General features: G+C 32.6%; 14 protein-coding genes, 1 long non-coding RNA gene and 1 pseudogene across 18 annotated transcripts in view; 9 read left to right on the forward strand and 7 right to left on the reverse strand.

Annotated features, from left to right (window-relative positions):
* The first annotated feature begins 278 nt into the window (after window positions 1-278).
* Window positions 279-2165, forward strand: LOC8259989 (probable (S)-N-methylcoclaurine 3'-hydroxylase isozyme 2). The gene is made up of 2 exons (XM_048372534.1): window positions 279-1204; window positions 1325-2165. Exons 1-2 carry the CDS (start codon window positions 287-289, stop codon window positions 1928-1930), a joined length of 1524 nt encoding a protein of 507 aa, XP_048228491.1. The 5' UTR covers window positions 279-286; the 3' UTR covers window positions 1931-2165.
* A 697-nt stretch (window positions 2166-2862) lies between these two features.
* On the reverse strand, window positions 2863-4596 carry LOC8259988 (probable (S)-N-methylcoclaurine 3'-hydroxylase isozyme 2). The gene is made up of 2 exons (XM_002513301.3): window positions 3650-4596; window positions 2863-3507 (listed from the first exon to the last, which is right to left on the reverse strand). Exons 1-2 carry the CDS (start codon window positions 4532-4534, stop codon window positions 2902-2904), a joined length of 1491 nt encoding a protein of 496 aa, XP_002513347.1. The 5' UTR covers window positions 4535-4596; the 3' UTR covers window positions 2863-2901.
* A 1909-nt stretch (window positions 4597-6505) lies between these two features.
* LOC8259987 (probable terpene synthase 4) lies at window positions 6506-9118 on the forward strand. The gene is made up of 7 exons (XM_002513300.3): window positions 6506-6780; window positions 6904-7168; window positions 7258-7636; window positions 7728-7946; window positions 8016-8154; window positions 8314-8565; window positions 8676-9118. Exons 1-7 carry the CDS (start codon window positions 6562-6564, stop codon window positions 8964-8966), a joined length of 1764 nt encoding a protein of 587 aa, XP_002513346.2. The 5' UTR covers window positions 6506-6561; the 3' UTR covers window positions 8967-9118.
* Window positions 9119-9834: 716 nt separating this feature from the next.
* On the forward strand, window positions 9835-10841 carry LOC125369943. The gene is made up of 2 exons (XR_007215655.1): window positions 9835-10433; window positions 10535-10841. It is a non-coding gene; the product is annotated as an uncharacterized LOC125369943 (long non-coding RNA).
* A 225-nt stretch (window positions 10842-11066) lies between these two features.
* LOC8259986 (cytochrome P450 71D445) lies at window positions 11067-13026 on the reverse strand. The gene is made up of 2 exons (XM_015715700.3): window positions 12044-13026; window positions 11067-11944 (listed from the first exon to the last, which is right to left on the reverse strand). The coding sequence occupies exons 1-2, from the start codon at window positions 12953-12955 to the stop codon at window positions 11318-11320; spliced, it is 1539 nt and encodes a 512-aa protein (XP_015571186.3). The 5' UTR covers window positions 12956-13026; the 3' UTR covers window positions 11067-11317.
* A 2302-nt stretch (window positions 13027-15328) lies between these two features.
* On the forward strand, window positions 15329-16577 carry LOC8259985 (short chain aldehyde dehydrogenase 1). The gene is made up of 2 exons (XM_002513298.4): window positions 15329-15544; window positions 15642-16577. Exons 1-2 carry the CDS (start codon window positions 15507-15509, stop codon window positions 16453-16455), a joined length of 852 nt encoding a protein of 283 aa, XP_002513344.1. The 5' UTR covers window positions 15329-15506; the 3' UTR covers window positions 16456-16577.
* A 6157-nt stretch (window positions 16578-22734) lies between these two features.
* On the reverse strand, window positions 22735-25424 carry LOC8259984 (casbene synthase, chloroplastic-like). 2 transcript variants are annotated; one of them, XM_002513297.4, is made up of 7 exons: window positions 25095-25424; window positions 24665-24938; window positions 24156-24531; window positions 23821-24039; window positions 23588-23726; window positions 23260-23508; window positions 22735-23178 (listed from the first exon to the last, which is right to left on the reverse strand). In XM_002513297.4, exons 1-7 carry the CDS (start codon window positions 25344-25346, stop codon window positions 22888-22890), a joined length of 1800 nt encoding a protein of 599 aa, XP_002513343.2. In that variant the 5' UTR covers window positions 25347-25424; the 3' UTR covers window positions 22735-22887. The 2 variants fall into 2 exon arrangements, with proteins under 2 accessions (XP_002513343.2, XP_048228474.1); XM_048372517.1 differs by having other exon boundaries at window positions 24156-24534.
* A 2935-nt stretch (window positions 25425-28359) lies between these two features.
* LOC8259983 (premnaspirodiene oxygenase) lies at window positions 28360-30054 on the reverse strand. The gene is made up of 2 exons (NM_001323698.1): window positions 29065-30054; window positions 28360-28971 (listed from the first exon to the last, which is right to left on the reverse strand). Exons 1-2 carry the CDS (start codon window positions 30052-30054, stop codon window positions 28360-28362), a joined length of 1602 nt encoding a protein of 533 aa, NP_001310627.1.
* Window positions 30055-34160: 4106 nt separating this feature from the next.
* LOC8259981 (casbene synthase, chloroplastic-like) lies at window positions 34161-36818 on the reverse strand. 2 transcript variants are annotated; one of them, XM_048373245.1, is made up of 7 exons: window positions 36477-36818; window positions 36091-36364; window positions 35582-35960; window positions 35247-35465; window positions 35014-35152; window positions 34686-34934; window positions 34161-34604 (listed from the first exon to the last, which is right to left on the reverse strand). In XM_048373245.1, the coding sequence occupies exons 1-7, from the start codon at window positions 36732-36734 to the stop codon at window positions 34314-34316; spliced, it is 1809 nt and encodes a 602-aa protein (XP_048229202.1). In that variant the 5' UTR covers window positions 36735-36818; the 3' UTR covers window positions 34161-34313. The 2 variants fall into 2 exon arrangements, with proteins under 2 accessions (XP_048229202.1, XP_002513340.1); XM_002513294.4 differs by having other exon boundaries at window positions 35582-35957; window positions 36477-36817.
* A 2587-nt stretch (window positions 36819-39405) lies between these two features.
* Window positions 39406-44312, forward strand: LOC8259980 (premnaspirodiene oxygenase). Of its 2 annotated transcripts, XM_048372481.1 has the most exons (3): window positions 39406-39747; window positions 42759-43501; window positions 43624-44312. In XM_048372481.1, exons 1-3 carry the CDS (start codon window positions 39606-39608, stop codon window positions 44230-44232), a joined length of 1494 nt encoding a protein of 497 aa, XP_048228438.1. In that variant the 5' UTR covers window positions 39406-39605; the 3' UTR covers window positions 44233-44312.
* Window positions 44313-45923: 1611 nt separating this feature from the next.
* LOC8259979 lies at window positions 45924-47624 on the forward strand (annotated as a pseudogene).
* A 36-nt stretch (window positions 47625-47660) lies between these two features.
* LOC112533881 lies at window positions 47661-49972 on the forward strand. Its single transcript, XM_048373154.1, has 3 exons — window positions 47661-47794; window positions 48485-49895; window positions 49961-49972. The coding sequence occupies exons 2-3, from the start codon at window positions 49149-49151 to the stop codon at window positions 49970-49972; spliced, it is 759 nt and encodes a 252-aa protein (XP_048229111.1). The 5' UTR covers window positions 47661-47794; window positions 48485-49148.
* Window positions 49973-55894: 5922 nt separating this feature from the next.
* On the forward strand, window positions 55895-57623 carry LOC8259978 (premnaspirodiene oxygenase). The gene is given in 2 exon segments (NM_001323696.1): window positions 55895-56851; window positions 57009-57623. Coding segments are annotated over 2 exon segments (1572 nt in total).
* A 2623-nt stretch (window positions 57624-60246) lies between these two features.
* Window positions 60247-61980, reverse strand: LOC8259976 (premnaspirodiene oxygenase). The gene is given in 2 exon segments (NM_001323695.1): window positions 60247-60855; window positions 60985-61980. Coding segments are annotated over 2 exon segments (1605 nt in total).
* Window positions 61981-63325: 1345 nt separating this feature from the next.
* LOC8259975 (casbene synthase, chloroplastic-like) lies at window positions 63326-66463 on the reverse strand. Its single transcript, XM_002513288.4, has 7 exons — window positions 66061-66463; window positions 65696-65969; window positions 65100-65478; window positions 64772-64990; window positions 64331-64469; window positions 63979-64227; window positions 63326-63887 (listed from the first exon to the last, which is right to left on the reverse strand). Exons 1-7 carry the CDS (start codon window positions 66310-66312, stop codon window positions 63555-63557), a joined length of 1845 nt encoding a protein of 614 aa, XP_002513334.4. The 5' UTR covers window positions 66313-66463; the 3' UTR covers window positions 63326-63554.
* Window positions 66464-68244: 1781 nt separating this feature from the next.
* The window catches only part of LOC8259974 (premnaspirodiene oxygenase), a 1608-nt gene continuing 1196 nt past the window's right edge, over window positions 68245-68656 (forward strand). The window contains 1 exon segment of the mRNA NM_001323694.1: window positions 68245-68656. This exon segment is cut by the window's right edge and continues 479 nt beyond it. Coding sequence (NP_001310623.1) covers window positions 68245-68656 — 412 coding nt within the window.

The following is a 68656-nucleotide window of genomic DNA, read 5'->3' on the forward strand; positions in this document are numbered from 1 at the left end:
TAATATTTTTGAAATATTATTACCTAAGACTAATATTATAACAATTGATATACTTCACAATACTTTCGATTTTGGTAGACAATTGCATCTTAGTAATTTAAAGATTACTAAAATTAATTTTTAATATTAAAAGTCTTTTATTTTAAAATTATTTATTGTTTTAAGTATTTGGATGAACTAATCTAATTTAAGAATTATGCTATTATGAAACATTAAAAATATTTATGACTTTAATTTTTACAGTATGAGTATAACGAATAGTATATAAAATAATGTACGTTTGCTAATGATCAATTCAGACCTAACAAACATGGACACAGCTTTTTCAGGAGTGCTCGGTATCTTATCTCTTTCTTTTCTTCTTCTACTACCTCTTATCTTCATCATCCTTAACCACATCAGCTCTCCATCTTCAGAACGAAGGCCTCTTCCTCCAGGTCCCAGGCAATGGCCTATCGTAGGCAACATTCTTCAGGTGGGGAAAAAGCCTCATGTCTCTCTTGCACACTTTGCGAAACTTCACGGTCCTCTTATTTCTTTAAGGCTTGGCGCTCAAATCGTTGTTGTTGCCTCTTCTCCAATCGCAGCATCTGAAATTCTCAAAACCCATGATCGTTTATTGTCTGCTAGATTTATATCCGCAGCTAATCCCTATGGAGATCATGTCCTTGACCGCGTAGCACTTGTTTGGAACCCATCGTGCAGTGACCAATGGAAGCTCCTACGAGCTATGTGCAGGAGTGAGCTTTTCTCAGCTAAAGCAATTGATTCACAAGACACTTTGACAGAGAAGAAATTGACAGAAATGTTGGATTTTTTGACGATCAAGCAAGGACAAGTAGTCAATATTGGAGAAGTTGTGTTTACTACTGTTTTCAACACAATTTCCAATCTTATATTCTCCAAGGACATGCTTAGTTTTGGAGATCAAGGGAACGCAGGTGGATTGAAAACCTTGATCACAAAATTGATGCAGTTAGCTACAGCTCCAAATATTGCTGACTTTTACCCTGTATTGGCAAGGTTGGATCCTCAAAATATGAGAAGAAAGATGAAAATTGGCTTTGAAAAAGTGCTTAATGTATGGCAAATTTACATCAAAGAAAGAAGAGAAAATCATGTCAATGATGCTCCGGAAACAGATTTCTTGGATGTTTTTCTTTCTACTGGATTTGACGATGATCAAATCAATTGGTTGGTTCTTGTATGCAATCAATCCCTTCACCTCTTTTTCTTTTTCTTTTTTTTTTTTTTTAAAAAAAAAAAACAGATTTTCTCTAGCTAAGGTAAATAACTATTTCAATCATCAATTTTTATGTTGCAGGAATTGTTTGCTGCAGGGGTAGACACTACCACCACAACAGTAGAATGGGCAATGGCTGAGCTGCTTAAGAGCAGAGCAACCTTGGTGAAAGTTCAGCAAGAGCTTGATAGAGAAGTCGACAATAAATCTATAGAAGAATCCCATGTTCTTCAACTTCAATATCTAAACGCATGCATAAAAGAAACATTCAGATTACATCCTCCTGCTCCATTCCTTATTCCACGTCGAGCTCTTAACACCTGTGAGGTGCTGAATTACACAATTCCAAAAAATTCTCAAGTAGTAGTGAATCTTTGGGCGATTGGACGCGACTCCTCATCCTGGGAAGATCCATTATCATTTAAACCTGAAAGATTTCTCAACTCAAATATAGACTTTAAGGGTCATCATTTTCAGCTTTTACCTTTTGGTTCCGGAAGGAGGACTTGCCCAGGACTACCAATGGCTACAAGACAACTTCCGCTGATTTTAGCTTATCTAATACGTTGCTTTGAGTGGTCTCTTCCAAATGATCAGGACCCTGCAATGTTAGACATGAATGACAAATTCGGGATAACGTTGGTCAAAGATTCACCTCTTCTTCTTGTTCCCAAAAGAAAACTATAAATGTAACTGCAAGTTTAAGAATGCCATAAGTTGCAAATCTGGTGTACCAAATTCATCTTTTTCTTTTCAAAACTTCAGAACTTTTGGAAGAAATACGGGAACATTTTCTATGTTGGCTGGCATATGCTTCTAAATACTTTCAGTCTGAAAATTGTCCTAACTCTGGATGTACTATGATATGTTTGGGCTTTAGTAATGTACTTGTTTAGCAGGCAAGTCTACCAGTTCTTATGCATACAAGATTTCTTAATTCAAGTCTCCACACCGATAATTTAATCTCAACACAACTCTCAATGCAATTCTAAATTCCATTACTGCCATTATAAAATAGTTAAGTTCCACTTAATCAAATGCTTTGGTGTTTAAATTAAAATGATAGATTCTGAAAGAATTTGTTTTGGCCAAGACCATACCATCATGCAACAAAAAATGAAGAAGAGCAAAAGAAAAAGAAAAATCATAGTAAAGTGAAAGAGAGAGATGATGATGTTGCAGGTGTTAAGACAGGTCCCACAGAGGCCCAATTGGGTCTAGAAAGAGTTGAAGATTCAAGACCTAAGTCCATCTTGGAGTTAGTAAGACTAAGAATCTTCTTTCATGTAAAGATTACGTTAGATGGATTTGATTTAGCATTAATTAGTCATCCAAGCGATGTTTAATTTTTCTTTGTTATTTTCTTTTCTTTTCTCTTCTTCTTTACTATGTAATTAATGGAAATCATAGATTGTGATTCTTAGATGATCCCTAAACTATTTAGACAATTTTTCAATGCTTCAAAAGATTTGCATCTAGGCAAGTTGTTAGAAGATTTTATTAGGCGAATTGCATTTGGAAGTTTGTGCTTCATGCAAACATATGAGAAATCTCGTAACCAATATATATTTCTGAGTCCAAGCTGATTCTAATTCATGAAAGGGTCTCAACGAAATTAATTGATTTTCTTCACTAAAATAATTGCAACAATAATGAATTTACAATTTCCTCTTTGGAACAACGAGGAGATGTTGCTCCTTCTCCAGTGTTATGCTAAATTTATCATTCATGTCTAGCATGGCAGGATCATCGCCGTTTTGAAGAGACCAATCAAAGCAATGAACTAAAGAGGCTAAAATTAAGGGAAGTTGCCGAGTACCCATTGGTAATCCTGGACAAATCCTCCTTCCAGAACCAAAAGGTAGAAACTCAAAGTTATGACCTTTAAAATCTAGATTGGAGTCCAGAAACCTTTCGGGTCTGTAAGACAGTGGATCTTCCCAAGCTGAGGGGTCTCTTCCAATTGCCCAGACATTTACTATAATCTGAGAATGTTTTGGAATTGTGTAATTCATGACCTCACAAGCCTCAGGAGCACGACGTGGAATAAGGAAAGGAACTGGAGGGTGTAATCTTAATGTTTCTTTTACACACGCATTTAGATACTTAAGTTGAGGAATATGAGATTCTCTTATCATGTCTTTGCCAATTTCTGTTTCAAGCTCTTCGCGAACTTTCTCTAATACTGTTATTTCCTTAAGCAGCTCGGCCATTGCCCACTCCACTGTTGTAGTTGTAGTGTCTGCCCCTGCACTAAACAATTCCTGCAACACAGACGCACAAATTTTATTATATTTTATTATTATTTTTTTTTTTTGAAAAAAGAAAAGAATATATCTGTCATTCACAACAATAGAAACCCTTAAAAGAAAACCGGATTTAGAGGTAAAGGGATTGTTTGTTTACAAGAAGCAGCCAATTGATTTGATGGTCATCAAATCCATTAGAAAGGAAAACATCCAAGAAATCTGTCTTGCGAGCATCTTTGACATGTCTTTCTCTTCTTTCCTTGATGTAAATATCCCATACGCCAAACATTCTCTCAAGGCAATTTTTCATCTTTCTTTTGATACCCTGAGGATCCAACTTTGTCAATACAGGATAAAAGTCAGCAATGTTTGGACATGTAGCTAACTCCATCAATGTTGAGATCAAGGTTTTCAATTCACCAGCATTCCCTTGATCTTCAAAACTAAGCAAGTCCTTGGAAAATAAAAGATTAGAAATTGTGTTGAAAGCAGTAGTAAAGACAACTTCTCCAATATTCACTATTTGCCCTTGCTTGCTGGTCAAAAAATCCAACATCTCTGTCAATTTCTTCTCTCTCAAAGTGGCTTGTGATTCAATTGCTTTAGCAGAGAAAAGCTCACTCCTGCACATAGCTCGTAGGAACTTCCACTGGTCACTGCATGATGGATTCCAAACAAGTGCTATGCGGTCAAGGACATTGTCTTCGTAAGGAGTTGTTGCGGGTATATATCTTCCAGACAACAACCGATCATGGGTTTTGAGAATTTCAGCTGCTGCAGTCGGAGAAGATGCAACCACAACAACCCGAGTGCCAAGTCTTAGTGAAATGAGAGGACCATGAACTTTGGCATAGTTGGCCATTGAGATGTGAGGATTTTTCCCCACTTGAAGAATGTTTCCTAGGATCGGCCACTGCCTGGGACCGGGAGGAAGAGGCCGCCTTTTTGAAGATATAGAGCTAAGTATTTGCATAACGATGATCAATATTAGAGGTAGGAGAAGAAAAGAGGGAGAGGTTAATGTAAAAGCTGTTTGATCCATTATCTCCTGTTTGCGGGCCTCAGACGAATCAAGTATTCAATTTAACATTTCGAGCAAGCTGTTAGTTACTTATAAATTGGTATGATATCATGTGCCATGATAACGAAGAATCCTGTGATATTCTTGCACGTTCATGTTCACTGATCTTATGCCTAAAGTTTCTGTTTGCTAATCTTTTTTTCCTTTTACGGGTATCGAGAGAGTCAAATCTGCTAAGAAAATCTGTAACAGCTAAGTCTTCGAATGATGGCAACTTACTGGCCCAGATCTTGACTAGGAGAGATAAACTAGGAAGAGCCATTGTTGATGGTACTTCCAAGATGGATATGCCCAACTCATTTCTTCAAAAGCACATCATCTAGCGTTGTTCTTTAGCCCATTAGGTGTACGGTAGGTTCATGTATGAAGATTATAAAAATAAGTAATTTTTGTTTACATTATGTGTAAATAAAAACGACATATTAATATTAAATAATTAATTTATATTTAATTATTTAGAATTAATAAATATATATATATAATAATAATAATTTCTTTCAGTAGAGAGCCATGTAGTTAGATTAGTAAAAAAAATTTAAACAAAATAACTAATGCAATATTATCATATAGATGATATAATAATATGATTAATTAAATATTTATAAAATAGAAAACTATTAAATTTGACCGCAAAAAATATTAATTCAATTAGTCATTACATAATTATTTATATAATAAATAATTATACATATTATTTAGCCTTTTTCTGAAACAATATTATTAGGCCTTTTTCTGAAACAACATATTATTAGCTCTAAAATTAAAATCTTGTGTATTATTGAAATTCAGAGAGTCAAACAATGATAACATTGTACAAAGAATAGATGCAATCCTTATCATTGTTAACCTGTGACAGCTTCTTTAATTCTTCAATGTTAAAACCCTTAATGATTCGATCATTTGCTGGTCCAGATCTTGAAGAAAGACTCTGAGATTTGAGCTTCATGTGCACATTCTGCTTAGCTACGTCAATTCTCTAATTTTGCATTTCTTTTTTGTTTTATTCGCACTTTTTAAATTAATTAGAATAATTTTGAGTATTACATAATAAAAAGCTAACCAGGTATTAGCCTGGTTGATCTCCTCATATTTGTTGGTGCAAAGGGTTCTTTGTTGGTGAGAACCTCTATTAACTAATTTATTATAATGGGAAATTTGCAAGGTAAAAAAGAGACTACTTATAAATAAATAAATAACTATTAAAAAATGATAAATTTCTGTTCTAAAATAATATGGACCTATTTTTTAATCTCATTATCTTTAAAATATATTTAAACAGTTAAAAGAGTAATAAATTAGTTATGAGAAATCAAAATACTTTTCCTCCGATAATCAATAAATTCGACTTCTCATTGTTCACAAAATTTTTGGTCTTTTTTTTTCATTTCTGATTACTCGATAATTTTCACAAGTATAAATTCCACTTTGATATAAAAAGAAATTAATATAAATTTAAGTATCACGAAACCAACTAAAAAAGAAAACAAATTTCCGAAATATGTCAAGGATATGCCTTTTACTTACCTAAGCAAATGAACAGTCACAATGCTTAATGGATAAACCAATAAAATTCGTCTTTTGATTAAAAATAGAAATAACTAATTAAATAGTTATAAAACAAAAAATAAAAGTAACTAATGTGGACATATTTGTCCCATAATTATTTAATCGACTATTAGAGAACTATTCATGTAATATTATACTTATCCTTACTCTTAAAGATATGAAATAAAATAAAATGAATTATTGCATAAATAAAATCATAATAATTAATTATATATTTATAAAATAAAAATAAAAATAACTGAATTGAATAATATAATCCATAAGAAAATAATTATTTGATTAATCATTACAAAGCTATTACTATTAATTATATCTTTCATTATCTTAAAATAAAATGGATTAAACAGTTATAAATAAAATCAAACTCAGTGGAAGTGCACAATTGATATAAATTAAGAACAAGTTTTCCTATTAATGCATGCATGAATATTATCACCGTTAATCACTCTCTCTTCTCCTTCTTCCTCTTCTGCTCATCCTCCTCCTCCTCCAACATGGCCAACGCAATCTCAAATCCTGCTTCTTTCATTGGCGTCCACTCTCCAATTGCCCAAATAAGAATCCCACGACTTTGCGTGGCTAAAGGCATGCCAACTCCTATTGCTCAAAGAGACATCATTCTTCAAGACCAGATCCAGCTTGTATATTTTTATACATTAATCTTTAAGATTCACCTGCACCCACACAATCATCCTGTATAACTTTCAGTGCGATCGCAAATTAATGGTAGTTACAGCTAGCTGACTGTCTTTATTAATTTGCAGGAAAACACTTGCATCAGACATGCAAAAGCTTTGAAGGAAGCTAGACTTGCGTTCAGCAAAGTAAGAAAAGATCATTCACAAAACTTAATCATGATTGATGCCCTCCAGCGCCTAGGCATTGATTATCACTTCCAGGAAGAAACTCAAGATGTTCTAGAGGGTCAGTATAATAAAATATTTGCTGCCCATCAACAGCATCACCTTTCTGACGCTGCTCTCCGCTTTCGGTTGCTACGGCAACAAGGTTACTATGTGCCTGCTTCAGGTGAGCAAGCTAATCTTGCATTTAATGCAATTCTAGTTTATAAATTCATAAAATTTAATTATGTGTACCACGTATTATTATATGTGTAGACGTGTTTAGCGAATTAAAGAACAGGGAGGGAAAGTTCAAACAAGAATTAGCAGCAGATATCAAGGGATTGATGGAATTGTACGAAGCATCTCAGTTAAGCATACAAGAGGAGAATATTCTTGATGAAGCTGGAGCTTTCAGTGCCCATTTCCTCAACTGCTGGACGCCGCATCTTTGTGATCATCAAACTAGAATTGTTTCAAATACATTGAAGCATCCCTTCCACAGAACTTTAGCAAGATCCACGATTAAAAACTTTCTACATTTTTATAATTTCCAAGGCGAGAACGAATATATTCAGACCTTTACGGAACTTGCCAAATTGGACTTCAACATGATTCAATCAATTCACCGACAAGAAATAAATCAGGTTTCTAAGTAAGTAGTTCAATTATTACTAAATCTCAACGTGGTTTTGATAGTCTCTGACCTATCAATGTGGACATAAGTTTTATGCTTGTGGTGGTAGTTGGTGGAATAACCTGGGTTTGGCGTCAGAATTAAAGTTTGCTAGAGACCAACCAGAGAAATGGTGCATGTGGCCCCTGGTAGGCGTTACAGATCCAAGCTTATCATGGCAAAGAATCGAGCTTGCAAAACCTGTTTCACTCGTCTACCTTATTGATGATATTTTCGATCTCGGTGGGACGCCTGATCAGCTCACCCTCTTCACTGAAGCAGTCAATAGGTAAGTACATATATAAGTACTATTTAGAATTTTATAATTACTTTAAACTTAATTAATTGATCGATGCAGATGGGAGATTACTGCTACAGAGGACTTACCATATCATATGAAGATATGCTTCAGAGCTCTTTACGATGTTACTAATCAAATCGCTTACAAAGTATACAAAAAGCATCAATATAATCCAATACATTCTTTAAAAAAAGCGGTATGAAAAGTAAATTTATTTTTATTTTTATCACATAATGAAATGAGCACGAAAAACTAAATTAGTAGAACTCATATTTAATGTGATCATAACAATTCTTTTGGTAAAAATATAATATTAGGAAGCTGTTTGTATAATAAATATATGCTAAATATACAGTGGGCAAGACTCTGCAACGCCTTCCTAGAAGAAGCAAAATGGTTTGCTGCGGGGAAGTTGCCAAAGGCTGACGAGTACTTGAATACTGCAATTGTTACTTCAGGAGTACATTTGGTGCTGGTCCATACCTTCTTTCTCATGGGTGATGGTATAACTGACCAAACTATAAATCTTCTGAATAATGACGACCCTGGAATTATATCTTCTGTGGCAACCATTCTTCGTCTCTGGGATGATCTTGGAAGTGCTCAGGTAATAAAATGATTTTGAATAAGATTGTAGTTTTTTTAGCATAAGCAATATTGGTTAATTAGTAATCAAGATACAAGATAATTTAAATGTGCGCTTGGATTTTGATGAAGGATGAGAATCAAGATGGGTATGATGGATCCTATATTGAGTGCTACATGAAAGACTTTCCAGGGACTTCAGTTCGAGACGCAAGAAATCATGTTATTAGTATGATTTCAGATACATGGAAGAAACTGAACCAGCATTGCCTCTCTCCGAACCCATTTTCAGGGTCTTTCATTAGGGCCACTCTGAATGGTGCAAGAATGGTTCCTTTGATGTACGACTTCGACAGCAACCATAACCTTCCAATCCTTCAGCAAAACATCAAGTCTCTGCTCTTTGAGAGCGTTGCAATTTAGGTATTTTCAGAACATTATTGCTGCGATTCCTCCTGATGCTGTATGATGTATGTAAAAACTTCACTTATTTCTGACATCTTGTAGCTGATTAATTTATGTGAACCAAAAATAATAAATTAATTAAAGCATGAACAAAATTGTTGATTGTTATAGCTCTTTATGTAATACCATGTTCTCTTATTTTTAGAATCTAACCCGTGATCCATTCATGGCAATATGGGTTCCATTGAGCTTTATTCCTTGGGCCGACGTTTAATCTATCTCCAACTTGGGTAATTTGTGTCTGGGGTTTTACAGAAAGTGGGCTAACAGTGGGCTCCAGATTGATATTAGAGCATATTTTTCTTATTTATTTCATATGTGTGTGAAATAAAAAGTATTCTATGTTTCTAGCACTTAATTACAACTTTAGAATTAAAAAATTTTACTCCTTAAGTAATTAAAAAAGTCTACTTGTTGAGTAAAATAGTTTTAAAATGTTTAATTATTAATTTCAAGAAAATAATAATTAAACCAAATCTAGAATTTTTATCTTAATTTGGTTTCTTGATATCGAAGAATTGGTTCAAAAAATCACTTTCGATCTTTATATTAAATCTGAATTAATTTGATTAAAGTAGTGAGACACAGCTAATAAATTTAGAGTTTTATTAGATTAATAAATGTTAAAATAATTAACAGTAGCTATTTAATTGAATGGATTCTAATCTGTTTATATTTTTTTATTTTTTAATAATGTGATAAGAAATTTAATTGCGGTTGATGGTAATGAGTTTGGGCCAATTGATGCAAAAGTAAAAGATTGATTTTATCAGTAACTCGCATAATTGGACTGCAATCAATATAATATTAGTCAAGTCAACAAAGATCAGCTCAGCACGTATCAGACAATTCTTTGTGCTGAGTGTAACACTACACTTCAAAGAAGAGAACTAGAAACCAGATCCCCACTCCACGTATATAGGGGAAAAACAATATTTAAAATAGACGAAGAAAATATATAAAGAAAAAGAAAAGAGAGAGAAAAGGGTGGGGAAGGCAAAAATGGAGTAAAGGCTATGGTTTCTCTTTGTCAATAGAGATCTGCTAAGAAAAGATAAATATATATTTAAAAATGTAGAAATAAAAATGGTTATATTGTTTTCCAATATAATTTATATTTCGACTTTGAATTTTAAATTAGTATATTTTTATTATCAAACCATCACCTCATACTTGTCAAACCACCACCTCAGATAGTATGGTGGAATTCTATTTATGCTAATATGTATATCTTTAGTAAAGTCCAGGGGGGGGGGGGGCACTTGCCCTCCTATTCTGCCTCTGTGAATGGGGGAAGATTGTGGATAGTAGAGCCGCAGTAAAATCCAGTAACTCGATCCTAATGGGCGAAGCTATGGCTGTGAGAGAAACCTGTTTCCTTGCTGCATCAATGGAGAATCGGATTCACAGTCTGACATCAACAAGGTGAATGGCACAACTCAGGTCTGTTGGGAAATTAAAGCAATAGTGGATGAAGTTAAGCAGCTCAAACAGAGTTTTTGTTTTTCTTTTGCTGATATTAACAGGAAATGTAACTTAGTCGCTGACTAGTTAGCAAAGGCGCCAGAAAACAGATTTGACCCCACAGTTGGGTAGATTGTCTGCCTCCCTTCCTAGCTCTTTTGGTTTCTGGAGATGTCGAAGCTGCTTCTGGACATTTGTCCATGAAATGAAATCATTTCCGTTTGCTAAAAAAACAGAAGTTACTATGTTCAAGTCAGATACATATAGATGTGCCATATCAGTAGAACACTTATTTATTTAAGGTGGATGGATTTAATACAACTTTGTTTCAACATGGACTTATTAGAATTTTCATTTTACGTGCTCTAAGTTTATACTCCATTAAATAGATGAATGATATACCTGTTTTATATTTTGACATTCAATAATTAATATTGTATTCATTTATTTAATACTAACAACCATGAATACTCATTTATCGATTTTAATATATAAATAGAAAATATCCTATTGAATTAAAAAATTTATATGGATTTGTCAAGTTTTCAAACATAAATTATAATTGAACAACGTGAAAATATTGGCAATAGATTATTGGAAGAACAGAGTAAAACTTTATATAATCGCTGGTTATGAATTGTTGTGTTGAAAGAAACTCAGCCGTGTAATTCAGAATATGTCTATCATAGCAAGAACAGAGTAAAACTGGACTGGCAAATGCTATGGTAATACATAAAATACACACCAATTTTGCCATGTCAGTTGACTTATTATCTGATAGCAAACTAACGAAAGAAAACATAAAAATAAACTGCATGTATATATGTCTAGCTAGTTGGTTTTAGTTAACCGTGGAAGGCTGAGTTTATATATGGATTTGGAATTAAGATGAGATCATTTTTCCTTCTCACCGCAGCACCAAAATCTTCAGTCATGTCAAGATTCTCCGGCTTCACTCCGCCGGGAATTATCCAGTCAAAATGGTATAGCAATTGGGCAATTGGAAGTTCAACTGCAGCTACTCCAAACAGCAATCCTGGACATATCCTTCTCCCAGCTCCAAATGGAATAAATTCATAATTAGCCCCCTTAAAATCAACTGAACTATTAATAAATCTCTCCGGATAGAACTCATCAGGTTCAGTCCAAGACTTAGGATCCCTTCCAATTGCCCATGCATTCACCATTACCTTGGATTTTGCAGGTATATCATAACCTTGAACCACGCAGTGCTCTTTACTTTCTCTTGGAAGTACCAATGGTGCTGGAGGATGCATTCTGAGTGCTTCACTGAGTACCATTTTAACGTAGCTTAGATGATGTAGACCAGCTTCATCAACATTTCCTTTCTCACCAAAGACCCTTCTCACCTCTTCTTGAGCCTTTTGTAACACTCTCGGGTTTCTCATCAATTCTGATATTGTCCATTCTATAGTCGTAGCGGAGGTGTCCGTACCAGCAACAAATATGTCCTGAAATTTGTAAAGAAAAAAAAAATCATTATTAATTTAATTAGATGAACAAGGAAAAGTTAATCTGCAATTAAAATGAAACCAAATACATAAACTAACCATGATGACTGCTTTGATGTTTTCGTCAGTTAAAGGGAATTCAAGATCCTCTTGCTTTTGGAGATCCAAAAGCACATGGATAAGATCTTCTCCTTCTTTTTCCCTTTCTGCACCTAGTTCCTTTCTTGAAACTTTATGTTCAGTTAGGATGCTTTGAAATACAAAATCCACTTGTTTAAATAGCTTTTCTACCCTACCCTTCATCCCACTCATCGCTCGAAGCAATTTGATGGAAGGAAACACATCAGCTAGACTAACACCTTTCCCTACTTCTAACATAATCTGCTCCACAGCTGATAGAAATTCTTCTTCTCCATTCCATACCTTACCAAAAGCTGCTCTTGAAATGACTCTGTAAGTTAAAGCGTTGATGAACTTTGTTATGTTGACTGGTGATCCGGCGCTAGAATAAATGGATTGGATCATTGCGGACACTTCCTCTTCTCTGATTGATCTGAATGATTGAACGCGTTTAGCGCTCAGCAATTCCATTGCGCACATCTTCCGCAGCTGTCTCCAGTATGGTCCATTAGGTGCAAATGCAATGTCTTTATTGTCGTAAGCTATAATGCTAGCTGCAAAGACAGTGGGCCTCTGAGCAAAGACGACATCATGGGTCTTCATTACTTCTTTAGCTGCTTCAGCAGAAGTAATGACAACGTTAGAAAGTTCACCAACCTGAACAAGCATAACAGGTCCATGTTTCTTGGCTAATTCTGCCAAGCGGCGATGGGGAAGATATCCGGCTAAGTGAAGCATGCTTCCTATTATAGGTAGCTGCAGTGGTCCCGGTGGAAGATTTAGAGTTGAGCTCTTGGATTTGGATTCCTTCCATATTTTGAATACTATGAAAATAAAGAAGATGGAGATGAAAATCACAGGGAAGTCCAACGAGGGGAGTTGGAGTTCCATGGCAAAGAGTAGCAGATGTTTTGATGGGGGAGCTTAAGGGTAGTTGATTGCTTACCTGCAATTCTTCCAATTATATACAGCTTCCGGGGCTTTTTATTAATTTAATGCATTTAAAAAAAATTTATCAATTTTAGAGTAGAAGGAAAATATCATGCTTTAAGGTGGTTTTGAAAGTCAAAAAAAAAAAGAATTTTGAATTATTATTAATAATAATATATATTAAATTATTATAATAATAAGATTTATTAAATTAATACGATAATAAAATATATAATATAATAATTATTATTATAATAAAAAATTTATTAAATTTTTTATTATTAAAAATATGTCTGCTACTTCAGTGGATAATTTTTTTATTTTAAACATGTTCACTGTTTTAATTAATAGATAGATTTTTTTTATTGTTTATAATTTATCTATCCATGCCAGTCCAATTAGAGGATAGTATTGTCTGCCACTATACTTATTTTTATTCTAAATTGAAAATTATTTCTTAAACCATCTTAAATTGAAAAATTTCTTTTTCTAAATACCCTAAATTAAAAAATTCCCACGTTCCGAAGCAGCCACTTTTAATGGATTAATTTGCTATTCAGTCAAATTGAGACTAAAATACTTGCTGCTAAAAGGATGACAAATTTGAACTGACGATGTCTCGATCAAGCTGCATAATCTTGACCTGAATTTACAATTGGACTTCATTTGAACATTTGAAAAATATAATTGAAACTAAATGGGTAGTATTATTGGTATTTAAATGTTCCTTTAAAAGTTTAAACCAAAAAAACTTACTTTTAAAAGTATGAAATCTTGAGTTTAAATTATATTTAGAATAAATTAACAAAAAAAAAGTAAAGAAATGAATCATATAAAATAGTTTACACTTACTCACATTACTATTTTCTAATAGAGTTTGAATAATTTTTAAATATATTAAATATATATGTCATAATAAATAAGAGAATAATAATTTATTTATATTTTAATATTAAATAATTAATATTATATATATTATTTAAAATTAATAATTATATGTTATTTATGATGAGAATAAAGTTTTATGTATAATAAGTTTGATTGCATCAATAATTTCAGGTGTTAAAAGTCCAATTTAGTATATTTCAATAGTATTCGATGCATTAGTTATCTATAATCTAATAAATAAAAATTAAGAAAAATATGTATAGTACATATATAATGATAAGGTCTTGAATTTTATAGCCTATATTAATCTAATACTAATAAATTTTTTAAAAATATTAGTTTTATTTCTAGATTTAATTAGTAATTCTTTTTTAGAATTTGTAAATCATATACGTAAATCATGCCAATAGTTTGTTTTAACAAAATAGATGAATGAAGAAAATGGAGATGCACATACATGCCTAAGTTAAATGCCTATAATTTGGTACTAATTTTAAATCAAAGGAACATGTACCAAGTATATATACGCAAATAAATACCTTGACTTAGATTATAGATTTAATTTTTCATTTTCACTTTTGTAATTTAATAATTTGATTCTTGAATATTCATTTATAATACTACAAAAATTATAAATAATTTATTTTTTTATTTAGAATCTGTTTGGTTCGACTGATCAATGCAGCCAGTAGCTAGTAGCTGATAAATTAAACCGCTTACTAAAATTTTATTAGCGATTGTCAATAGTATATTAAATGACTATTGAAGACATAAATTATTAATAAATATATTCTATTTTATTATATTATATTCAATGACATAAATTAATAAAAATAATTTATTTTAATTAAAAATATTATAATTAATTTTTAACTCAATTATATATATATATATATATATATATTATAATTATTTAAATTTAAATTTAAGTTCTACTAATAAAACTTTTAATCTTAAATATTATAATTATTTAACTATTACAAATAAATTTAGAATAATAATTAATTATATAAAATTAATTTAAAATAAATTAATAATAAAAATAAGTATTTAAATAAATAAAAAAATTAGCTACGAGTCGATGAAAAAAAATTCTAAAATAGATTGGTACAGTAAGCAAGAGACTAAATCAATTATTAAATTATTATTATTTATTATTTATTTTAATATAATTATTCAATAGGGTGCATCATCAAATTTCTACACGTAGCGTAATCCAAGTGGCCCAGGAAAAAAGTATGATGTGTGAGCTGTTGGAACCTGACACTTCACTTAGAGATTATATTTGTTGGCGGGCCGCTGCCTACATTTGACTGGTCACAATTTAATAATTTCCGTATCTTATAGTATTAGATATTAATAGGGACAAACTATTTTTGGTCATATAGAAAAGAAAAGAACCATTACTATTTTCTTCCTCTCTTTCCATATAAATTTTAAATTTTCTTGCTTTTATAATTGTTCAAAAGCAAGTGATATAAATTTTAAATTCTTTATTGATTAAGATTTAAGAGTGGCATGTGATATATATTGCAGCCAGCTTTCTGCCCTTCAGCATTCAAGAAATACAGACTTCCTTCTCTCTTACTTATTCTATCAATTTTAAGAGATCGAATATATCAAGATGAGCGGACACTCTGCGGAGACATCCACCCCCAAAAGGTTGAATTATTTTTAATATTAAAGCTGTCAAGAAAGCCTCGTCAGTTTGTTTGTTTTAGTTAACATTTTTCTTTTTAATTGAATTCCGTTGTTGCAGGCTTGAAGGAAAGGTTGCCTTGATCACTGGAGGAGCAAGCGGACTGGGAGCAACTAGTGCAAAGCTTTTTGTTGAACATGGAGCAAAGGTTTTGATTGCAGATATCCAAGATGAGATTGGAAGCTCGCTCTGCAAACAAATTGGCTCCCAAGATATCATCTCTTACGTCCACTGCGATGTTACATGTGATTCTGATGTTCGGAACGCTGTGGATTTAGCCGTCTCCAAGTACGGAAAGCTTGACATCATGTTCAATAACGCTGGTGTTGCAGGCAAATTGGACACCAGAATTTTGGCTACAGAGAACGAAGAATTCAAAAGGGTGTTTAAGATCAACATGTTTGGTGCTTACTTGGGTGCCAAACATGCTGCAAGGGTCATGATTCCTGCAAAGAAAGGGTGCATCCTTTTCACTTCTAGTAACGGTGCATCCACTTGTTTACAGTCTCCTCATCCTTATGTGGTATCAAAACACGCACTCAATGGTTTTGCTAAGAACCTGTGTGTGGAATTGGGGCAATATGGGATAAGAGTGAATTGTATTTCTCCATTTTTAGTTGCGACTCCTTTGGTGGCCAAAAATTTCGGGAAGGTGGAGGTCGATGACCTGACTATGAAAACGGTTCAGGACCTGGTTTCTACTGCTGGTAATTTGAAAGCGGCGATATTGGAGCCAGAAGATATAGCAAATGCAGCACTTTACTTGGCAAGTGATGATTCTAAGTACGTTAGCGGCATGAATCTTGTCGTCGACGGAGGTTATAGTATCTGTAATCCGTCCATTGCCATGTCACTGCAAAACTTATCTTCTTGAGCTCCTGTTATTTTAATTTGGAGACTCTCATTTCATCTTTCCAGCAATTAATAAGTTCGATGTTCCCTTCTGTACCAGAAATACTTCAATACATTATCAACTTCTAGGAAGAGTTTTTCTAATTATGAAATATGCATCTTACAAAATTTTTATTGTGCAAGTTGTTCGAAGGAGCGTTAGGCCATACATACATATTTGCGAGTATTAGTGTTGAATAAATTCAATGTCTTTGTTTTAATGTACGGGAAACCAAATTTCCGTTTACTATGATTTATGAGGACGAATTTTCTTCTTTCCAAGTATAAATCGTATTCTAAGACCAAGCCATTGTATCACAGATTGGGTAGCTATGAATAGTTTGGATAAGAATTCTTAGATATAATGTGGATAAAACTAACCAAATTTCCGTTTACTATGATTTAATGTATTATCTATTAGTTTTTATACTTATATTGGTCAGCCTTAAATCATAAATGGTTAATAATAATTAATTAATATAAATATAATATGTAATTAAATTTATCTGCGAATGGTGTGATAAAGTGAAACTAGAACTTATAGTTTTAATTGGTGGCAGTTTCCGATTGATTCGAGACTCTCTTTTTTAATACAAAATAATAAAAACTGTCTATTTTTTTTTGGGGGGGGGGGGCAGTTGATAGTATTAATTACACTGTATAGATCATCAAATTATGTTTATAAATAGGATAGCTTAAGTAGATTGTAAAGCAAGCCAAGAGCATAAACCAATAATATAAAGAAACAACTCTTGCAATGAATGAGAATCTAACTGTAAGGTTCAGCCTTCGACCACTGAACCAAAGCCTTCATTCATTAAAAAATAAAAATATTATTATTGAGTACAATCAACAAGTGTAAGAAAATATTTATTTAAAAATGAAATCTTATGCTTATAAAAATAGAGTTTATTTTTTGTTTTAATTTGTAACTCATTCAGCAATTATTCAATAAAAATAAATTTCAAAGACAACAGCAAATTAAAGGGAAAATAAAGTTTAAAAAAAGTAATGAGTCTTAGGTCATTTAGGTGGATGTTGAATTATTCAAAGTTACTGAATTTTCTTTTTAACTTAGAGTTACAATTATTCAAGAAAGAAAATGATATAATTTCCACACGAAATACTATGGCAGGTGAGACCGTTGTTACAACATAATTCAATTACTTATCTGAATTTGAAGAATTGTCTAAAGTAGAAGAAGTTTCTTTCCTTTTTATTTCTAAACTGAAATAATCATTCGGCATAGAATCACACAAGCAGATAGTATACAAATTCCACCCTTTCTTTCACGGGTCAAACCGAATCACATTCTTTTGCATGGAACAAAAATCAAACTATCTGCATCTATGTTTCTTTTAATTGGCCCACTAACACCAACAATTTCAGTCGCGTCAACGATGGCCATATTATTAATTTAAACATTACAATAGATTATTAAAATCCAACATTCACTCTAATAGTTATATTCTTTCTAGAATTAATACTCTGATTATATTATTTAATAATTTTCAGTATAAAATATTTAATATTAAAAATTTAACTATTTTTTATTTTGATCAGCCATTTGTTATTATATTTTTTTCTATTTAATTATATATAGATTTAAAGTTTAACAATTTAAAAAGTCATTGTTTGACCGTTAATATCATATTAATATTTTTTTAAACTGTAATTTAACAGTGTTAATATATGTTTTTATATAAAAATAGAAATATAAAATTGTATATTATGATATTTACTCACTTTTCAATCAATCATCGTTATTATATGTTACATATGTTTAATAAGGTAAATTAATATTTAGTCACCTTTCAATCAATCATCATTATCATATGTTACGTATGTCTAATAATGTAAATTTTAAAACAAGCACGTGCCTTATTCCTATTTTTTCTTTCATCGGAACCTACTCCAGGATCAATTTTCAGCATTTGTTTGCTTTCACTGCTCCAGAAAACAGGCTGTATCCAATTATGGGTTACGACAATGTAACTTTTGGTGCCTATAGTTTCAAAATTTTAATTCCAGAGATTAAAATTTAATATTGTTACTGCCTCCAAATATTACACTTAACTGTATAAAAAAGATTAAAATGGCTGGATTGATGTGTGTAGTATGATAAATTTCAGGGGTTTTTTAGTAATTTAACTGGGCATTCATCTAAAAGACCCGTTGCCATATATTGACTCAGAAGAGGCAGCTATGACTTGTGGGTCCACCTTCTAGTTTTCAGTCTTCCATTGTTCAATATTTAAAATAGGTTGAACAAATTAGAAAATATTTATTTAAGCTTATTCTTGCAATGCATCTGAGCGCCAGACGGAGTGAACATCAATAATGTTGGAATAGCAAATTAAAACTAATTTGCCCTCAGTCAAACACCTTTCTCCACTTCAAACTTTTATTCCACTAAATTTGAAACTCTCCAGCAAATCAAATTTTGATTGATATATGTTCAGTTGTTCTTCTACGACTTTTCATACGATATTATCGTAATTCTTTAGTGTATTTATTTCTTTTTCTTTTTCTTTTTACTTTTCCACTCCGTTTAAAAATAAATAAAATGTTAGTATTAATAATGGAAAGAAAGTTCAGTTGATTTGTCCAAACAGTTAAAACGATATTTGATGTATTGGTATTAAGAGAATTAAATATTAATAATAACTTCTAAAACACTATTATTATTATTATTATTATCTTTTCACTATATTCTCTATATTAAAAAAAATTAATTGAAACTCAAAGTTCAAAAATAATTCTGTAATTATATTTCCTAAACTTGTAAACACAAACGAAATAGTTACATTTTTTTATTCATATTTTTCAAGTACAGAATCTAGTGATTTGGAAGGATTGTTTTGACCAAATAATTATGCTATAGAATTTTAAATTTTTATTAGAGAGATTATTTGGATAATCATTTATATTAGTATCTATCAAAATACTTAGTGCACTAAATATAATGCATATAAGATAAATTTGATGGTTTAATTAGAGACAAATCACAAACTGACCATTTCTTTTTAAAACAATTTATTGTTCTTGACAAAAAAAGTTTCATATTGTAAGGTAAGATATTTAAGTGGATCTGAATCTAACAAAACAATAACTTAAAATTTATTATTTGTGTATATATAATTGTATATGTTGTTAAAAGATGATTGTTATTCGTTTAGTTAGTATATAAAATATAATAAATATGACATGTATTTGGTATTTTGGCTAGAGACAAATTAAGATATGATTATTTCTTTTCTTTTAATAAAAAAATTTATACTGTAAGATAAAAAATTTAAGCGGATCTAGATTTGATACAGTAATATATTGTTTGTGTATAAAATTGTATATAATATTATGTGAAACAACACTTAAAGTATACGTGAAAAAGAAAACGAAGATTATAATGAAAATATAATTATTAATTTTATTTTTAAATAATTGAATAGTAAAGTAATAATAGTTTGTCAAAATTAATAAAAATTTATCAATATTTATAAAAGAGATTTTAAGTATAATCTACAAATCATTTATAAATTTTGTAAAATCATTAAAAGGTTACAAAAATTTGATAAAAATAATTCATTTTAGAGAAAATTTACCCTTTAAAGTATTAATTAAATACATTCTCATTATTTTATTTATTTACTAATTGGTTTGTAAAAGCCATTTATAAATCATACATTTTGTAAAATTATTAAAAATTAATAAATTCATGAAAATAATTATGTTATTGTTTTTAATCTAGTTTAAAGAAAGTGTGTATGACTGTATTAATCTTTTTTTCTACTCTATTTTTTATTTAATAATTTAGAGTAAAGATGTTAGAATAAAATTCTTACAATGCTAAAATACTATTTTAATAATTTTAAAATAATTTTATATCTAAAATTTGAATTAAGTTATAAAAGATTGTTATTAATTTCTTATACAATTTTAATTTTTTATTCTGTTTAAAATAAAGAACAATATCTTAGTATTATAAAATAGATACAGTTGATTTGTCCAGAAGAATCTATTAATAATTTTATATTTTCTTTACGTCAACAAAGATCAGCCACTCGTCGCGAAAAGGACAACAAAAAGTAAAAGACAGGGTCAATAAAGATGAAATCGTGGGGGAATGAATAAAATTATATATATACTTAAATTAAATCATGTCTGCTCGTTTGTTTTCGGTCGCTGGAGCAAGTTATCTTTTACTTTTGGTGTTTATTTATTTGGAGTTGATTTTAATATATATATTTATTTATTTAAAACTAATTTAAAAAATATTTAATAATTTTTTTGAATGATAAAATATTATTTTAAAATTTTAATATAATTATATATCTAAAATTTAAATTTAAAATTATAATTAAATTATTGTATTATCCATTGAATAATATTATTTTGACTCTTCTTTTTAGTTTATGAATTTAAAATTTAATTTAAAATTAGTATTATTTATATTAAACATTATTTGATATGACTAGAATTATTATTCTTATAAATTTATATTTGATAAAATTATTTAATTAAATAAATAAGTTATTATAGTAATTAAATTACTTAAAACACTTTTTTCTCTAGACATATAATATTTATATCTTCAAATTTTCTATTGCTCCAAACGCCTTTTGAATCCATTCATTCAGTCGACATCCATTTTTGACTTGTAATTGCCAATTTTTTGGGCTTAATTAACAATGAATATGCGGAGTTTCAATGTCAATCATATGTTTCCTCACGTTAATGTCTATGCTGACTGAAGTGTCGCGTAGGTTTACTTTTCGGAAATTTTCTTTTAACTCTTTTCAAATAAATCAGAAAATAATATATATCTTTCGGCTCATGTACATAGTAATTTTGTTAGTTCGTTACAAAATTTATTTATTTAAATATAATAATATTTTTATTTTATTTAGTAGTGATTACATAATATTAATTCTAAGGAAGATAATGCTGAAAGAGAATTATTAGATTACAAATAGTTTCATTAATATATTTTTATTATTAGTATACAGTAAAATATATTAAAACAAAAAAAATAAATCTGGAATATTATAATAAAACGACTTACAATAATAACATTTTGTTTGGAAAAGAATAAGGTAGGAAAAGCAAAGGTGGAGAAAGAAAAGTGAAGAAAATAATAGAAAGATAATATAAATTATTTTTCCCCCGTGGAAAAAAGAAATAATAACAAATATTTTTATAAAGACAATTTAAACTGAATTACTATTATACCTTTTATATCAAGCTATGGACAAATTTAAAAACCAAGAATATAAAAAATCTACTTTACATATAAAAATAAATAATGGGAGAAAATTTAGATTTATAAATCAAAATAAAATAAACACACAGAAATTAAAAGACCATTTAATCATATAATAAATTCCAAAGAAGGAAGATTTTAGAATTTGAATTTTTGTGCTTATAAAATTGTAATGAAAGAAGGTTAATAAAATAAAGATATCAAAAGAGAAAAAGTTGAGAACGAGATGCAGGAGGTGTTATTTGTGAGTACAAAAATAATATATCTTTTTTTTTTTGCTTCATTTCCTCCTCAAACAGTATGATTCTGAAAAAGTGGTTCCAAGAAGAAAACTTACTGTTTAATTTATTTTCCTCCTTTTTCTTTCATTTTATCTGTATAAGAAAATAATAAGATTGAATTTTTATTTTAAATTGTATATTATAATAAGAGTTCTAATAACACCTCCTGACTAAAGTGAACTTGTTCGGTTAACTGGTTTGATTGAACCGGACAGCTACAAACCAGTAATTAAAAAATTACGGCAGCTGAATAAACGGCAGAGTGAATATTAAGCAGTCAAAATGACGATTCGTTTTGATTGTCTTCAACTTCCAAGCTTTGTAACGTTTTGAATTACGGCAAAAACTTCCGGCGGACCATAACGGAGCGTTTGATGTCTGTTTGGATTGATTTTTATGGCATTGAATTCGTCACAGAGAAAAGAATCTTTCAGTGGTGATGGAAGTTAAATTCGGTGACAAAATATTGAGAAACGGAAGGGAGGCTCTGATACCATCTAAAAGAGAATAATAAGATTGAATTTGTATTCTAAAGTGTATATACAATGAGAATGCTAGTGTCTATTTAAATACATATTTTTAACTAAAATAGGAAAACTAAATTAGTGCCTAATTAGACAATAAGAGAATATACTAGAATATAATAGAATATACATATCATCATCATCAAACAGTAAAAACAATATTTTCTCTCCTTTCTTCCTTTCTCGAACAATAGCTCTTGCAAAAAGATTAATAATATGAGATTTTTTCTATAAAATTCTTGATTCATATATTAATTTAAAAGGCAATTTAAATACAATAATCACCACAGCTAGTGCACGGGTCATTTATAACCTATTGAAGTACAAAATGAAAAAAGGAATTATTGAGTTCAAATAGAAATTGGATCAACGAACAATCCCTTAACAAATTGTTTCAATTGCTGGGAATCAGTGTAACCGTCTCCATACTTGTAACTCACATCCGTAAGACGTGCCAGATTGACTATTCTCATTAGGTGACCCACTGACACTTGACTCCGCCTCATACATTCTTCATTAATCTCTTTCCAACAATCTGTAGCCATTTTTTGAAGTATTTTGACTGCTTCGTCTTTGGAAACTCCATGTTGGTTCATATAGCAGTCGATGCAAGATGCAACGTGTCCTCTTTGTTGTTCAGTCTGTAGTTATTTGATAATACACAGTCAATTTATTATTCTTTAATAATTTTTGTTTAATTAAATAATTAAATAAAATCTCACCACATGAGAAGTTAAGTCGTTGACAAGTCGGATGAATGCACCGGAAGCATAACTTAATTTGGGATTAGTTTCCAGCCATTGGAATTCGTTGAGACCTGTAATTTCTTGAACTCCCATGAAAGAAGCTGTTGAGACGAGAGGCAATCCGGTGGTCATGGATCCATTATACAAGTAGTCATCGAACGATGGTATTTTACCCTCGTCGCGCCATACAGCCTCCAGGTAGTAACCTCTCACTAGTTCTTGAAACTGATCGTTGCCAATAAACCAAATTTCAGATAATGTACGACATTAATTACAATTAATGAAAATATGAAAAATACATTACCGCTTCCCTTCCGTATTTGACGCTGTAGGACTTGCCTTCCGCCGTCAATTCTTTCTCGAATTCAGAGAAGGTGTTTAGCAATAGTTTATAAATAACTTTCATGTAATCTGGCAGCTTCTCGAGGCAGCTCATGTCCCACCTGACGACACAAATCATTAATTTGGTTTAGACATAATCTTTACAAGTATTCTTGAGTTGCTTATGTAGCGCTATAGTAACACAAAAATACAAACCTTGCGACTGCTTCAGCAAGAATATGAGTTTCCTCCATTGTTGCATACGCATCAATTGTATCATCTATTAGTGATATAAGCAATACAACCTTCGCAATAATCATTCGGGTGTGTGCATAGTCAGGCTCAAAGTACATCGCGACTGCCCAAAAGAAAATCTCTGCCATTCTGTCTCTTGCATAAGGAATATCCGAAGCAAGATTCAGGTCTTTCCACCACCTGCAGATATGTGAATAATCAAACAGAATTACACATTTGGTCTTCGTATCATTATCTCAAAAAAAGAAATAAGTAAATGAAGACAGCAATGGTAAATCAAAAGATATATTAATTACTTTGAGAACTGGCATAGCTCTTGTTGGTGCAATAACTGAACTCTATTATAATCCAACTTTGCAAACTCGAGCAGAGTTTCATTCCGGCATTCAATATCAGCTTCGTATAGATCGATGAATTTCCTGGCCTCTAGCCTCGGCACGCCACTGTGGAAAGGCTGCTCTAGGGCGTTCGTTATATGCCTTTTGAGATTAGGGAATAACTCAACTGCAGAGGACTGTAAGTAATCCTTGGTGAAAGCAAAGGCTTCTTCAAGAATGTCTTCTCCATGCACACTTAGATGGGAAGCTTCAAAAAGGCTGAGCATACCCTTAGCATCACCCCGTAGGGATTCCTTGAACTTACCATCACTGTCCTTGAATTTGCTAAACACATCTGCTTCAAAAAATCATTTAACCAAATATCAGTTGGTGCATGGTATTATCATATGTAAACAACTGGCAGAAAGCAAATATTAGCATCTAACAAACACATATTGGTATTGCATATATCTTCCCCGGGTGCTCACCAGAAGACATTTTAAAACCATGCTGTCTGAAAACTCGAAATACAATTGCCGCAGTGTAGAGATCACATTCTTTTTCATCGACAAGGTTAGGCTGGGAGTTGAAGATTTTGTTTAGTAGCTCTTCAATATCATTTTCAAAGTGATATGATACTCCAAGACGGCATAGTAAGTCGATCAAAACAACGGTCTCCACTGAGTCACTTGCAGATGAAACTAGCAAGTCTTTAACTTTTTCCTTCAGCACATTTACCCGTCCATCATACGATTCAAATTCCTGCACAAGAATTTCAGAAGAGGGGGCGGGAGTAAGTAAGTTGCTTGAAGTAACAAGAATAGACAAAATGATTATATAGTGGATTAAAATCATGACCACCAACTGAATCATTTTCTTTTTTTGATAAGAATTCATGTTAAATAATTAAGCACTCACCGATGGATTAAAGGTCAAGGAAGCAAAGCGATTGCCCCAGACAGTTGGAGGAAAGTGTGCTAAGGGACGAACTTCTTGGTGGGTTGTTGAGGATAAACATGCTTGAGCTGGTGGTTTAGCGTGTGGCTTAGCAGATGAGGGAAGGAAATGGAAGCGATTATTGCCGTACTCCAACCTAGTGGAAGGTAATCTATAAAAGAAGTACTTAAGCTTTTCAGAGTTTGATTGCATAGCAACCGGTGGCAATGCCATATTTCAGAATGAGCTTGCTCGCCTGCTTTCTTTTGGTGAAAGCTTGCTAGCTTGTTTCTTTGTTTGAGTGTTGAATGCCAAGATTGTGGTTAGCTTTTATAGATGACTGATGTCAGCTATATACTGATTATGCACGTTCATTTTTGGGGAGCCTCAAAGGTACTCCAAAATATTTCACCATTGCCAACGGAGCTGTTAAATCATATTCAATACTTAAATTTTTAAAATAGTCTCTGATTTTTGTTTTTCCGTTTAAAATAAATTTAAAAAGCGACAACGTATTTTTTAAGTAATTTGTAAATATATTGTATTATTTATTTTTTATTTTATATATATTTTTAATGCTATACGCGACAATAAAGAGTGAAAAGAAATTATATTATATTTAATTACATAAAAAATTTATTTAATGAAAAGGAGAGAAATTAATTAATTATAGAGATAAAAAGAATAATTAATTATATCTTAATTTCGAACTAGGAGTTAAAACTTTTTATATTTTAAATTAGAAAATAATCAAATTCAACTTCTTTAAATATGATTAAAACTGATCCTTTACTTATTCACGTTACTTCCCCTCAATCTATGCATGAAGTCACATTTTTTCTTTCTTTCTATTTATTTTTATTTTATTAATAAAAATAAAATTATAATTTAATAAAAAAAGCATATAAAAAGTATTGTTAGAATTGGTATAACGTGTTGGCCCCTCAAACTTTATTTTCCAATTACTTGACTTCTAATTTCTAATTTTTTTCTATATAACTTTCTGTCCACGTATTTTAGGTTTTCTGCTTTTTTCCCCCTAAATTTTAAAGTTTTGAAATTTTTACAAACAAATTTTAGATTTTTCTACTATTAACTTCAAAACAAATTAAGTAATCAAATAATTCGGAAGCGGAGTTGTTGGGTAGTGTTAGACGTAACTGAGGTCTGTAGACCCAGATTAAGATTTTATATATAAAAGAATACTATTCTCCAAATGTTTCTTTTAAGTCAAAATCAGTAGCCTAGAATACAAGACAAGTATTATGAAGTCAAATTTAGTCAGCTGTATCATCAGAAAGCTAGAAATTAAAATATTTTCCCATTCAATGAATTGGGATTTGATTCTGAAATAATAGAGTTTATTATAAAGACTTCCCATGTCATTTATTGCCCCATGATCATCTGACAATTAATTAAAGTATAGAGTATGAAAATAAGGCTGCTACTGGGATCCTTGTATTCTGGATTGATTTTTATATTCCTCTTGGTGTAAGTGCTGACTGAGAGTCAAAATTGGGCCACTGTAATGAAAGAGAATCAGTGAGAGGTCCACCCCATGGATGAAATAACTATAAGAAAAAAGATTTAAGAGATGGTGAATAAATAAATCTAAACTAAGTCTAAGTTAGCTAAAGCAATTTAAGCACTGTACATGAGGAATTAATGTGAATTGTGTTTCTTTAAATTTCAGAGACTTGAAAAGGCTACAGTTTATGTGGGTAATTAAGCTCAAATTGTTTATTAATGTTTCATTCTCATGTCCTTCTCCTAATGCTGTTCTGATGGTTTGTCTCAAACAAACAAATTCAAGAGTGGTTTAGAGATTTTGGATCTATTCCTTTTCAATCTTGAGAATCTTTTTCCTTTTTTTCTTATTTCACTTTTTTTCTTTTCTTTTTCTTTAGATATATGGAAATGTTGTTTAATAGCATTCAGAATATCCATTGGCGTCCCTACTGAAATAGACTTATGTGATCCAAAATTAAATTTGCAAGTTATGGACTTTAATGGAGTAAAAGACTTGTCTTCCTGAGCTCCTATTCTGTTCTAACATTTAACAGAAGCAGTTCATAATTTGGATGCCACCTTTTGTGTCTAAAATCCTTGTATATATGGAAATGTCAAAATTTTTGAGATTTTTATTTAAGGTTTATTTATTTATTTTATAAATGTTCGATAGTTTTATTTTTTTTCCTTCTTTTCTTTATAATCTTTAAGAACAAACTAACGATAATAACTTGTAATAATGTATTAAATAAAATAATAAAATTTAACCTTTTAAATATAGAGGCGAACCAATATGTTTATATAATTTCTAACAAGTCCGAACAGAAAATATCTTTATTAGTCCATAATATAATAAGTAAACTCTTGAATTTAATTTGGTTCCTTCTTATAGTTTGATAACTATATGAACCATAACTCTCTTTTCTTTATTAGCGAATCCTCAAACTTATTTCTCTTATTCTATCAATTTATTGAAACTTGTTCATGAGATTTCTAAAAACCAATATATTTATATATCTTTATCTTATATGTTTAAATATATATATATATACTTACAAGTTAATGTAGGTGTTTATTTATTGATCGCAAAATCAGATTTCAAGGAAAATAGGTGACCTGGTCATGGCCATGGTGGATCAAGAGATATAAAGGTGAGTCTCATTTACATGGGATGCTCACCCATTACTTTTGGTCTTAGGATTGTTTAAACTCATAATCCCACCAACTCACATGAAAACCAGAATTATAATAATTTCAAATCCATCGATGTTATTGGGTTGGACTCGATTTTGAGAATCGAATATAACCATTAACCCCAGTAATTCTAAACATAATAATATTTAGTTATATAGTATTTGTATTATTTTAATTATTGTACATATTATTCCCAATTGCTACGACTTATTCTATTTGTTCATAATGGTTAATATTATACAAAGTTGCTAATTATATAAACTGTATTACTCCCAGTTAATTTAAAATTTAAATTTTAACTAAATTATATATTTCAGTACTGTAGAATATAAAAAGAATTAATATTTTACTATAAATAAATAAATGGACTGATACACTGCTTTATTTCTAAAAAATTTTAATAAGATGAAATTTGGATTTTATTACACTCTCTTCCACGATATCAGACCATAACAAATTTTAACTGGCCACATAAATAATAAGTTTTTAAGAAAAAAAAAAAAAAAAAAAAGAAAGGAAATTACATAAGGAACGCTGCATAAGTTCAATGTGTAGGATATAGAACAGGAATCAAGTTAAGGTCTGTTCTTCTTTTAATTGCGCCACCAACAGATTCAGTCATGTCAAGCGTCTCAGGCGTTATTCCATCAGGAAGTTTCCAGTCAAAATGATATAGTAATTTTGCAAGGATGAGCTCTAGATTAGTTATACCTAATGTCATACCAGGACATACCCTTTTCCCAGAACCAAACGGAGCGAATTCCAGATAATTACCCTTGTAATCAAGTGAACTGTTCAAGAATCTTTCTGGTTTGAATTTATCTGCTTCGCTCCATATATTTGGATCTCTTGAGATTGCCCAAATATTGACAAGGACCTTGGTTTTGGGATATACGTCATATCCATTAATCTTAGTCCTTTCCCTGCATTCTCTTGGAATTAATGGAATGGCAGGATGTAATCTCAATGTTTCTTTGATCACTAACTTCAAGTATTTTAATTCATGAAGGCGTGTTTCATCGACTTCTCCGCTATCACCAAAGACTCCCCTCACTTCCTCCTGTGCCTTTTTCATTATTTCTGGGTGTCTCATCAACTCCGACAACGCCCATTCTGCTGTTTTTGAGGACGTGTCGCTACCAGCCCCAAACATATCCTGCAATACAATTACTACTTTCATGAGTTGAAGACCTTAATTAAGGATTCATTAACGTGACTTTAACAGGAGGGAAGGGTTTGGAAAACTAACCAGAATTGTTGCTTTGATGCTGTCGTTGGTTAAAGGGACTTCCAGGTCTCCATTTTCCTGAAGATCCAAAAGAACATCCAGAAGATTTTCAGCTTCGTCGTGATCATCACCAGCCTTCCTGCCGGCTTTGTGTTCATTAATGATTTCGTCAAGTATCTCGTCTGTGTCTCGACGTAAGGCCTCAAGACTTGACCTGTCTCCGCTAATCATATGGAGCAATTTGAAGGAAGGAAACACATCAGCAACACTGAAACCTCCTCCTGCCGCAACAACACTGTCGATGATTCTTAAAATTGCTTCTTGGTTTTTGCATTTCTTGCCTATGGAGGTTCTTAACATAACAGAATTTGTTAAAGAAAACAAGTCGTGAGTAAGATTGACTGGAGTTCCGGCTTTGGAAGAAAGGTATTTGATAAAATTTGAAAACTCGTCTTCCCTGACTGATTTGAAAGATTGCACGCGCTTAAGACTAAGCAACTCCAATGTGCAAATCTTTCTAAGTTGTCTCCAGTGATCTCCATAAGACCCAAAAACAATATCATGACGATTGTAGAGCACAATTTCTGCCATGAGGACAGGAGGTCTTTCAGCGAAGATGACATCCTGGATCCTCAGCACTTCTTTGGCTGCTTCTACTGATGATACCACCACAGCAGAAACTTCTCCGAGTTGAACACTCATCACAGGTCCATAAATTTTTCCCAAGTCTCTCAGGCGGCTATGGGGTAAATGGCCGACGAGCTGGTGTATGTTACCTATCAGAGGTAACTGCCAAGGTCCTGGAGGAAGGATGGAGGTGGGGGTAGAGTGATCGTTGTTTTTATTCAAGGAGAAGCATGCTTGCGGTGGTCTAGCATTTAATTTAACTGAGGGAAAGGAAGAGAAACAAGCGGTGCCACTATACTTGGTAGAAGCAGAGGGAATGGTTAGAAATGGCTGGACGTTTCTGTTAAGGAAGTTGGATTGTAAAACTGCTGGTTGTGATGACATTTTTGGGCAACTAATGAGACTTGTCACTGATGACATCTCTAAACACTCTCTGCCTTTGCCTTTTTATATATATATTAATAAACAGTACCATTCGCTCAAGTAACTCGTACGCCTTTCTAAACAATACTACTTATATTTTATATACGTAATAAATATTATATGCCCATTTCGTCATCGTTTCGCTAATGAAACAACATCTTTAAAATTCATATATAAAAAGTTAATATTATTTTCATGGACTATTTTAAAGTTACATAAGAATTTTTTCAATTTTTTTAAATATTTTAATTCCCTTAATCCAATACACTCAACCTGTGGAAAGTTGTAGAACATCAACTCAACATTATCAATCAAATTTTAAGATTTTCATATTCATTATTTTCTTTTTCTCTTACTTTGCTTATTTAGTCAAATACAAGGTTGGAATGGAATAAAGCTGTTGACAGTTTCCAAATCTATGGTTTCTCAATAAAAGCCAAAAAGAAAATGAGGCCCCAAGTGTCTTATTTGAACGTCGAGAACAGAATGGCAGTCCACTGAGTAAGCCTGGTCAAGCTCATATTGCTTGACCACCATTTTGTTTATATAATTCCCAAACACCGAAGTCTTTCCCTTACAAATTAGCAGAATGAATATTATTTCGCAGGCGCATGCCCCAATTAGGGTTCTTCTTTTCCTTTTACATAATGATCTTCACAAAATATTTCTAAATATACATATATAAAAAGTCACGTCCAAGTATATTATTAAGAATGAATATGTAATCGCATGGTCGGTTTGGCTGCTAAGGTACTAAAATTATTTGGCAACAGGATTATATTCAACAATAGCATGCGCCTGCCAAAGAATATTATTCATTATGCGCCACCTACTTTGTTCAATACGGTCAAATTGGTCTATAGTTATATATTGATAAAATCAATTTGATTCAGTTATAATATTTATATTTATTTTTATTATTTTTTAATAAAATTAAATCTAATAAATTATAAAATTTTATTTAATCTAAAAAACATAAATATAGAACAATTATATAAACAAGGTTAAGCTCACTTAATGGACTGCCATTCTGTTCCAGACGTTCAAATAAGGCACCTGTGGGCAACTGAATGGCCTCAATTTCTTTTTGGCTTTTATTGAGAGGCAGCTTTACTCCATTTCAAACTCTAATTTGACTATAAAAGCAAAGAGAAAAAAGAAAATCTGAAACCAAAATTGACTGATGTTGTAGGACTTTTTTTATATTTTTTATTGGGTGCAGAAACGGTGCGTATTATCCTGTCCTTTTCCTTTTTCCATTCTGTTTAAAATAAATAAAACGTTTTACCTTATCATAAATGAAAGACAGTTCAGTTTTGTCATACGTTACGTAAATGCCAGTAACACGCCACAATAAACTATGAGATTTACTTTTCAAAAGGATCCATCAATTATTAAATGATTGTATGTTTGAGATAAAATAAATTTTAAAACTATGATTTAATAAGAGTTTGAGCATTAATATTTTTTACTTGATATTTAATTTTAAAAATAAAATATATTAATATCTTATAAAAATAATATTAAAAAATAAATAATAATAGAGTAAGATGCAATACAGAATAATATATAATTTTAAAATATATATATATATATATATATATATATATTATTATATAAAAGAATTTTAAAGAAAAATTTAAAAGATTGATAACTTATTACATTATAAAATTTATTTTTATTCACAATTAATTTAAATTGTAATTGAAATTTTTATAATTAATTATTTTATACATTAAAATTAGATAAAATATTTATTTAATTAGAATGAATCAGGGTGGTTGGCAGAAACTTCTTTTCAGGAACAGACGGTCGTAAAGATGAAAGCAGAAGCAAAAAAGAAATTGTAACAATAATCTGCAGGCGATGCGCCATGTTGACTCACCTGGACGATGAATGATATTAGATTTACTGTCATAATCACTTACGTCGAAAGTGGCAAGTAGTCTATGCTGACTGCACTGCCACCTAGGTTTACTTTTTGGAAATCTTTAATTTATTTTATATTAGAATAATCTGAAAATAATAATATATATATATATATATATCTTTTGTCACACGGATAATTTATTGTATTAACCTACAGTAATTTTATTGATGTGTTATAAAAATAATTTTATTCAAACGTAATTCCATAAATCTAAAGTATTTTATTATAATTAAGATAGCTCTGAAATGAAAAAAAAAATTATTAGATTAAAAATTTTCATTATTTGTGTTTTATTAAAATATTATACAGCAAATGATAGAAAGATATTAATAAAATAGATCTTTTAGTTATTAAATAGCTGAATACATTATACAGTGGAAAAGAGCATTTTTAATAGTGCTCTAAAAAGCATTTTGAGATTTTTTTGCTTTAAAGACATTTTCAAATGTGATTTTTATAATAAAATATATTTTTAAAAAAAAAATTAAATATAAAAAATAAATTTTTTTATTTAAATCAAATATACTCTTTAAATATTTACTCTATATTTACTTTTTTTTCATAAGTATTATTATTTATATTTCTCTTTTTAACTTTTACCATTGAAAATACAGAAAAGTTTAGAGAGCATTAGAGTCTTATTTTATAAGGTAATACATTTATAAAAAATGTATAATGTATTTTTTAAGATAACATATTAGAGTCCTTGGGAACTCCATATTGTTTCATATATTAAAGGAAATTTAAATACAATAATCACCACACGTTTAAAGTACATTGGATTTACAGAATTCAAATAGAAATTGGATCAACGAACAATCCTTTAACGAATTGTTTCAATTGTTGGGAATCAGTGTAACCATCGCCATACTTGTAACTCACATCCGTAAGACGTGCGAGATTGAGTATTCGCATCAGGTGACCCACTGAGACTTGACTCCGCCTCATACATTCTTCATTAATCTCTTTCCAACAATCAGTAGCCATTTTTTGAAGTATTTTGACTGCTTCGTCTTTGGAAACTCCATGTTGGTTCATATAGCAGTCGATGCAAGATGCAACGTGTCCTCTTTGTTGTTCAGTCTGTAGTTATTTGATAATACACAGTCAATTTATTATTCATTAAAAAGAAAACTTACTGTTTAATTTATTTTCCTCCTTTTTCTTTCATTTTATCTGTATAAAAGAATAATAAGATTGAATTTTTATTTTAAATTGTATATTATAATAAGAGTTCTAGTGTCTATTTATATAGACATCTTTAATTAAAATAGGAAAACTAAATTAGTGTCTAATTAGTATCTAATTAGACAATAGGAGAATATACTAGAATATACATATTATCATCTCCCTCAAACTCAAGATGGATGAGAATCAAAAAGCTTGAGTTTCGAAATAAGATCGCGAAACCAAAAAAAATATGCGGAAATAATAAGATCTGAACCAAACCGGAAATAGAAAGTCTTATTTTGACAAAACAGACCTCAAAAAAATATTCAGAAAAGTCAAAAACCTTAGAAACTGTTTCGAGTTGAAAAAAAAAATTGATCAGAAAATGGATGAATCAGACTGACCAAAGTGAACTGGTTTGATTGAACCGGACAGCTACAAACCAGTAATTAAAAAATTGCGGCAGCTGAATAAACGGCAGAGTGAATATTAAGCAGTCAAAATGACGATTCGTTTTGATTGTCTTCAACTTCCAAGCTTTGTAACGTTTTAAATTACGACAAAAACTTTCGGCGGACCATAACGGAGCGTTTGATGTCTGTTTGGATTGATTTTTATGGCATTGAATTCGTCACAGAGAGAAGAATCTTTCAGTGGTGATGGAAGTTAAATTCGGTGACAAAATATTGAGAAACGGAAGGGAGGCTCTGATACCATCTAAAAGAGAATAATAAGATTGAATTTGTATTCTAAAGTGTATATACAATGAGAATGCTAGTGTCTATTTAAATACATATTTTTAACTAAAATAGGAAAACTAAATTAGTGCCTAATTAGACAATAAAAGGATAGTGCCTAATTAGACAATAAGAGAATATACTAGAATATAATAGAATATACATATCATCATCATCAAAAAGTAAAAATAATATTTTCCCCCCTTTCTTCCTTTCTCGAACAATAGCTCTTGCAAAAAGATTAATAATATGAGATTTTTTCTATAAAATTCTTGATTCATATATTAATTTAAAAGGCAATTTAAATACAATAATCACCACAGCTAGTGCACGGGTCATTTATAACTTATTGAAGTACAAAATGAAAAAAGGAATTATTGAGTTCAAATAGAAATTGGATCAACGAACAATCCCTTAACAAATTGTTTCAATTGCTGGGAATCAGTGTAACCGTCTCCATACTTGTAACTCACATCCGTAAGACGTGCCAGATTAACTATTCTCATTAGGTGACCCACTGACACTTGACTCTGCCTCATACATTCTTCATTAATTTCTTTCCAACAATCTGTAGCCATTTTTTGAAGTATTTTGACTGCTTCGTCTTTGGAAACTCCATGTTGGTTCATATAGCAGTCGATGCAAGATGCAACGTGTCCTCTTTGTTGTTCAGTCTGTAGTTATTTGATAATACACAGTCAATTTATTATTCTTTAATAATTTTTGTTTAATTAAATAATTAAATAAAATCTCACCACATGAGAAGTTAAGTCGTTGACAAGTCGGATGAATGCACCGGAAGCATAACTTAATTTGGGATTAGTTTCCAGCCATTGGAATTCGTTGAGACCTGTAATTTCTTGAACTCCCATGAAAGAAGCTGTTGAGACGAGAGGCAATCCGGTGGTCATGGATCCATTATACAAGTAGTCATCGAACGATGGTATTTTACCCTCGTCGCGCCATACAGCCTCCAGGTAGTAACCTCTCACTAGTTCTTGAAACTGATCGTTGCCAATAAACCAAATTTCAGATAATGTACGACATTAATTACAATTAATGAAAATATGAAAAATACATTACCGCTTCCCTTCCGTATTTGACGCTGTAGGACTTGCCTTCCGCCGTCAATTCTTTCTCGAATTCAGAGAAGGTGTTTAGCAATAGTTTATAAATAACTTTCATGTAATCTGGCAGCTTCTCGAGGCAGCTCATGTCCCACCTGACGACACAAATCATTAATTTGATTTAGACATAATCTTTACAAGTATTCTTGAGTTGCTTATGTAGCGCTATAGTAACACAAAAATACAAACCTTGCGACTGCTTCAGCAAGAATATGAGTTTCCTCCATTGTTGCATACGCATCAATTGTATCATCTATTAGTGATATAAGCAATACAACCTTCGCAATAATCATTCGGGTGTGTGCATAGTCAGGCTCAAAGTACATCGCGACTGCCCAAAAGAAAATCTCTGCCATTCTGTCTCTTGCATAAGGAATATCCGAAGCAAGATTCAGGTCTTTCCACCACCTGCAGATATGTGAATAATCAAACAGAATTACACATTTGGTCTTCGTATCATTATCTCAAAAAAAGAAATAAGTAAATGAAGACAGCAATGGTAAATCAAAAGATATATTAATTACTTTGAGAACTGGCACAGCTCTTGTTGGTGCAATAACTGAACTCTATTATAATCCAACTTTGCAAACTCGAGCAGAGTTTCATTCCGGCATTCAATATCAGCTTCGTATAGATCGATGAATTTCCTGGCCTCTAGCCTCGGCACGCCACTGTGGAAAGGCTGCTCTAGGGCGTTCGTTATATGCCTTTTGAGATTAGGGAATAACTCAACTGCAGAGGACTGTAAGTAATCCTTGGTGAAAGCAAAGGCTTCTTCAAGAATGTCTTCTCCATGCACACTTAGATGGGAAGCTTCAAAAAGGCTGAGCATACCCTTAGCATCACCCCGTAGGGATTCCTTGAACTTACCATCACTGTCCTTGAATTTGCTAAACACATCTGCTTCAAAAAATCATTTAACCAAATATCAGTTCGTGCATGGTATTATCATATGTAAACAACTGGCAGAAAGCAAATATTAGCATCTAACAAACACATATTGGTATTGCATATATCTTCCCCGAGTGCTCACCCGAAGACATTTTAAAACCATGCTGTCTGAAAACTCGGAATACAATTGCCGCAGTGTAGAGATCACATTCTTTTTCATCGACAAGGTCAGGCTGGGAGTTGAAGATTTTACTTAGTAGCTCTTCAATATCATTTTCAAAGTGATATGATACGCCAAGCCGACATAATAAGTCGATTAAAATAACGGTCTCCACTGAATCACTTGTAGATGAAATTAATATGTCCTTAACTTTTTTCTTCAGCACAATTACCCGTTCATCATACGATTCAAATTCCTGCACAAGAATTTCAGAGGAGGGGGGTAAGTAACTTGAAGTAATAAGATTAGACCACCAACTGAATTATTTTTCGTTTAAAAAAATTCATGGTAAATAATTAAGGAATCACCGATGGATTGAAGGTCAAGGAAGCAAAGCGATTGCCCCAGACAGTAGGAGGAAAGTATGCTAATGGACGAACTTCTTGGTGGGTTGTTGAGGATAAACATGCTTGAGTTGGTTTTTTAAAGTGTGACTTGGCAGATGAGGAAAAGAAAGGGAAGCGATTATTGCCATATTCCAAGCTAGTGGTGGGTAAGCTTGACAATCTGTGAAATAAGTTAAGCTTTTCAGGGTTGGATTGCATAGCAGCTGATGGCAATGCCATGTTTCACAAGGAGAGGAACCACCAAATCTTCTGTGCTAATTGGGGTAGGAGAGGCGGCTGCTGAGTGGTGAATGCTAAGATTGTGGTTTGGTTTTATAGAAGAAGTATTTCGGTCATTTACTAATTAATTTACACGTGTTCCTTTTCTCTCTTTCTTTCATTCTTTTACTTGCACATAATTTGCAACTAGGTTTACTTGTCCTTGGCTGGCCTGACGTAAATAGTGAAATGAGATTCTTGAAATTGTTTTTAAATAGATAGAACCATCTATTAATATATTAAAATAAATATTATTATACGATATTATTTATTAAATATTATGTTTATATTAATTAATTTATTTATTTTATAATGAAAAGCCTCATTATTGAAGTGAGATTTTATTTTTTATTTTCCTTGATTATATTGATCTTATTATTTTTAATTAAAAGAATTCAGGATCTCTTACTTAAAAAAAAAAAAAAAACATAAAAAGTGAAGCAAAAGTTCACCGGCTGTAGTGGAGTTATCTGCTACGTGAGATTTTTCCCTGTAAAAGAATTCTTCTCTTTGGGTTCACGTCAGTCTACCATTTCTGACTTAATACTAGAATAACCTCAATATTTTTAGACAGCGTGCTGAGAAGAATGTTCCACTTATAAGACACGTTAGTAATTGGTGAATTTTCCACATGCACCATGACCATCATAAACTTTAGTAGGATTACATTTATCAAACTGATGACATCATTTATGTATTTTATTTATATGTAAATAGAAATTCCAGCCAACTGGGTTGTTAAGCACTTTAATTTTCTTTTATTTATAAGTACTGCTGTATCTCAAAATAGTTTTCTTTTTTCTCTTTGTTTTTGTTCTAAACTATATTCTGTATTAATAACATAAACACTACCACATGCAATTAATTTTGATATCTTATATTTTCAATTTGTAATTTTTATAAACGATTTAGTAATAAAAAATTTATATTTCTCAATTTATATTTGAATTATTTTGGGACAAATGTAGTTGTTAGTAATTAGAGCAAATGAGAATTTTATTCCCTATTATTTTTAAGGGTAAATCTACCGGATTAGTTTGTGGAGTCGTGTTAATGTGCAATGAATTGACTGCTTTTAATAAAATTTGAGTTTAGAGTTTGTATTTTGTTGTAGAATTTGAAATTTCAAAATAAGAAATTTCTCTCTTAGTCAATGCTATATTGAGAGACTTTGAATTACTCAACATCTCGATTCTTTCTCTCTCTTATCTTCTTGTTTTAATTTTTTCTTTTTTCCTATCTTTCTCTCTTTGAGTTTTTTTCTTTTTTTCTTTCTCCACTTCCTCTGTTACCAAGTTTTTTATGTTTTTCAATATATATATATATTTTTCTAATTCTTATCTATATTTGCTTTTTTCTTGTTTATTTGTGAAACAACAATTAATTCATTAAATCATTTAAATCTTCAACAAATCATATTCTATTTCATTTTTTTCAAAATTAGCAACCTGTACATCTTTCCATTATCCTCCTCTTTTATTGTTCCCTTACAATCTTATTTTAATTTTCTTTTTTTTTTTCTCTATTTCTCTCTCTACGAGTTTTTTTTCCTGTTCTTACCCACTCTCTTTTCTCTTTCTCTTTATCACCAAGTTTTTTTTTTTTGTTTGTCAATGTATATGATTTTTTTTCTAATTCTTCTGTGTTTGCATTTTTTTAATTTGTGAAACAGCAATTAGCTCATTGGATCATTTAACCTATGCATCTTTCCCTGCATAGCAAGTACTTCTGTCTCTTTCTCCTTTATTGCTCATTGCATCTGGGTTACCATAGATTCCATCGTCATCTTCTATCAAACTGTCATTTTCACTAAACTCAAATATTTCCTCCATTAATTGATCTTTTTGTCGGTTATTATATATATCATCTATTAAAGAAGACATTTATATTGTTAAAGAAAATGGAAGAAAAACTGAAATTAGTTCACAAATTTTGATTTTGTTTGGCAAACCCAAAAATCTTTCACCTTATACTAGTTTTAAAGCAACTCATAAATTAAATTGAATTAACTATTTAGCTGTTGTAATCAAATTGCTTTTGTTTTCCATGATCTTTTTATTAAACCTAGATTAATATAAAAAAAAAAAAGAAGAGAGAGAGATATTAGTACTGGTCGTTGGATATTAGAGTGAAAAAAGAAAGAAAATTTTGACAAATTTTTTGACAACTTGTATATCTACTGTGATGGTTTCTTTTATCATATTTTGGCGCCTAAAATCATTAAGAGTGTTTTTGATAATTTTACTACCACTCTATTTTTGAATATTGTTATCTTTCTATTTATACATATACATTAATTCTCTGTGTCCAATTAATAGCCATGCATTAATTCGCCTTTTATTAATCAATATCTACTAATATAGTTATTTAATGTTAATATTAATTTTGAATATGAATGTTTCTTATAATATCTGCTATTTTAATAAGCGACATTCAGGTGACAGTATTAGTAGGATTAGAAAGTTGGAAACAATTTCTTCATTTACATTATAGAGGTCAAATACGTACAGCTAATGGATTTTCTAAGTTATTTTTATTTTTTAATAGCAAGTTATTTACATTGCATGGATCTTCTAAAAAAATATGTATATATATTTAATCACATGATTCTAAGTGATAAATTATGTAATTAATTAAAAAAGAGGTAGGAATACTGAGAGTCTCTAGTCAAATAAAGGATAAGTGAGAGTCAAAAACAAACCGCTAGGCACTGTGCTTTTTCTGAATTCAATTCCTTTTTTTTGTGTCTTTCAATGGTTATTATTTACATTGGAGCGCGAGGTTCAGTAATACCACTTTCGACCAATCGATAGTACCAAAGTATCAGTGGCTATGGAGAAACAAATCCTATCATTTCCAGTCTTATTAAGCTTTGTCCTTTTTATCTTAATGATCTTAAGGATATGGAAGAAAAGCAACCCACCTCCAGGACCATGGAAATTACCTCTGTTAGGCAACATTCACCAGCTGGCTGGTGGTGCTCTGCCAGCCAATTATATTCTTAAAAAATAATTATAATAATTATCATAGCTACTACATGTTAATAATAAATCTTATTATCTTTCTAATAAAGTATAAATTTATATATAATATAAAATAATAAAATAATAAAAAGTAAAAATTCTAAATTTGAATCATAAAAGAACAGTTAAAAGAAATTTGTGACATGTTTGAGAATTTATGATAAAAAAATTAATTAGAAAAAAGTCTCCATTTATATGTTAAAAAGTAATAATAATAAAAATACATAGCAAAAATTCCGATTTCTTAAAAATAATTATTATATAGATATGTAAGCTTATTAGTGCAATGAAATAGATACAAAATTAAAATTGATAAATATATATATTTTTCGTGTTTATTTGTTTTCGCATATAATAAATATAAAAACTTTTACAAGACTACATTATATAATTTTTATAAATGACTAATATAAATATAAATAGAAATGCCAAAATCACCAAAACAAACTTATATTTTACTCTAATATTATTATAAATAAAATCTTAAATAATATATAAAATAAAATTTTAAATATAAAATAAATAAAATATTATGCAATGACATAAAATTTTAAATTTTAAATAAATAAAATTGCTAATATCCCCATGAAATAGGGAATATAAAAGAGAAAAAAGTTATTTTCTTCAAATTATTTTATTATTGTTTAACATTAGAGTAATATAATATATAAAACAAGCTAGATATCTTTTACGGCAAATTATATCCTAAACCCAAAACGCATGAGTTTGGTGCACAATCACACGTTCGACTTATGAAAAAAAATGAGGGGCAGTAGCTGCAATCAAACTAAAGTAACCTTTTCCTTACCTTCTTCTTATTTATTTTTAATTCTCATAACTAAAATTATATTAATTTTATTTTGATTTTTGATAATTACTAAATTACAATAATGGTTGAGTTTTTTATTTGTTTAATTTTTTAAATTAAAATTATATTAATTTCTCTAAGAAAAACAATATTAATATTTGAATCTTTGTATTTCTTTAATTTTTCTAATAAAAATTTTAGTATGATGAATACAATAGAAAAAATAAAAAATAAAACATTTATTTTGAATAAAATTATTTGATGTAATTTTTATTTATAAATCCTTATATATTTATAGGTAATTTTTTAAATGGCTTTTGATGATAATTTTTTATTTTTATAAAATATTATATTTATCTTTGAATTACTCAACATCTCGATTCTTTCTCTCTCTTATCTTCTTGTTTTAATTTTTTCTTTTTTCCTATCTTTCTCTCTTTGAGTTTTTTTCTTTTTTTCTTTCTCCACTTCCTCTGTTACCAAGTTTTTTATGTTTTTCAATATATATATATATTTTTCTAATTCTTATCTATATTTGCTTTTTTCTTGTTTATTTGTGAAACAACAATTAATTCATTAAATCATTTAAATCTTCAACAAATCATATTCTATTTCATTTTTTTCAAAATTAGCAACCTGTACATCTTTCCATTATCCTCCTCTTTTATTGTTCCCTTACAATCTTATTTTAATTTTCTTTTTTTTTTTCTCTATTTCTCTCTCTACGAGTTTTTTTTCCTGTTCTTACCCACTCTCTTTTCTCTTTCTCTTTATCACCAAGTTTTTTTTTTTTGTTTGTCAATGTATATGATTTTTTTTCTAATTCTTCTGTGTTTGCATTTTTTTAATTTGTGAAACAGCAATTAGCTCATTGGATCATTTAACCTATGCATCTTTCCCTGCATAGCAAGTACTTCTGTCTCTTTCTCCTTTATTGCTCATTGCATCTGGGTTACCATAGATTCCATCGTCATCTTCTATCAAACTGTCATTTCACTAAACTCAAATATTTCCTCCATTAATTGATCTTTTGTCGGTTATTATATATATCATCTATTAAAGAAGACATTTATATTGTTAAAGAAAATGGAAGAAAAACTGAAATTAGTTCACAAATTTTGATTTTGTTTGGCAAACCCAAAAATCTTTCACCTTATACTAGTTTTAAAGCAACTCATAAATTAAATTGAATTAACTATTTAGCTGTTGTAATCAAATTGCTTTTGTTTTCCATGATCTTTTATTAAACCTAGATTAATATAAAAAAAAAAAGAAGAGAGAGAGATATTAGTACTGGTCGTTGGATATTAGAGTGAAAAGAAAGAAAATTTTGACAAATTTTTGACAACTTGTATATCTACTGTGATGGTTTCTTTTATCATATTTTGGCGCCTAAAATCATTAAGAGTGTTTTTGATAATTTTACTACCACTCTATTTTTGAATATTGTTATCTTTCTATTTATACATATACATTAATTCTCTGTGTCCAATTAATAGCCATGCATTAATTCGCCTTTTATTAATCAATATCTACTAATATAGTTATTTAATGTTAATATTAATTTTGAATATGAATGTTTCTTATAATATCTGCTATTTTAATAAGCGACATTCAGGTGACAGTATTAGTAGGATTAGAAAGTTGGAAACAATTTCTTCATTTACATTATAGAGGTCAAATACGTACAGCTAATGGATTTTCTAAGTTATTTTTATTTTTTAATAGCAAGTTATTTACATTGCATGGATCTTCTAAAAAAATATGTATATATATTTAATCACATGATTCTAAGTGATAAATTATGTAATTAATTAAAAAGAGGTAGGAATACTGAGAGTCTCTAGTCAAATAAAGGATAAGTGAGAGTCAAAAACAAACCGCTAGGCACTGTGCTTTTTCTGAATTCAATTCCTTTTTTTTGTGTCTTTCAATGGTTATTATTTACATTGGAGCGCGAGGTTCAGTAATACCACTTTCGACCAATCGATAGTACCAAAGTATCAGTGGCTATGGAGAAACAAATCCTATCATTTCCAGTCTTATTAAGCTTTGTCCTTTTTATCTTAATGATCTTAAGGATATGGAAGAAAAGCAACCCACCTCCAGGACCATGGAAATTACCTCTGTTAGGCAACATTCACCAGCTGGCTGGTGGTGCTCTGCCCCATCACCGCCTAAGGGACTTGGCAAAAACTTATGGACCAGTTATGAGTATTCAACTCGGCCAGATTTCTGCTGTCGTAATTTCTTCAGTACAAGGAGCCAAAGAAGTGCTGAAGACTCAGGGTGAGGTGTTCGCTGAAAGACCCCTCATCATCGCAGCTAAAATTGTGCTTTATAATCGTAAGGATATTGTATTTGGTTCCTACGGAGATCACTGGAGACAAATGAGAAAGATCTGCACCTTAGAGCTACTGAGTGCCAAACGCGTCCAGTCCTTTAGATCCGTCAGGGAAGAAGAGGTCTCAGAATTTGTGAGATTTCTTCAATCCAAAGCAGGAACGCCAGTCAATCTTACCAAGACCCTGTTTGCTTTAACAAATTCTATCATGGCAAGAACATCCATAGGTAAAAAATGTGAAAAACAAGAAACGTTTTCAAGTGTTATAGACGGTGTCACTGAGGTATCAGGAGGTTTTACTGTTGCTGATGTGTTTCCTTCTTTGGGATTCCTTCACGTCATCACTGGTATGAAGTCTAGACTAGAGAGATTGCACCGAGTAGCAGATCAGATATTTGAAGATATAATAGCTGAACACAAAGCCACCAGGGCACTCTCCAAGAACGATGATCCGAAAGAAGCAGCTAATCTTCTAGATGTTCTTTTGGATCTTCAGGAACACGGAAATCTTCAGGTCCCTTTAACCAACGACAGCATCAAAGCAGCCATTCTGGTGAGTATAGGCATATGTGCACGTATCGTATGTACGCTTATAGTATGTTGTTTTAAAATTGCTTTCTTCATTAATTTGTTCAACTGATGATCAAATTAGAAAATTCTCATAATTAATTTCAGGAAATGTTTGGTGCTGGGAGCGACACATCCTCAAAAACCACAGAATGGGCCATGTCAGAGTTGATGAGGAACCCAACAGAAATGAGAAAAGCACAAGAAGAAGTGAGGCGAGTGTTTGGTGAAACAGGGAAGGTTGATGAAACACGCCTTCATGAATTAAAGTTTTTGAAGTTGGTTGTCAAAGAAACTCTGAGATTACATCCTGCCATAGCATTAATTCCAAGAGAATGCAGGGAGAGGACTAAGGTTGACGGGTATGACATAAAACCCACAGCTAGAGTCCTCGTCAATGTATGGGCGATTGGAAGGGATCCTAATGTTTGGAGTGAACCTGAAAGGTTTCACCCAGAAAGGTTTGTCAATAGTTCAGTTGATTTCAAGGGTACTGATTTCGAACTACTTCCATTTGGTGCAGGAAAGAGAATATGCCCTGGTATTTTAGTGGGTATAACTAATTTAGAGCTTGTTTTAGCTCACCTATTATATCATTTTGATTGGAAATTTGTTGATGGAGTGACGAGTGATAGTTTTGACATGAGAGAAGGTTTTGGTGGGGCACTTCATAGAAAATCAGACCTTATCTTGATTCCCATTCCATTTACTCCTTAGTTACCCAATAGTCCTTTGTAGCTTATCTTCTTTCTTCAATGAATAAGAGCCAGACAGAAATGTATCGCCTTTGACTTTCATATCCCATTTCACTTTTTTTTTTTTTTTTTTATATAATTGTTTTCATTATTTATCATTTTCAATTAAAAGAATGCCATTAATCAATTAATTTACTTTCATTTAAACAAATACACTATGCTTAACCAATTAATTTCTTGATTTAAGTTTTGTAGTTTATGAGTCTATCTGAGACTAATAAATAAGAGGGCAATAATTAAACTTATAATTACTAACTTTTAATTTTGTTTCGTATTGTTTATGAAATAAGGAGTAATGATTAATATATATTTTTTAAAATTTAAAATTTAAAATTTAAAATAAAATCAGTTAACCATTTTTCTCCTTTTCATTTATCTTAAATTATAATTTTTTTTAAGATAAGAAAATGCAAAGAAAGAGCCGTAAGTTATATGAATCTTTTATTTGAGTCTTAATAGTAAAAAATCATATGGCAACATAGTTGAATTAGTAAGTCTAATAAATTGAATGTAATTAAAATATCTAATAAAAGTATTTTATTTTAATCAATAATATTAACTATCTTAATTTTTGTTATAAATTAAGAATAAATTATCTTTTGGCACAGAGGATGTATAAATTAAGATGTTTAAATTCGATATGGCACTTAAAAAGTTAAATAAACTACAGGAACTCAAATTAATAAAGATTAAATCTTAATGAATTTAGATCATACTGTTATATATCAGAATTGAAAATAAGGATAAATAAAGTGCCCTTGTTATAGGGCATCTAGATCACAGCACAGCTAAAATATTCTGTCCTCTAAATTCGTATCTCTTGCAGTCATGTTCAAATCCCAACCATTAATTTCCATAACTACGGCAATTACAACCAAGTCTTGTGTTCCAGTTTGAGGTTCATGCACTCAAACACAGAGGACCGACATCACAGACGTCAGAGGATTTTATTTTTTCAAACAACACAAATTTGGTCTGACTGGTTTACCCACTTCAACCAATTGAACGCCCTGAAGGCTAATCAACTTCAAATCTGCAGACTTTTCTCCAGTGAAGATTAGTTGTTCCCCTACGGAGGGCTGTGCTGTCTGCCGTCCAATTACGTGACAGGGAAACTATTATTATTTTATATGGCCGGATATCTATTCAAAAGAATTTTTATATAATTTTAATATATTATTATTATTATTATTATATTAAATTTATAAATAATTGATATATATATTTATTAATTTTAAATATATATATATATATTAATTATGCTAGATATATCATATATTTTTGCATACCGTTGAAGACAATCTTTTCCTTCTTTTCAAGGACGTAGGTTGTTTATTCCATATATGTGGCTGCGCATAATTGGCATCCGTCCGTCACCGCTTGCGTAGCCCCTAAGACCCAAATCACTGGATCAAATTCAAAGTAAAATATGATAATCGGTACCCAAAAACTTAAGTATACAGGTTGATTTTATTATTATAAGACCAAAATTCGTAATTATACAAGCCACAGCGCATGAAATAGACTATTTTATTGCCAATAAAGTTCATTTTGAAGTCTCGATTTTAGGACATTAACTTGACACTAAATTACATAGTTGGATATTCACAGAATTATCTTATTAGTTTGTCCTATTTTAACTAAAAACTTGTGGCCATCGAAAAAGGCAAAAGAAAAAATCCGATAATTTTCTTAAGGCCAAAGCTATTCCGTTTTAGAACTTTGCAATCAATATTGAAAACGAGATTTTCTAACTCAATAGTATGCAACTATATATTGTATGGGAAAGTCTTCCCTCGAATGAATTTTAATTAGCCGCACAAAAAGCATTGTTGTTCATAATCAAAGCTGCAAATGGAGATTGAAATAATTTCTGAAAGCTGCACTAAACCCTCTTCACCAACACCCCCTCACTTAAAAACCTATAGAATTTCTCTGTTACATCAATTTTCACAGCAAGCGACATTCCCATGATCCTATACTATTCCAACCAAGATGCCAACACCAATGACGATGCCATCTCAAGAAGAACGCAATTGCTGAAGCAATCCTTATCCAAAACCTTAACACATTATTACCCACTTGCCGGACAGATGAAAGACCCTCTTTCCGTTGATTGTAATGATGAAGGTGTGTACTATGTAGAGGCCCGAGCAAACCTTACTCTATCTGAATATCTCAGCCGACCTGACCTCACATCATTGCAAAACTTGATGCCAAGACAAGCCAGTTGGTACGAACCAACTTCTAGATCTTTTGTTGTCATGATACAGGAAACCACCTTTGTATGCGGCAGCCTCGCCATTGGTGTACTTGTTTTTCACATGATCATGGATTGTTATGCTGCGGCTTTACAGCATGTAAAAATACTGTATGCACGAACTTTGATGGTCCATCTATCTTTCCACAATACGATGCATATCCCAGAGAGGCAACTCTGACGGCTCTTTTAGAACCCTTTCTCAAACCAGGGAAACTCTCCACAAGGAGATTTGTGTCGATGCATCATCCATTGATAATCTTAAGGTCTTAGCAACAAGCTCAAGCGTGAAAAATCCAACGCATGTCGAGGTGGTGTCTGCATTTCTTTTTGAATGCGTCACAGCTATACTCAAGGCAACATCAGGTATTGATAGGCCAACTGCATCGTCGCATGTTGTAAACTTGCGAGGAAAGGCTACGCCACCAATTCCTGAAAGCTCTTTTGGGAACTTGTCATGGGTAGTATACGCACTATCCTTACCTAAGGAAACCAAACTAACTCCCTTAGTTCTGAAAGGGAGGGAAGCAATAAAGAAAATCGAGAGTGATTTTGTGAAGAAAATACAAGGGGATGGGGGATTCCCCAAGCTTTATGAGATGATCAAAGAGACAGGCAAAACATTAACCAGCACGACATTTTGCAATGGCGTTAACTTTATTGGGGTTACTAGTTGGTGTGGGTTTGGTCTATATGAAGTTGATTTTGGATGGGGAAAGCCTACGTGGGCGAGTTCTATTGGTTTTTCAACTGATGCTACGGCTCCTATCTTGAATTCAATCATTCTCATGGATTCGAAACTGGAAAAAGGAATTGAAGCATGGGTGTTCATGGATAAAGAAGATCTGGTTTTATTGGATAAATATGAAGAGCTCCTTGCATATGCTTCCATTAATCCAAGTCCAATGAAACTCGGGATGCTTGTTTCTCATCCATGATGACCGGAATATATTAATCAAAACTAGTAAAGAGTGTACTGTCTTTCTGAGAATGTTACCAATGATCCATATGTCTAAACCCAACTAGACTTGGATTAAGGCTTAACTGAGTAGTTTCGAGATTCTCTTTGAATAATATGATTCATTACTTTTATATGTTTAGAAAATAAAATCGATTGCTTCAGATCAAAGAAAAGACTCTGCATGCCTTGAGATGTTTTGGTAATGGTAGCCCGAATTTCCTTTTCTGTTATTATTAATCTGGTCATGTACTTCGTTTGTTCTAACAAATACTGAATCTGTTTACACAGCGAAAGGATCCACAGGTATGATAAGTGTATACACTCATTCTCTCTTTGCAATATTATGTACGAACCTAAGTTGACATAGACCAATTTGAGAAGTTGCATGATCCTAATTTGATACTAAAATTGAAGAGTCAGAGGTATCCCTCACGCTCATTTACACTTAATTTTTGCTTAATCACTAAACGTTGAATCCGATTTCGTAACTAAATCGGATTAACTTTGAAGTAAATAAATTGTAATAAAATTAAAGTTGAATATTTCATATGAAAGAAGTTGCAATTTAGTGATTAAATAAGATATAAATATAAAGTTTAATGATTGTTAGTATAATTATTCTGAAAATATATGAGTACAGCACAAATTCTTGGTCCTTAGTGTTAAACACTGTAAAGGTTTATTGTAAGGGTAATATAGTCTTTTCCATGATTAGAGTATAAATAGTCATTTAGAATAGTCATTTAGGTTAAGCTTTCTTTGCAATGAACATTATGTTATTACCTCATTTTGTAACATGGTATCAGAGCCTAAATTGATTGAGTCTTACTGCGGAGTCTTGCTGGGTCTTAATCGTTGCTGAGTATTGCGGAATCTTGCTGGGTCTTATTGCTGCTTTTGTTTTCTGTTTTCTGACGCTGTTTTGCTTTCTGTGATACTCGGCGTCGTTCTTTGAGTCGACGTCTTGCTGCCTCTATTTTCTGGTTTTACAAGGTCGATGATACTGAAAAGGTGCAGAGGTTGAGGAAAGAGTGTCCGAACGTGAAGTGTGGTGCTGACACTCATATGCTGCTGATATTTATGATTCGAGCCTCGCCGTCTGCTCGTTCTTCCTCCTCTTTGCTGTGTGCGTCCTCCTCTTTGCTGTGTGCGTTGCTGTTGTGTGTTGCTGTTGTGTGCGTTGCTATTGTGCGTCGGCATTTCCACTTTGCACACCACCTGCTCGACAAAATTCTTTAAGTTCCTGGTCTGAATCTGTGTGGCTTCTTTACTCCTCCAGTTGCCGGTGCAGACTTCCTTGCTGCCTTGGTAGCCAGTTGCTTCCTTGGGGCCTTTCCTCCTGTTGATTTTCTTGCTGTTTGCTTTGTACGAGCCATTGCACTAAAGCGCTTTGGTTGACTAGAAACTGAAAAGGGAAACTAAAAGAAAATTGGTGGAAAATTATGCATTGTGGTTTCATATTGATAAATGGTTATGGCACATAAGCAATCTATGAAAGTAGATTTGTTGTCCCTTCTTTAGAGTAATTGATTGTTGTTGATTTCTGTTGAGTTTTCCCTTCGTTTGTCTGTTCCGTATGGCTGAAGCTAGAGATAATTCGCTTTAAGCAGTTAGTGTTTAGTTGGATGGTAAGAATTATGCATATTGGAGCTACGTGATGAAAAATTTCTTGAAAGGGAAACAAAAGTGGGGATATATTTCGGGTGCTTATATTAAGCCTCAAGATGATGTGGCATTATTGGATAAATGGGAAGTTGATAATTCAAAAATTATTACTTGGATCAATAATTCTGTTAAGCATTCGATAGGCACCCAATTAGCAAAATATGAGACGGCTAAGGAGGTTTGGGATCACCTAGCTAGACTCTATACACGGTCTAATTTTGCAAAGCAATACCAGTTGGAGTCTAACATTCGTGCTCTTCAGCAGAAAAGTATGAGTATTCAAGAATTCTACGATGCTATGACAGATTTGTGGGATCAGTTGGCTCTCACAGAACCTGCTGAATTACGAGCCTTTGGGCCTTATATTGTACGAAGAGAGGAGCAGAGATTGGTACAGTTTTTAATGGCCCTTCGTGATGAGTTTGAGGGACTTCGTGGGTCTATTCTGCATCGTCATCCACTGCCTTCTGTTGATTCTGTTGTTAGTGAACTTTTGGCTGAAGAAATTTGTTTGAAGTCCTCGGCTGTAAAAGAGGTTTCTCCAGCTTTTACTCCATCTGTTTTTGCCATGCCTCCTCGATCAAACTCTAAATCTCAGTTTAGGCCATATGGATCTGTTGCTCGTGATGAATGCGGGTTTTGCAAGCAAAAAGGTCATTGGAAATCTCAGTGTCCGAAATTGGGGGAGGAAAACAACAAGCCCATCAAGAAGAACAAGCTCGGTGGTCGATCGATCACCGCCTCTCCACAATGGACCTCCTATTCTACCTCGTCCTCACAATGCCTTGTCAACCTCCTCCTTAGACCCATCACTGAGCGCTTGCTTCTCAGCCTCATGCCATGTCTGCTTCCTCGTAAGTAGGTCTGTCATCTAGTCCTTCAGGTATATCCTATTCCTCCTGGATTTTAGATTCTGGTGCTTCAAACCATTTGTCACCTAATTTATCATCATTTACTTCTCTAACCCCTGAAGTTTCAGTTCCTGTTATGAGTGCTAGTGGTACACCTATGCCATTGCAAGGTGTTGGTTCGGTTATTACGCCTTCTCTATGTTTATCTAATGTCTATCACATTCCTAGTCTTGCTTTGAATCTTGCTTCTGTTGGTCAGATTTGTGATACTGGATGCTCAGTCTCATTTTCTTCTTCCGCTTGTTTTGTTCAGGATCCACAGTCTCAGAAAGTGATTGGGATCGGCCATAGAGAAGGAGGACTTTATGTATTGGATCAACTCAAAACCCCTCACACCCCGGTGTGAATTTGTCATCATTTCGTTTGAATCCCTCTTCATCTGTGTTTTATTTGTGGCACTCTCGCCTTGGTCATGTCTCTGTGTCTCGTTTAAAATTTTTAGTTTCTACAGGAGCTTTAGAAAATTTGAAAACTCATGATATTTCTGATTGTAGTAGTCGTAAACTAGCCAAGTTTAATGCATTGCCTTTTCCTAAAAGCACTACTATATCTGTCTCTCCTTTTGATCTTATTCATTCTGATGTATGGGGACCCTCTCCTGTTTCTACAAAAGGGGGTTCTCGCTATTATGTATCTTTTATTGATGATTGCACTCGTTATTGTTGGGTTTATCTTATGAAACGTCGTTCAGACTTTTTTGGCATATATAATGAGTTCTGATCTCTTGTAAAAACCTAACATTCAGCTGTTATCAAATGCTTTAGATGTGATTTGGGGGGAGAGTATACTTCTCATGCTTTTAAGGATCTACTTACTTTAGATGGTACAATTTACCAAACTTCTTGCACTGATACTCCTGAATAAAATGGAGTTGCTGAGAGAAAACATAGGCACATTCTAGAGACTGCACGATCACTCTTGTTGTCCGCTAGTGTTCCTAGTGAATTTTGGGGGGAAGGAGTTCTTACTTCTGTTCATTTAATTAACAGAATTCCTATTTCTTATAATTCTAGCTTGTCTCCCTATGAAAGATTGTATGGTCGTCCGCCAGATTATACTTCTCTTCATATTTTTAGTTCTACATGTTTTGTTCTTCTTTCTCATGTTGAACGCAGTTAGCTATCATCTCGATCTACTATATGTGTCTTTCTTGGTTATGGTGCAGGTCAAAAAGGGTATCGTTGTTTTGATCCAGTCAGTCATAAATTATATGTTTCTCGTCATGTTATTTTTCTTGAACATATTCCTTATTTTACAATTCTTGACCGTCCTCACCATATATCTATGTCTGATCTTATCCATATTGACCATTTTACTACTGATGTTGATGAGCTATCCTCTGCTGACATTCCTGACACCTCTATTGGCTCCTCTACTACACACTCTGCCCAATCATCTTCTAAGACTGTGGATACTATCGTACCTCGCTATCCTGTACGCAATCGTAAGTCCACTAAACAACCTGATTTTAATTATTCTTGTTATTCAAGTTCATTTGTTTCCTTTCTAGCTTCTATTCATCGTCTTTCTGAACCTTCATCTTTCAAAGAAGCCATTCTTGATCCTCTTTGGCAGCGTGCCATGGCTGAGGAGTTAACTGCTCTTCACCAAACCCATACTTGGGATTTAGTTTTCCTTCCTGCAGGTAAACGTACTATTGGTTCTCGTTGGGTCTACAAGATTAAAACTAAGTCTGATAGTTCTATTGAAAGGTATAAAGCTCGTTTAGTGGCTAAAGGTTATTCTTAAGAATATGGTATGGATTATGAAGAGACTTTTTCTCCCGTTGCTAAAATGACTACAGTTTGAACTCTTATTGTTGTTGCTTCCGTTCACCGTTGAGATATAACTAAAATGGATGTCAAAAATGCCTTTTTGAATGGCGATCTTTATGAAGAAGTTTATATGGTCCCTCCTCCTGGTCTTGATCATCATCCTGGTGAAGTCTGCAGACTTAGGAAGGCTCTTTATGGTCTCAAACAGGCTCCTCGCGCTTGGTTTGAGAAGTTCTCTCCTGTAATTACTTCACTTGGTTTTCATCCTAGCCATCATGACTCTGCACTGTTTATCAAATGTACTTCGGCTGGTCGAATTTTGCTCTCTCTATATGTTGATGATATGATTATTACAGGTGATGATGTTGTCGAAATTAGTCCGTTAAAGTCCGAACTGACTCGTTATTTTGCTATGAAGGAGTTGGGTTCCCTTCGTTACTTCTTGGGTATTGAAGTTGCTTCTTCTCCAAAAGGGTATCTTCTTTCTCAATCTAAGTACATTTCTGATATTTTTGAGCGTGCTCGTCTTTCTGACAATAAGACTGTTGCTACTCCAATTGAGCTCAACGCTCGTTATTCTGCTTCTGATGGTTCTCTACTGCCGGATCCGAGTCTATATCGGACTGTTGTTGGAAGTTTAGTTTATCTTACTATCACTTGCCCTGATATTGCATATGTTGTTCATATAGTTAGTCAGTTTGTTACTTCTCCTACTACAGTTCATTGGGCTGCTGTTCTTCGCATTTTGAGATACCTCCATGGGACTCGATTTCGGACTCTTCTATTTTCATCTGCTTCATCTTTAGAGTTATGTGCTTACTCTGATGCTGATTGAGCTGGTGATCCCACTGACCGCAAATCAACTACTGGATTTTGTATCTTTTTAGGTGATTCCCTTATCTCTTGAAAAAGTAAGAAGCAGGACGTCATTTCTCGATCCTCAACGGAGGCTGAATATCGCGCTATGGCTTCTACTACTTGTGAAATAGTTTGGTTGCGATGGTTGCTTGCTGATATGGGTGTCTTTCTGCGGCAACCAACTCCTTTACATTGTGATAATAAGAGCGCTATTCAGATTGCACACAATTCAGCCTTTCACGAACGGACCAAGCATATCGAAATCGACTGTCATATTACCCGTCATCATCTTCAAAATGGCACCTTGACTTTGCCTTTTGTTTCTTCTTCCTTACAGCTTGCGGACTTATTTACAAAATGTCTAACTGCTTCATGTTTTCATTTTTTATCTGACAAACTCTCGATGCTTGTTACTATCGCATCGTGAGTTTGAGGGGGAATGTTAAACACTGTAAAGGTTTATTGTAAGGGTAGTATAGTCTTTTCCATGATTAGAGTATAAATAGTCATTTAGAATAGTCATTTAGGTTAAACTTTCTTTGCAATGAACATTATGTTATTACCTCATTTTGTAACACTTAGAACTATCATTTTGGCACTATAGAAATGTTTGTGGGTATGGGTATCTATCCGATTTGTTCAAATCCGCTCAAGAATTTTCAGGTTTAAACATCTATTTCTTATTTTAGGTCCGCCTAAATCTAAATTTGTAAAAGTTTAATTATTTTTTGAGTAGGCTTAAAAATAATTTTTTAAAGCCTGTCCAATAAATCTGGTTCAGTTAGAAAATTTTTAAAAAAAATATTATATAATTTTTATGACAAGTTGATTTTAATAAAAAATTTAAGCTCACATAATCGAGACTGTCCTGGCGGGATTTAACTTAGACTTCAAAACTCTAAACTCGACCAGCCCTAGTCTGAATCCAGTTCCAGCACAAATTTGAACAGGGGTAGGCACCAACAGTACATTATACAACTAAATGTAGCGAGAAGTTAAGACGAAAATTGTTTGGCCTCTAAATTGTGATCTTCTGCGATCAATTTCAAATTCCAAACCCAACACCAACGAATACTAAATTCCACAACTAATGCAATCAAGCACAATAATGGACTTCGAGCAATAGAAACCCCCAACTTGGAGTTGCTTGAGCTAAAGTTATGACAGATTCATGCACTTAAGTTAGAGGAGTCAAGCAGCCATATCACAAGATTAGATGTTGGATTGTTCTTTTCCGAAAAAGAGCAAAAGAAAAGAAAACACCCTTATGACTAATCAACGGCCAATGTGCAAACATTTGTCATTGAATTCTGTCCAGTGAGCATCAGTTGTCAGTTGTCCTCATACGGAAGCGAAAGAACTGACCCACAGACCAATCAGTGCTAGCTGCATTATTTCGTGATAGCAACATGTTAAAGTTGCTTACATCTAATCACATGAGAAGAAGAGAAAAGGGAAACTATTAATTGCCGTTTGCCGACTCCTGAATTTGTAGTTGTGGAGATAGGTCTGATATTAATTCATTCAACTCCAAAGACTGGCTACAAATTGAGATCAATGACCGATCAGATTAATAAGCAGACACTGTGTAGGTGGCCTATTATATAGAATATAACGTGGGTTTAATTGATTGAAGCAAAAGAAAAGAAATGATAATGTCATCACATGTCAGAAAGCAGAAGTTGACTGTTGATGTATATATAGTCAAGAACGAGGTCTGTGGAATAGTAAGCAAGAAAAAAGAGTCGTACTCTCGCTCTTTCTTTCTTTCTTACAAAATAAATGAAACCTTGAAGTCTACAGACGCCAAAGCAGGAAAATGCCTTCTCTTTTTATTTTTCTATCATAATGTTCAAAGGAAAATAATAGCTTGGTACAAGCAAACTAGCCTGCGCCCCCAAGCTTTTTGAAGTCAAGAAGAACTTTCTACTATTTTATACGTTAAAATATTCAATGTTGTTTGCTCTAATTAACTAAAAAGAAGAAAAATAGGGATCTCTGGTATTCTTTTTATTAACTATTTCACTTGGTCAAAGATGTTTGTCAAAACTACACTTTTCAGAGAAGGGATCAGTATTCAAAACAAAATTTTCTTACCCAATAACAAGTAACAACATATACATAGTCAAATGCTAAAAGTCTTTCCTCGTTTCTTCTGTGTACTAACAAGCCAGGATTAACGTCTCACCACATCTTTGGAGAATTAACGAGGAAATCGGATTAGGTGGAACTTAATTTTCATGCTGTAGTTCCATTTTCTCTCGAACAATCTTTTTCTGTATGCTTTCGTCGTACTTCAGCTTTTATACTGAAAAGAAAGTTTTAAACAATCTTTTTCTTTATGCTTTCGTCATATTTTAGATTTTGTACTCCAAAGAAAATTTATTAAGTAGACATATTACTTAGTTTAATTCCGATTGGGAACAGCTTGTCAACCTATTTAAGCAGAGAAGAGAATTGTTGGTTGGCGGATTAGGGGCAAAAATGTATTTAAAATAGAAAAAAACAGTGAACCATTATCATATAATTAACAAAGAGAAAGAGTATTATTATTGTGTTTTGTTTTGAATTTTCTTTCTTTCGTTCACAGAGACAAAAGGACAAAGGAGGCTTGGGACAGACAGCTTCAATTAAACATGTTCCTCCCCAAGAAACTAATAAACAATTTGGATTCGGAGAGGCTGCAACCCAACCCAATACTCAAACTTAGTTTAAAAATTCTTCATTACATTTTTAAAACCATTTTCATTTCTCTCTTTTTATTTCCTAGAAAAAAATTTTATAAGAATATTCAGATAATTTATTATAATTTAAAAAGTTATATACTTCAAAAAATAAAATAAAGGTTTCCTAATTATTATATTTATTTATTTATATAGATATAGAAATAAACTTTTTAAGTTTTTATAATAAGAGGTCATATTTTTATTAAAGGATATTATCATTATTTATAAGGACTGATTTATCAATTATGTTATGTTATTAATAAAAATATTATTGATATGGATATCACAGTCTACAAATATTAAATGTATTTTTTTTTCTAAGTTTAGAGTTTATTTTTTAAATAAAAAATATATTTCCTTATCCTATTGTGTCGTGTTCCCACTTTCCGTTAATCTTTTCGTGGTGCGAGATAACTGTGTCATCGTTTCATTAGTGCAGAGCAAGCTCCATTATAAATAGCAAGTAAAATGGAAAGTGCTGCTCACCAATCCTACTTCCATATATACCTGGCTATGGAGCAGCAAATCCTTTCATTTCCAGTCCTTTTAAGCTTTCTTCTTTTCATTTTCATGGTATTAAAGGTGTGGAAGAAAAACAAGGACAATCCAAACTCGCCTCCGGGGCCAAGGAAGTTGCCTATCATAGGCAACATGCACCAGCTAGCTGGTAGTGATCTGCCCCATCACCCTGTAACAGAATTGTCAAAAACTTACGGACCAATAATGAGCATTCAACTTGGCCAAATATCGGCCATCGTTATTTCTTCAGTAGAAGGAGCCAAAGAAGTGCTGAAGACCCAAGGTGAGCTGTTCGCTGAAAGACCTCTTCTCTTGGCAGCAGAGGCAGTGCTTTATAATCGTATGGACATTATATTCGGTGCATACGGTGATCATTGGAGGCAATTGAGAAAATTGTGCACCTTAGAGGTGCTTAGTGCAAAACGAATCCAATCATTCAGTTCACTCAGACAAGAAGAACTTTCACATTTTGTCCGCTTCGTTCATTCCAAAGCAGGAAGCCCAATCAATCTTTCCAAGGTGCTGTTTGCTTTAACAAATTCTATCATTGCAAGAATCGCCACAGGTAAGAAATGCAAAAACCAAGATGCCCTCTTAGATCTTATCGAAGACGTTATTGAGGTATCTGGAGGTTTCAGCATTGCCGATTTATTTCCTTCGTTGAAATTCATTCACGTCATCACTGGTATGAAGTCTAGACTGGAAAAATTGCATCGGATAACAGATCAGGTACTTGAAGACATCGTCAATGAACATAAAGCCACCAGGGCAGCCTCCAAGAATGGTGGTGGTGACGATGATAAAAAAGAAGCCAAAAATCTTCTAGATGTTCTTTTGGATCTTCAAGAAGATGGAAGCCTTCTTCAAGTTCCTTTAACCGACGATAGCATCAAAGCAGCCATTCTGGTGATTATAAATATTTTCCTTCTCTTGTCTTTCCAAGCTTGCTAATTACCTTAATGTAATTTCACGCGTTAATGATTAGGTCACTTATATGTATATGCATTATCATTTAATTTGTCATACTAACTTAAGTTAGTTTTCACTAAAATCCCTATTCCAGGAAATGCTTGGCGGTGGAAGTGACACATCTGCAAAAACCACAGAATGGGCAATGTCCGAGATGATGAGGTACCCAGAAACAATGAAAAAAGCACAAGAAGAAGTGAGGCAAGCGTTCGGTAACGCGGGAAAGATTGATGAAGCACGCATCCATGAGTTGAAATACTTGAGGGCAGTTTTCAAAGAGACTTTGAGATTACATCCCCCGCTAGCGATGATACCGAGAGAATGCAGGCAAAAGACTAAGATTAATGGATATGATATCTATCCCAAAACTAAAACGTTGATCAATGTATATGCAATCGGAAGGGATCCCAATGTTTGGAGTGAACCTGAGAAGTTCTATCCGGAAAGACATCTTGATAGTCCAATCGACTTCAGAGGCAGTAACTTTGAACTAATTCCATTCGGTGCAGGGAAAAGAATATGTCCTGGCATGACATTAGCTATAACTACTGTGGAGCTGTTTCTCGCTCATCTTCTATACTATTTTGACTGGAAGTTTGTTGATGGAATGACGGCTGATACTCTTGATATGACTGAATCCTTCGGAGCTTCAATTAAAAGAAAAATAGATCTCGCCCTGGTTCCCATTCCCGTCAGTCCTTTACCATAACTCTGCTGCATGAAGAATATGCTATCCTCTTTTCGTTCTTCCATTCCCATGAATGAAATTAAAGATTTAGTGCTAAATGTTTTTTTTTTTTGTTTAAATATATTTTTCCTTTTAAATTCTGATTCAGGCCATGATTATATCGTTTTCCCTTTGGGTTTAGTTTATCACAAAAATTTGTAATTTGTAATCTGTGGTTATCTTTCGTTTGGCAGAGGTTTCTAGCTGGTCGTCTCTCCTTTGCTCCCTGAAATCTCTCATTTTGTGGACACAAATATATAAGCAAAGAAAATTGTTTCTTGTCGCGTAAAGGTATATATAGTTTCCGGCGGCGAAACTGACTTGCTAGGTAAAATGAAGGATAATTGTTTGAATACTTTTATTTGTTTGCTGGGATTTTGTGTTTTTTAATTCTGTCTTTCAGACATTAAGCTTCTGGGACGTAGCAAAAGACAAATTGGGACAGTATTCTATAATCCTATAATATTGGTCTCCCTCTTCCAAAATGGAACGTCAAAGTTTTCACTCTAAATTTTAAACCGACATCATACGACACTTCATCTATTTAAAGAAAGAAAATATTCGGCTCATTGGAATCAGTTTATTTAAAAAACCCATTCAATCTAAATTTAAACAAACTTACAAAATTGAAATGAAAAAATCAAAATGAATGAAATCCCTTTCCTCTACCGTCCATTTTCCACCGTTAGTTTCCTCCACTGCATGTCGTCGTCACCGTTGCTGCCGCCACTTACCAAGACGTCGCCGGCGCTGATAGATCTTGAAGATTGGCTCTCTAGAAGATTGCACTGATAGATCTTCTGTTCGCCGACAGTGCCCCATCCAGTGACTTGGAACTAAAATTTTAAAGTTGGAGATTTAAGACTCAAATCTTGTAGAAAAAGTGAGGGATCTAGTTGAATGAGAAAAGAGCAACCCTTCAAAACGGAGCCCAATGCCTAAAGCATCTATCACTGGATTCAAGCATCTGGATAAAATAACATTAGTCTTACCATTTTGGATAAACAATGAAATTTAACCAGGATATCCAAATTCAAAGTTGTATAATCAACTCATTAAAAGTGGTAGGTCATGCTGAGGTGATAGTCGGAGGATACTGAATAAACCCATATATATAGTTGATGGAAGCACCCGCAAATTCTGCAGACGGTTGACGGTGTTTGCTGCAACTGTAGGTTCTGCAGACCAACAAATCTGAAGAGAGTATACCAACTTAGGCTAAACCTGACTCTGATCAGCCCCCTCCATGGGCTCGAGATGAAGACAGTGGTAATTGAGCCAAGCAGACAGTCGAGATTCCAATTTTTGTTAATTTACTTGCCTCTGCAATCACTGCGATTGTAGTAGTATGTTTTCAATTCTCCTTTTTCCCCTTTTCTCGTTCTGTCTGCATTAGATTGATAAAGAGGCCAACTGACTAGATTTCACAATGAATATGCAAATAGGTTCTGTGTTTGAGTATGCCAATCAGAATCCTATTTTTGATATTTTGAAGTTGGACAACATCTTTTATGCTCGATTTCTGGGATGCTTTGCATTTACAGGATTGGTGGATATGCAAATCTTTGCGCCATTGTTGGATCTACAAATCTTCTAAAGCTACCCTAGGGAGGGGTTTCAAATTGCAGAAGGAAGAAATGCTGACGTGGCAAACAAATTTAATGTGTATAAAAATTACCCACCAGCCATACCATATCATCGCATTAAACGGATACAAACGGAAAGGATTTCAGTGACATTTCGATTAAAATTTAAAATGAAAAATGATATTTTAATTAAAATTTAATAATATATAAAGCAAACCTAAGGAACTCACGATCAATGTAATTTACCTGGCTCAAATAGGTATACCAAATAGAAAGAAATGGTTAAATGAGATTAGAAGCTAAAGTCTTACCTCATGGTCAATAGGTTTAGCCAGGGTATTTAGGATCCGGCCAAGATATTAATTTGAATTAGAGCCTCTAAATCTATGCTGACTAATTCGAAATTAATTCATATTACATAGCGCTAATTTTTAGCTTTTCAGAATGACTCAAATGACTATACTTATGTTAAGTCTAGTGGCTCGGGCTGTTTGTACCTTTTGATTATGGGATGGTATTTTCTGATCCAATATTACTCAAAATAGTAGGATTTTTAAAAGAAATAATAATAAAAAATATAATGGGAGCTGGTCATGGCTGAAGTAATTACCTTAACTGTAAGGACTTCTCGAGTTTAAAGCCCCATTTGATCTCGCATGGATTGATTATACCAACAAGACTACTGGTCCCAATTAATGAAAATGAGGTGCCCAAACTTCTTTTGAACTCTTCCTCTCTCTCTCTCTCTATATATATATTAACAAATTCGTATACGTAGTAACCCTTAATTGTAACTCTTCACATTTGTGCATTCAAATCCAATCTATCAGAAAATGTTAGACTCGAGCATAAACTGGTCCGAGATTGAGGCGACATTTATTATGACATGATAAAAAGTTGTGTGACTTTCAAAAGGCCAAGTAAACCAGTCAACACAAGGTAAAGATATGGAATAATACATTCCCTGCTCATTTTATTACACTCCTCCTCAAAGCATATTTCCTTGTTTTGTAATAAAGTTAAGGATGAAATAGAACAGGAATCAATTTAAGATCTATCTTTCTTTTAATTGCAGCACCGACAGATTCTGTCATATCAAGAGTCTTAGGTGTTATTCCATCAGGAAGTTCCCAGTTAAAGTGATACAGTAATTGGGCAAGGAAGAGTTCAAGATTAGTTAAACCTAAGTTCATACCAGGGCATATTCTTTTTCCAGATCCAAATGGAGCAAATTCACAATGATTGCCCTTGTAATCAATGGAACTGTGAAGAAATCTTTCCGGGTAGAATTTCTCTGCTTCAGTCCATATATTTGGATCCCTTGAAATTGCCCAAACATTGACGAGAACCTTAGTTTTGGGATCTATGTCATATCCATTAACCTTAGTCCTTTGCCTGCATTCTCTTGGAATCAATGCTACTGGAGGATGCAATCTTAAGGTTTCTTTGATAACTAACTTCAAGAATTTTAATTCATGAAGTCGAGTTTCATCCAAATTTCCATCTTTACCAAAGACTTGCCTTACTTCTTTTTGTGCCTTTTCCATTTCTTCTGGGTGCCTCATCAACTCTGACAGTGCCCATTCAGCGGTTTTTGAGGATGTGTCGCTGCCAGCACCAAACATTTCCTGAAATACAAATTTCCCAACTTTAATTAATTAATTACCCCAAGAGCTAAAGGAACTCGACTGGGTAGAGAAGGGAACTTCATTTTATAGGATAGGTTTAAGTAAAAAAATTAGAAGAGTTTGACTAACCAGAATGGCTGCTTTGATGCTGTCATTGGTTAGAGCGATTTCGAGATTTCCGTTTTCCTGAAGATCTAAAATAACATCTAAGAGATTATCAGCTTGGTTTCGATCATCACCATTAATCTTGGAGGCTCTGCGTTCATTTATGATATCTTCTAGTATATAGTCTGCTTCTCGGTGCAAGTCCTCAAGGCTAGACTTCTCTCCGCTAATGTGGTGAAGGAATTTAAAGGAAGGAAACACATCAGCAGTACTGAAACCTCCTCCAGCTTCAATGACGCCATCGATGACTCTCAAAAGTGCATCTTGATTTTTGTATTTCTTACCAATGGAAATTCTAAACATAATGGAATTTGTTAAAGAAAACAAGTGATGAGTAAGGTTAACAGGAGATCCAGCTTTTGAGTGAAGGTATCTGATAAAATTAGAAAGCTCTTCTTCCCTGACCGATTTGAAAGATTGAACGCGCTTAATACTAAGCAACTCCAGTGTGCAAATCTTTCTCATTTGTCTCCATTGCTCTCCATATGACCCAAATACAATGTCCTGACGATTATATAGCACAATTTCTGCTGCCAGGACAAGGGGTCTATCTGCGAAGTTGACATCCTGAGTCCTGAGTACCTCTTTGGCAGCATCTACTGATGAAATTACGACAGCAGAAACTTCTCCGAGTTTAACAGACATGACAGGCCCGTAAGCTTTAGCCAAGTCTCTTAGGCGGTGATGGGGAAGAGCTCCGACTAGCTGGTGAATGTTACCTAGCAGAGGCAACTTCCATGGTCCTGGAGGAAGACTGGAGGCGGAGGTATTGGAGTCATCGTTTTTGTTCAACGATAAGCAAGCTTGCGGTTGCGGTGGTCTAGCAGCTAACTTAACTGATGAGGAAAAGAAAGAGGAACGACTGCTACCACTAGACTTGGTAGTGGGTGCACGTAATATTGGTGGAACTTTTTTGTAAAGAAAGTTGGATTGTGAAACAGGTGCAGGTTGCAATGACATTTTCAGGTTGCAAAGATATCTGACGCTGAGAATTCCCTGCATTCAATTCTCACTCCGTAGATGGCTTTTAAACAAAACTCACCAGTCTTCCCATTGGAAAATAGAAAAAGTCTTGAAGGCTGCTAGCCGGCCAGTCATTGTTGGTGTCTAATAAGTTCCGAGTTCCAAGTGAAGTGGGATATTTGGGGCAATGGCCGTTGTGTATATTTTTATTTCAGTTAAACAGAATACTTAGATTTTGTAAATACATTATTTTTGTACTTTGTAATAGTTTTTGTTTTTCATAAATTATAAATTAAAATTTTGATCTTAATAGGATCATTCTTTTTTGAATGAATAATTTCCTGACTCGTTAACTATATTAAATAACATCATTATAAATTAGTGCCTTGAAGGTTGCAAATTTTGACTTTAAAAGTTTCCAAGTGTGCGTATCTAAATGGAAAAAAGAAGAGAAGGAAAGGAATTTTGAAGCTGGGTTAAAACAGTCAACAGACACTTAAAATATTCCAAATTTTAACACTATCATTAAATATATTTTTTATATTACATTAAATATTTTATTTTTAAAAATTATTTTATAAAATAAAAATTTTAAATTTAATAATTATACAAGCTAGAAGACTATTCTAATTTTTAAATAAATACGATGAAATTATTTTATAAATAAAAAAAATATAATATTAAGACACATAATTATTCTAAGTAAATGGTTTTATAAAATATAATAATATAAAAATGCAAAATTATCCAAATTACATATCGTATAGATTAAAAAGATATAGTGAATATTAGAAATGTATACACTCGATTCATTATTCATAATTGAGAAATAAATTTTGTAATAAGAGAGGAAGAGGATCACAATTATAGTTAGCAAAATCCAATCAGAAAACTAGATCCTAAAGAAATAGACTTCCAGCCTATTCAACCTCGTGCAGATTAAAAAGAAAAAAGGGTACCGTGAGCAAGTGATGATGAGCATTTTAATATCCACAACCCAATCTCAATTAAGATACGAAAAATAAAAAACAAAAGCTGAAAGAGGACAAAAATGCAACGCTAGCGAGAGAGGTTCGAAGATACCAACTGGGACAGTCCCAAACTTGGCAAACCGAGCAGCAGCAGTCAAAGTAAGCATCAATAATGGGATTAGGGTAGGGCGGCGACACTGACAGAGAGCAAAACTTGGGCCCATGCCCAAAATCAGACTCACATGCCAACTTCATCAGATTATCTCTTTCTTAAATAACTAACACACAATTATCCATATTGCATATTGTTTAATTAAAGATTGAACAAAACTCTGCTTAAGAAATAATATCTTCAATCTCACAAAAATTACTGATCCGAACTTGAAAAATAATATATTTAGTTCAAACAACGGATATCCAAGGATGCCCCTTTTCTTTCAATATTACATTTTTGAGTGGAAGGGTATAAATTAAGAGATTTAACTAAAAATTTATTGAGCTAATTTTAACTAATGATTAAAACACAGCAAGATTTCTATTCTTGGAGCGCAAAGAGCAGTAGATGTATTGCAAGTGGCTCTCTTTTATTGCAACCGAAAATTACACATGTTTTGTTTTGGTTTCTCCTTTACGAATTTGATTTGGAAGAGGAACCGGATCTATGAACAATCCTTTAACAAACTGTTTCAAGTGTTGTGGATCAGTATAACCATCGCCATATTTATAGCTCACATCTGTTAGTCGTGCAAGGTTGACCACTCTCATTAGTTCACTAACTGATACTTGTGCTGGCCTCATATATCCTTCGTTTATATCCTTCCAAGCATCGCTAGCCATTTTCTGCATCTCTTTAATTGCTTCCTCCTTGGAAACTTCATATTGTTTCATGTAGCAATCTATGCAAGATGCAACATGTCCTCTATTTTGCTCGCTCTGCAAGAAATATTTTATCAGTTTATTATTTCTTTTCCCTTTACACTATTTAATTATATTAAAGGAAAATAAAAACAGGAGATTGTCATACCACATGAGACATTATGTCATTCATAATCCTTCCTACTGCACCAGAAAAATGATTTAATTTGGGTTTAGTCCTTAGCCACTGAAATTCTCTGATCCCTGTAATTTCTTTGACTCCCATGAAAGATGCTGTCACGACAAGAGGTAATCCGCTTGACAATGATCCATTGCGTATGTACTCATCGAATGATGGTATTTTTCCCTCATCACGCCACATAGCCTCCAGGTAGTAGCCTCTAACTAGTTCTTGAAACTAATTGCAATCAAATTTTTAATTAATGCTCGGAGACTAGTGTATATGGTATATATGTAAATTGGGTTTGTTTGCCCTTATAATCATATGCAAAATGTATTACCGCTTCCCTCCCATATCTGACACTATAGGACTTTCCCTCCTTTGCCAAATCATTCTCAAATTCAGAAAAGGTGTTTAGCAATAGTTTATAGATAACTTTCATGTAATCTGGCAGCTGATCCAGGCAGCTCTTATCCCACCTGATGAAGCAAAATATAAAACGTTTGGGTTATTTTGTCAATTATGCATTATCCTGAAAAGAAATTCTGCTTCCAATCTCAGGTTTATACGAGTGTAATTTATATCCTAAATCCTTACAAATTGTGTTGAAAGATGTGAATTTTCACATATTAGGTAACTAGATATAAAATATTTAATTAATGAATTTATAATACAAGAACAAATCTATTTAATTTTTTTAGAGTCATATACTAGTGGTTAGACCTATCTTTGTGCTCATTCAAACTCTTTTAGTACTTTTCAGTTCGGGAAAGATGCAAACCTTTCGAATGCTTCTGCAAGAAGATGGGTTTCTTCAATAGTGGCATATGCATCAAATGTATCATCTACAAGTGATATGAGCAATACAACTTTAGCAATAATCATTCGAGCTTGTGCATACTTAGGCTCAAAATACATTGCAACAGCCCAAAAGAAAATTTCTGCCATTCTGTCTCTTGCATAAGGAATCTCCGAAGCAAGATTGAGGTCTTTCCACCACCTATAATATATGAGTAGCCAATACTTACATACTATTCACAGCAAAAAGAGGAGAAAGAAAAATCAAGTTAAAAAAAATGAAGATTATTTTTTAAAACAAGATTATTTACGTTGAGAACTGGCTTAGCTCTTGTTGGTGTAATAATTGTACTCTATTATAGTCCAACTTTGCAAACTCGAGTACTGTTTCATTTCGGCATTCGTCGCCTTCGTATAGGTCAATGTATTTCCTGGCCTCTAGTCTTGGTATGCCTTTGTGGAAAGGCTGCTCCAGGGCGTTAGTTATATGCTTTTGAAGATTAGGGCATAAGTACTGGTCAACTGCAGAGGACTCCAAGTAATCCTTGGTGAAAGCAAAGGCTTCATCAAGAATGTCTTCTCCATGCATGCTTAAATGGCTAGCTTCAAAAAGGCTGAGCATACCTTTGGCATCGCTTAGCAGGGAAGCCTTGAATTTACCATGGCTGTCCGTGAATTTGTGGAACACATCTGCATCGGATTACATTAATTAGCTGGCACTTAATATAATTAGTGTTTGATTAGTTAGCATTCTTTGGTTTTCACTCAGAAATTCTATTTGTTCTTTTATAAATTCAAAATTGTAAGACGTATTTTATAAAACGAAAAGTTTTAAGAAAAAACTTGGTTTATAAAATGGGATATATGATGATTTGTCCTAAAAACTAATGTCTGCATAGAAACTCACTAGAAGACATTTTGAAACCATGCTGTCTGAAAACTCGAAATACAAGTGCAACAGTATAGAGATCGTATTGTTTTTCATCAAGGAGACCAGGTTGGCAACTGAAAATTTGACTCAGTTGCTCTTCAATGTCATTCTCAAAATGATACGAGACACCAAGACGACACAGTAAGTCGATAAAAGCAATTTTCTCCACCGAATCACTTCTGGACGACGTTAAGAGTTCTCGGATCTTTTTCTGCAGGACGTTTACTTGTCTATCATAAGTCCCAAATTCCTGCGGATTAATTTTACAGAGTAGTAAGTGAGAGTAGCTAGATAAGCCGTCAATTTATATTTATATTGAGAAGCATCACCATTTTCCTCACCGATTCACTAAAGGTTGGAGAAGCAAAGTGACTGCCCCATACAGTGGGAGGAAAGTTTGCCAGTGGACGGAATTCTTGCTGGGAGTTTGTTGATAAACAGGCTTGAGGTGACTTATTAGTCACTGATTTAGCAGACCATGAAGAAAAAGGGACTCGACAGCTACAGCACCTGATTGAGGGCATGCTTAAGAATTGACAAAAATTTCGATTTTGAGAGTTTGCCTGTAAGAATAGTAGTGATTGCAGTGCCATGATTTATGATTTAGAAGAAGGGGACTAGAAAGACTGAAATCGACAACTTCTTTTTTGTTCCAAAATGAGAATTGTGGTTACATTATATAGACGTAATGGAACTTGCATTTTATCCCCTTCCCATATTACCCTCGGAATTCTTGCTTAATACACTCTGCAATGAATATCTCAAGAAATTTTTAAGTATCCTTTGTTTGCAATGTCATCCATGGAACAGCAATAATTACACGTTCATATATATAATATTATTTATTATTGAGTGTAATATTTATATTGATTATATTTTAATTATAAATATTCAGTAATATATAAATATTAAACTTAATAAATAATATATTATTTTAATCTATAGTTAATTTATTTATAGATAATATTTACTTAAAAATTTCTATAATACTCTTCAATCTTGATTGTCCCTTTCCTTTGCCAAATAAAAGAAAAAACAACCCATAATATTAACCTTCATATTAAAAATACTTGGAGTCAAAAAAGTAGTCCATTTTTTAATTTGCCCGCGAATTAATATGGTTAATTTTTATTATTATTTCTTTAAGTTAATAAGAATTAAACTTGTATAAAAGTTATCATTTTCAAATATGAAATATGAAAATTAACAATTAAAAAAATGAATTATAATTTGAAATAGATAAAATATATATATATATATATATTTCTTAAGATGAAGAGAGCAATTCAGAAATAACTCTACCACTTAAAAGTTAAACCTAATATCTCTCCATTTTTGAATCTCAGACTTAACCTTAACTACTAAGTCAAATCCTCACTATAATTTCTGTTGTGTCTTTCCTCACATAATAGCACACACTTTTCCGTTTGACCGGCGGCTCTTTTAATAATCGGTTGGCTTGTGGAATTTATTCAATTCAAGGTTATACAAACTAATATTTAAGAGTGAAAATAAATAAAAAATAGATATATAATTGGATACGCAGTTACGCACACCTCCATTGAACCTCTGCATGTCTGTGTGTGGGAGAGATAACAGTGCACGTTATCTTGTCCTCTTTTTTCTGGTTATGGGGCAGAGGAGTAGTTTTCGGACGTCCACAAAATCCAAGAGTAGTGGGATTCTGTTGAAAATAAATCTGTGTCTCTATCAAGGCACTAACTATAGATTAAAGACTATTAGGGGAATAAAACAGGCTTATAATTCAATCTTACATGGCCCTGCTATCACAATATTTCTTGTCTTTGATAATAGACAGCAATTAGTCGAATACAACATAAAAATATGCATCTTAAGAAATTATCTCTTTTTTAATATTTATTTAACTAGAATATATATAATTATTTTTCTCTCACTTCAATAAAAGAATTTTACTCATTCAACCGCTTTTATTTCTTTTAATATATTTTATTTATTTTCTGTGCTGACGGCCGGGACTTCCGCTGGGTCTGCATGATGGAACATTCCATTAATCCATTAAATGAAAGAGAATGAAGGTATGTAGAAGATTAGGTTCCACTCTTTTGTGCTCTGCATGAATAGAGAGTCATGAAGGACTGCGGGTTCACTCTTAGACAAAAAATAAAAATGAAAAATGCGCTCTAGTTTTAACTCTTAGTGCGACACTGAACATATCAGTTCTCGTAAACGGGAATTGAATTTTAGATATTATATGTGACTTCGACTTCAACTGATGACAAATCTAGAAGAAAAGAATGATCGCGAACAATAAAGAGCTTAAAAGGTTATGCACCCACATACTTCCAAACGTAGGCGGCCGGAAATGGATGGCCCGGCGGCTGATGTTTTCTTCTGATTGAGTTTTGACAATGATGACATCAACATTAATGGCATCACTGTACAGTAATGGCATAGGAATGGAACTTCTATAAATAAATAATAACCAGAAGGAATGTAAGATTCATTATCTCTAACCATTACTACCAAAACAGATTATTATAGAGATGGAGCAGCAATTGCTATCGTTTCCAGCCCTTTTGAGCTTTCTCCTTTTAATCTTCGTGGTACTAAGGATCTGGAAGCAATACACATACAAAGGAAAATCCACCCCACCCCCTGGACCATGGAGATTACCTCTCCTAGGCAACTTTCACCAGCTAGTTGGTGCTCTACCCCACCACCGCCTAACCGAATTGGCCAAAATTTATGGACCAGTTATGGGTATTCAACTTGGTCAGATTTCTGTTGTCATCATTTCCTCAGTAGAAACAGCCAAAGAAGTGCTTAAAACCCAGGGTGAGCAGTTCGCTGATAGAACCCTTGTCCTCGCAGCAAAAATGGTACTTTATAATCGCAACGACATTGTGTTTGGATTATACGGAGACCACTGGAGACAACTGAGAAAATTATGCACAT

The sequence above is a fragment of the Ricinus communis genome, chromosome 4 (assembly GCF_019578655.1).
Source record: "Ricinus communis isolate WT05 ecotype wild-type chromosome 4, ASM1957865v1, whole genome shotgun sequence".
Lineage (NCBI taxonomy): Eukaryota > Viridiplantae > Streptophyta > Magnoliopsida > Malpighiales > Euphorbiaceae > Ricinus > Ricinus communis.

Excerpts from the sequence above, each read along its gene's own strand:
- LOC8259989 (XM_048372534.1), top strand. The coding sequence starts at position 287 with ATGATCAATTCAGACCTAACAAACATGGACACAGCTTTTTCAGGAGTG. Across the intron at positions 1,205-1,324 it reads AAATCAATTGGTTGGTTCTT|GAATTGTTTGCTGCAGGGGT; the intron begins GTATGCAATCAA and ends TTTATGTTGCAG.
- LOC8259988 (XM_002513301.3), bottom strand. The coding sequence starts at position 4,534 with ATGGATCAAACAGCTTTTACATTAACCTCTCCCTCTTTTCTTCTCCTA. Across the intron at positions 3,508-3,649 it reads AAATCAATTGGCTGCTTCTT|GAATTGTTTAGTGCAGGGGC; the intron begins GTAAACAAACAA and ends TCTGTGTTGCAG.
- LOC8259987 (XM_002513300.3), top strand. The coding sequence starts at position 6,562 with ATGAATATTATCACCGTTAATCACTCTCTCTTCTCCTTCTTCCTCTTC. Across the intron at positions 8,155-8,313 it reads TACATTCTTTAAAAAAAGCG|TGGGCAAGACTCTGCAACGC; the intron begins GTATGAAAAGTA and ends CTAAATATACAG. Across the intron at positions 8,566-8,675 it reads ATGATCTTGGAAGTGCTCAG|GATGAGAATCAAGATGGGTA; the intron begins GTAATAAAATGA and ends ATTTTGATGAAG.
- LOC8259986 (XM_015715700.3), bottom strand. The coding sequence starts at position 12,955 with ATGGAACTCCAACTCCCCTCGTTGGACTTCCCTGTGATTTTCATCTCC. Across the intron at positions 11,945-12,043 it reads ACATCAAAGCAGTCATCATG|GACATATTTGTTGCTGGTAC; the intron begins GTTAGTTTATGT and ends TACAAATTTCAG.
- LOC8259985 (XM_002513298.4), top strand. The coding sequence starts at position 15,507 with ATGAGCGGACACTCTGCGGAGACATCCACCCCCAAAAG. Across the intron at positions 15,545-15,641 it reads GAGACATCCACCCCCAAAAG|GCTTGAAGGAAAGGTTGCCT; the intron begins GTTGAATTATTT and ends CCGTTGTTGCAG.
- LOC8259984 (XM_048372517.1), bottom strand. The coding sequence starts at position 25,346 with ATGGCATTGCCACCGGTTGCTATGCAATCAAACTCTGAAAAGCTTAAG. Across the intron at positions 23,727-23,820 it reads CTTGCTGAAGCAGTCGCAAG|GTGGGACATGAGCTGCCTCG; the intron begins GTTTGTATTTTT and ends TTGTGTCGTCAG. Across the intron at positions 23,509-23,587 it reads TCAAATACGGAAGGGAAGCG|TTTCAAGAACTAGTGAGAGG; the intron begins GTAATGTATTTT and ends GGCAACGATCAG.
- LOC8259983 (NM_001323698.1), bottom strand. The coding sequence starts at position 30,054 with ATGTCATCACAACCAGCAGTTTTACAATCCAACTTCCTTAACAGAAAC. Across the intron at positions 28,972-29,064 it reads GCATCAAAGCAACAATTCTG|GATATGTTTGGGGCTGGTAG; the intron begins GTTAGTTTTCCA and ends ATTGTATTGCAG.
- LOC8259981 (XM_048373245.1), bottom strand. The coding sequence starts at position 36,734 with ATGGCATTGCCATCAGCTGCTATGCAATCCAACCCTGAAAAGCTTAAC. Across the intron at positions 36,365-36,476 it reads CCTTGACCTTCAATCCATCG|GAATTTGAATCGTATGATGA; the intron begins GTGATTCCTTAA and ends ATTCTTGTGCAG. Across the intron at positions 35,466-35,581 it reads GAGCTGTGCCAGTTCTCAAA|GTGGTGGAAAGACCTGAATC; the intron begins GTAATTAATATA and ends ACATATCTGCAG.
- LOC8259980 (XM_048372481.1), top strand. The coding sequence starts at position 39,606 with ATGGAGAAACAAATCCTATCATTTCCAGTCTTATTAAGCTTTGTCCTT. Across the intron at positions 39,748-42,758 it reads CAACATTCACCAGCTGGCTG|GTGGTGCTCTGCCCCATCAC; the intron begins GTGGTGCTCTGC and ends ACCAGCTGGCTG. Across the intron at positions 43,502-43,623 it reads GCATCAAAGCAGCCATTCTG|GAAATGTTTGGTGCTGGGAG; the intron begins GTGAGTATAGGC and ends AATTAATTTCAG.
- LOC112533881 (XM_048373154.1), top strand. The coding sequence starts at position 49,149 with ATGAAAAATTTCTTGAAAGGGAAACAAAAGTGGGGATATATTTCGGGT.
- LOC8259975 (XM_002513288.4), bottom strand. The coding sequence starts at position 66,312 with ATGGCACTGCAATCACTACTATTCTTACAGGCAAACTCTCAAAATCGA. Across the intron at positions 65,479-65,695 it reads TGGTTTCAAAATGTCTTCTA|ATGTGTTCCACAAATTCACG; the intron begins GTGAGTTTCTAT and ends AATCCGATGCAG. Across the intron at positions 64,228-64,330 it reads TCAGATATGGGAGGGAAGCG|TTTCAAGAACTAGTTAGAGG; the intron begins GTAATACATTTT and ends GATTGCAATTAG.